Consider the following 72,089-nt stretch of genomic DNA (forward strand, 5'->3'; position numbering starts at 1 on the left):
CTCTAGTGATAGTGATTGTTTTAAGTTCCTCCCGCCCTATAGCCCCTTGATTATCAATTATTATTGGAATGCTTTTAGTGTCTTCTACCGTGAAGACTGATACAAAATATTTGTTCAAAGTCTCTGCCATTTCCCCGTTTCCCATTATTAATTCCCCAGTCTCATCCGCTGAGGGACCAACGTTTACTTTAGCTATTCTCTTCCTTTTTATCATAGCTGTAATAAAATAAATGTACCCCAAGCCAAAGAAGGAGTTATTAAGAAGGCAACCAAAAGAACATTAAGAGGAGGATTTTAAGAAGGATCTTGAAGGAGGAGGCAAAAACAACAACATTTATTTATATAGCGCCTTTAATGTAGTAAAACGTCCCAAGGTGCTTCACAGGAGTGTTACAAAACAAAATTTGACAACAAGCCACATAAGGAGAAATTAGGGCAGGTGACCAAAAGCTTGGCCAAAGAGGTAGGTTTTAAGGAGCGTTTTAATGGAGGAAAGAGAGGTAGAGAGGCGGAGAGGTTTATGGAGGGAATTCCAGAGCTTAGGGCCTAGGCAGCTGAAGGCACGGCCAGCAATGGTTGAGCGATTAAAATCAGGGATGCTCAAGAGGCCAGAATTAGAGGAGCACAGATATTTCAGAGAGTTGTGGGGCTGGAGGAGATTACAGAGATAGGAAGGGACGAGACCATGGAAGGATTTGAAAACAAGAATGAGAATTTTAAAATTGAGGCATTGCTTAACTGAGAACCAATGTAGGTCAGCAAGCACAGGGATAATGGGTGAACGGGACTTTGTGTGAGTTAGGACACAGGCAGCCGAGTTTTGGATGACCCCAGGTTTATGTAGGGTAGAACATGAGAGGCCAGCCAAGAGTGCATTGGAATAGTCAAGTCTAGAGGTAACAAAGGCATGGATGAGGGTTTTAGCAGCAGATGAGCTGAGGCAGGGGCGGAGATGGACGAAGTTACAGAGGTGGAATTAGGTGGTCTTAGTTATAGATTGGATATGTGGTCGGAAGCTCATTTCTGAGTCAAATATGACACCAAGGTTGTGAACAGTCTGGTTCAGCCTCAGACAGATGTTAGGGAGAGGGCTGGAGTCAGTGGCTATGGAATGGAGTTTGTGGTGGGGTCCAAACCGAATGACTTCGGTCTTCCCAATATTTAATTGGAGAAAATTTTGCTCATCCAGTCTTCTTCTTCTTCTTCTTCTTCTTAGGCAGTCCCTCGGAACTGAGGATGACTTGCTTCCACATTAAAAATGAGTTCTCAGGTGACTGATGAGACCAATGCGAGACCTGGTGGGGCAGACGGTGGTTGAAGAGGCGTGTGTGTGGGGTGCTTGGGTTGACGTGCGCTCCTTGCGCAGGGCTTCCGCTTGCTCCCGGCGAAGAGACTCGAGGTGTTCGGCGCCTTCTCGGATGCTTCTCCTCCACTTTGTGCGGTCTTGGGCCTGGGATTCCCAGGTGTCAGTGGGGATGTTGCACTTTTTCAAGGAGGCTTTGAGGGTGTCTTTGAAGCATTTCCTCTGCCCACCTGAGGCTCTCCTGCCATGCTGGAGCTCAGAGTAGAGCGCTTGTTTTGGGAGTCTCGTATCGGGCATGCAGACGATGTGACCAATACTGGATGTCGGACAAGCAGTCTGACAATTTAGAGACCCTGGAGGGGTCGAGAGAAGTGGTTGTGAGGTAGAGCTGGGTGCCGTCAGCGTAAATGTGGAAACTGACGCTATGTTTTCAGATGATGTCACCGAGGAGCAGCATGTAGATGTGAAATAGAAGGAAGCGAAGGATAGCTCCTTGGGGGACACCAGAAGTAATGATGCAGGAAGAGAAGCCATTGCAGGTGATTCTCTGACTACGATTAGATTAGAATGGAACCAGACAAATGCAGTCCCACCCAGCTGGACGACAGTGGCAAGGCATTAGAGGAGGATGGAATGGTCAACCGTGTCAAAGGCTGCAGACAGGTTGAGAAGGACGAGGAGGGATAGTTTACCTTTGTCACAGATATTGGACTGCTTTCTTGTTCTTTTTCATTTTATTGCTTTAAACGTCAGATTACACACACACACACTCAGTTGTAGTAATGCAGGATCAGGTCTTTATTGAAACCTCATACTACACAAAACCAGTATGAGAGCTGCTGAGACACACATTCCGATTCCAGTGTGTGCTACTAAACATTGTTCCCTTACATTTCTTATTCTAATTTTCCCCTTTGATCACTACATTCCATGCATACTATCAATAAATCATGGTACCTCAAAGGTACATACAAAATGCCAACAGAAAAATAATGTAAACTAAACAACCAGGCTCTCAACTCTTCTAATTGCTGCAATAACATGCTTGCCATCCATTTTATTACTATAATAATACACAGATGATCAAATTGGCACATTCAAATATGGCTGAATGACTCTCACACCTTCTAGTATCTTCTTTCCTGTGAGGACATCCTCTGCTTTCATCACTTACCCAATTTACAACCTTCCTTCTCTTCTTAGGCAGTCCCCCCGAACCGAGGATGACTTAATTTGAAATTTACAACCTATGTTCAGCAGAAAGCTGTTCGAACTTTTAACCCAGCATGTGCTGATCTCACAGACTGCGCAGGAAGAATAGCGAGGTATTTGGGTAATACGGACTTTCGCTCCCACAACAGTCACAAAGGATGTCATTTGTGACTTTGATGAGAGCCGTTTCGGTATTGTGGCGGGGCGGAAACCTGATTGGAAAGATTCAAACATGGAGTTCCAGGAAAGATGGGCATGGATATAGGAGGCAACAACATATTCAAGGACTTTGGAGAGGAAAGGGAAGTTGGAGAAGGGGTGGTAGTTTGCAAGGACAAAGGGGTCAAGGGTTGTTTTTTTGAGGAGAGTGGTGATGACGACAGGTTTGAAGGAGAGGGGGACAGTACCTGAGGAGAGAGAACCATTAACAATATCAGCTAACATAGGAGCCAGAAAAGGAAGTTGGGTGGTCAACAGTTTAGTGGGAATAGGGTCGAGGGAGCAGGAAGTGGGTCTCATGGACAAAATAAGTGCGGAGCAGTCATGAGGGATGATTGGAGAGATACTGGAGAAAGATGCGAGTTCAGGGCTAGGGCAAGGGAGAACCTTAGAGGAAGTTTGGCCTGGTGGGCTAGGGGAAAGAAGGGAAGTGGCAGAGGCAGCTGATTGGATGGCCTCACTCTTAGAGACAAAGAAGTCCATGAGCTCCTTGCACTTGTTGTTGGAGGTGAGGGTGGAGGAGACAGGGGTGAGGGGTTTAAAAAGACGGTTAGCAGTAGAAAAAAGGAGCTGGGGGTTATCTTTGCATTCCAGAATGATCCTGAACTAGTGAGCAGTTTTGGCAGACGAGAGCAGGACCCGATAATGCTTTATGTGGTCCAGCCAGATCTGGTGGTAAATGGCTACGCCAGTTGTCCGCCATATCCGTTCAAGTCTGCGTCCCTTGGGCTTAAGGGTGTAGAGATGAAGGCCATACTGGGGGAACTGCCAGGTTGAGAGAGAGAGTAATGATTTTAATAGCGACTAGGGCATCAAAGGTGGTGGTGAGTGTATGATTGAGCAGATTAGTAGCTGCAGAACTGTTGTGGCGAATGGAGGCCCAAAGGCTGAACAGTTGGGAATTCATAAGTGCAATCGTAAGTGAGTTGGGAGAGAATTTTTTCCAGGGGCGGGCACAGAAGGAAGTAGAGTTGTGGGTGGGACGTAGGGGGGGAGGGGTGGTGGAGGGGGATGTTGGTGGAGAGCGATACAAGGAATTGGTCAGAGGCAAAGGGATTTGAGAGGGGATACCAGAGGGTGGGGTGTATGCTGCTGAAGTCATGGCTGTCAATGATGGGATAAGGGGGGTGACTGGATGTTAGACAAGCAGTCAGCCCACATTGAGGCAGTGGAAGAGCTGGGAGAGGTGTTGGAGAGGTAGAGCTGAGTGTTGTCAGCATACATTTGGAAACTAACTCATTGTCTGTGGGCGATGTCACCAAAAGGGAGCATGCAGATGAGGAAGAGAAGAGGGCCAAGGATATATCATTGGGAAATAATGATTCTGGGGCAGGAAGAGAACCATTGTTGGAGATGCTCTGGCTACAATTAGATAGGTAAAAGTGGAACCAAGCAAGGGTAGTCCCACTGAGCTGAACAATGGAGGAGAAACATTGGAGGAGATTGGTGAGGTAGACTGTGCCAAAGGCTGTAGAAAGGATGAGGAGGGATAATGCACCACAGTCACATTGGATATAATTTGTGACTTTGGTTAGGGTAATTTTGGTGCTATGGCAGGGGAGGAAATTTGATTGGAAAGATTCAACAGTGAGTTGCGGGGAAAAGGGATACAGATTTGGGGGAGTGACACCATGTCCAAGGACTTTATAGAGAAAATGAGACTGGAGATGGGGCAATAGTCTACAAGGATAGAATGGTTGAGGGTGGGTTTTATGAGGAGTGGATAATGATGATGATGATGATGATGATTTTGACTGACGGTTCCTGAAATGTGGGAACCATTTACAATGTCAGCTAGTACAGGGGCCGGGGAGGGAACTTGGGTGGTTAGCAGGTCGACTACACTGCAAAGCAAAGATACTGAGATGAGTGGTCCTGATCTGATGCACAAGTGCATTAAACCCAAGCTGAGGGAGGCACCCTCCAGTTCAAGATTGCACCTGCTGTAGTAGAGCTCCAGGCCGGTGTGAAGTACCATTTCAAAAGTGCCCCAGCAATCAGTTGAACCTCTTCCTTGAATGGGATATTCTTAATGTTGGGAAAAACTGCTTTCTCCTTTAAAAATATCTGCTGGAGTTGTAGGAAGCTCTGTGGTTATATTCAAATATCCATGTGCAAAGCTCTGCCGCTGCACTTGAGCTGCTCAGACTCAGGTCTGTGTGCATTATAAGGCTCTGCTGACGCTGCATCACGGTTACCTGAAATATAATCATGGCTTTAAACTCTCAAATAACAATTTTTTAAGTGAAGTGTTTATAAAAGAACATTATCCATCATTTTCTACATTGGGGCTTGAAATAGCTTTTATTTTCGTTTTTCTCGTACTATTAACATATGAGTTGTACTGCAGTCAAAGTGAAACCCAAGCAGCGAGAGTAAAAAAAAAGAACTTGCATTTATATAGTGCCTTTCACATCCTCAGGAATCCTCAACTTTTGAAGTGTAGTCACGTTGCTAGGTAGGCAAATACAGCATCCAATTTGTACGCAGCAAGGTCCCACAAGCAACAATGAATAAATAACCAGTTAATCTGAGTTGGTGGTGCAAGTTGAAGGATACATCTTGTCCATGAGAACCACCTTTATTCTTTATTCTTTGAATATTGTCAGGGGATCTTTTATGTCCACCTGACCAGACAGATGAAGCCTTGATTTCACAGGATAGAATTTCAACGGGGGTTCTCCAATCTCCCGCCGTAACTTTGACAGAAACTGGAGAAACAGCATCAGTGGTTGTCTACGCTGATCTTCCGCTGAAGTTACGGTGGCAGATCAGGGAGCCCTTGCAGAAATATTACCCCAACATCTCATGGAAGAGACGGCATCTCTGACAATGCAGCTCTCTGTGTACCGCACAGAAGCGCCAGCTCAGATTATGTGCTCAAGTCCTGAAATGGGGCTAGAATCCACAACCTTTTGAAGCAGAAGTAAAAGTGCGACTACTGAGCCAAGCTGACACTACTCATGAATGCAGTTCAATGTTTCTTGCCTTTAAGTGCAGTCTGCGGTCAGATCGGCAACTCACTTATTGATTTTCTCCTGTGCATTTGACAGCATTTCATATCGATGCAAACATGTTAGTACAACTGTGCCAGTAGGGATTTTTATATGAAACAATATCAATAATATTTTTAAATAGAAATAAAAATTGGTACATAGGTAAATAAATATGTAATCAAGGCCACTGATTTAGTTTTCTGAGTAAAGTGGACATACTGTATTGCATAAATCGATTCCCAAAAACACTGATAAAAATCTGAGAATACGATGTAATTAAAACGCTACTTGACTTTGTCACTGCAAGCCAGTAGCTCCGGTTACACACTGTGCACCCTATGATTAAAAGAGTGTTTCCTGACATATCAATGTCATGGAGTACCGTTCATATTTGTTAAAACCAGAGAGCTATCAAGCCACCATGAATGATTTCTAGTGAACATTCAACGGACAATTTGTTCTAAGCAGAACAGCGTGAACTTTATTCAGTCTTTCTTTCTGCAAAGATGTATTAAACGTGTCTCTTTCCATTGATACTGCAGATGCCTCAATGTCTCTCAATTTTACATATAAACTATTATGGAATGGAATGTGAAATAGATTTAAAAGTTCAGTTATAACTTGCATACTAAAATTTACAGTAAGTTGTGATTCAACTGAATAACCAGTTACTAGCTGTACAATGCTCCCCAATATTTTCAGCAGTGGGCTGTAATAAATGTCTAGATATGCATCCAATATATTCAATTGTCTTAAAGTGTATATTATCATTATGCAAAAACAGGATTTTTTTTGCAATACCAAAGTCCATGTTGAAATCATACACACACACACACACACACACACCTGATTAGGCAAGCTGTAGGGGGTTTCTCTTGCTCGTTCTGGTCTCCTACTAGGCTTCGTGCAATAATTACCCTTGAGTGGTTCGACCCACTCTCCCCTACGGTTCTAGACCTTGGACTTAGGTGCAGAGAACTGTAGTGCAGAGAAAGACTCAATAGACCAGGTTGAATAGCACGAAATGGATGCTTTTATTATTAAACAGTTTGCAGCATTAAGAAATACATGTCATAAGCACAGATTAAAGTAACTACAAGCATGCACATATCTATAAACTTAACTCTATGGAAATGGGGAACACACGGCACATCGAAAAACGGGAAACACATTACGATTACTCTTACCCCCTCCCCTAGACCTAGACTAAGTTTCGACGTGAGGAACTCGGAATCATGCTCACCACTTTCAGATTCGCAAAAGAGGGGGTTCGCAGCCTTTTGGCACAGCTTTCCGTCGTCATGTGGATTTGGAAACTTCTGGCGCAGCTTGTTTTTCTCTCTCAGGCGATGAGGCAGTGGACACAGCCTCGATGAGCGCTCGTCATGACTGAATCCGTTGTCAACACGAAGTTGAAGAACTGGCACATAGGAGACTCTGCCACCGATGTGATGTAGAGATGGATACACATTTACCGAATGGGATGTTGAGGCACTGGAGTGCTAGGCCCGGAGTGTCCTCTTATTTCTCGCTCCCGCCTGGCTTGGCGGTTTTCCAGAGGGTGTCTTCTCCTTCGGCCTGGGTCGTCGATAATCTCCCGACAACAGTACCCGGGCCACCCTCGTCGTCTTCCCGTCGTCACCGAGCCTTGCCTGGCTGAACACCGACCATGTCCTGAAAATGTCCTGGTCGAATTCCGAAGCTGCCGAGGTAGAAGAAGCGAGTTCCCGAAGCGAAGCGTAGAATCGTAGAAGAAGCGAAGCGTCCTGATGAAATTCTGAAGCATTAAGCCTTCCGAAGTGAAGCGTAGCGTCCAGTGTGTGTACTTACGAAAATCGCCCCGATGGACTTTTCAAATCCATAGTTATACCCTTTTGGGACAGTCTTATCTCCTGCCAGATCATAGTCCTGTCTTTGTAATATTTTTGGTGGGCAGAAATCTCTGCAGGGGCGCTTTGTCTTGTAACGGGAGCCGGTGATAGCTTAACTGGCCTTCCTGGCCGATAATGTCTTTTACTTTGTCACCGTAACTCGGTTCGCATATTGATCGGTCTGGAGGTTGCCCTTGATGGCTGTTAAACGGTCTTTCCTTTGTACAGTGATGTAAGAAAAAGGAGTCTCACACATTAAGTAACTTTAAAGTAAGCTTTAAGCAACTTATAATCACACTATATACAAGAGAGGTCTTCACCATGCCTCTGGTAGAAGCCCCTTACAATACTGAGGAGTTCACTATTTATACCAGTCTAACAGGAAGTGACATATGACAGGAAGTGATGTATGTACAAAGTTCACAGTTCATAGTTCGCAGTTCACAGTTCACAGGAAGTGATGCACATAACTTCCCGGAAGTTATTATTATTATCACATTCTTCCCTCCTGCAGGGTTAGAAGGCTGTGGTCTTCCTTTTGTTCCACAGCCGCCGAACGAGGAAGAGTCGCACCCGTTTGGGTTCCCGTCGTAGAGGGTCGCTGGTCCGCTTACATGCGGTTGGCCATTGGTCAGAGTCTGTGTGGCCTGGATTACCCTGTGAAGGGTCGGGGAGATCATGGCTTCGTGTACGAGCCCCAATAGGTTCAAAGTCGGTCTGCCTCTGTTCAGAGGGAGGTGCAGAGCTGGTCCGTGGCGGATCAGTACTTTCGTGCGCGGTACTGGGAGGGTCGCAACTTTGAGTACGGGGTTCTACCGGCACCAAGCTAGTTGGTGTCCAATCAGGATCTTGGAGAGGGGTACCCGATAGATTCCAAGAGTTTCCTGGTGAAATACCATCACCCGATGTCCCACTAGGTCCTGGCGGGCAGGGAGCCAGATCCTGTAATGATACGGTAGATTCTCGGCCGTCGGAATATCGTATGTTTGCATAGGTGGGGTTGGCATCGGTTAGTTCGACCTCGTCTACGAGGGGTTCATTTTTAGACGTCCGAACGTATCTTCGGAGTAGTACCGGTCCAGGAGTAGTTAGCCATGACGGGAGTGATGTCCCATGAGATAAGCGACGCTGGAATCCAAAGAACCGCTCATGAGGTGTAGTATTTGTGGCTGTAGAAAGAAGGGACCGTATAGAGTGCAATGCATCCGGAAGCACTGCTTCCCATTGCTGGTCTGGTAGGCCCCGAGATCTTAAAGCAAGACGTACGGAATTCCAGATGATACCGTTATACCTCTCTACCTGCCCATTTCCGATGGGATGGTATGGTGTTGTTTTGCTTGTAGCAACTCCCCGTTCTGAGGTAGTCCTTGAGTTCCTTTGACATAAAGGATGGACCCCGATCTGAGTGAATATAAGCCGGCATGCCACAGAGAGAAAATACCTGCTCAAGGCAGCAGATTACTGTGGACGCCAGCATATTGGAGCAGGGGAAGGCAAACGGAAAACGTGAATATTCATCAATCATGGTGAGCAAATATGTGTTCCGAGTTGAAGAGGGCACTGGGCCCTTAAAATCAATGCTAAGTCGTTGCATCGGTTGGGTTGCATGTATGAGTATACCATCTGAGGGGCGGAAGAACTGAGGTTTTAATTCCGCACAAAGCCGGCATTCTGAGCATATTTTCTTTACATCTCCAGTAGAAAAAGGGAGATTCCGTGATCATACGAAATGTAGCATGCGCGTAACGCCAGGATGACACAATCCATTATGGACATCTATGAGAGTAGAGGATGACATAGTGGAGCAGAATGCCCGTGTGAGGGTGTCCGGGGCCACATTCTCCTTGCCAGGTCGATAGTGAATGGTATAACCAAAAGAGGCCAGTTCCATCCTCCAAAGTTGTATTTTATTATTCTTAATTTTGGTTCGTTTCCGATTATCGAGCATGAAGGCGACTGATCGCTGGTCCGTAATTAATGTAAAGTGCTGGCGAGCTAGAAAATGGTTCCACTTCTGTACTGCCTCTATGATGGCTGTGGCTTCCTTCTCAACCGGAGGATAATGTAGCTCGGCACCTTGCAAGGTCCTGGACATAAATGCTACAGGACGACCTTCCTGATTTAGAGTAGTCGAGATCGCCACCTCCGAGGCATCACATTCGACTATGAAAGGGAGATTCTCATCAATGGAGTGAAGAGCCGCTTTCTCCAACTGTTTTTTGAGAAGGTTAAAGGCTGCAACAGCCGCCGTTTCCAATGGAAATGATCTCGCATGCAGCAAGGGTTGGATTTTGTCTGAAAAATGAGGAATCCATTTAGCGTAGTATGCAAACAGACCGAGAGCCCGACGTAAAGAAGCCGGATTCTTGGGTGACGGGAGCTCTTGGAGCGGGCGAAGTCTTTCTGGGTCTGGCTTAATGATACCATTGCCTACGCAGTAGCCAAGGATGTTGATGGTCGGTTGCGACTCAACAGATTTGGATTCATTCAGGGTTAAATTACGGCGATGGAGGGCATCCCGAAATTTTTGGAGGTTGGCGTCGTGTTCCTGTTGATCGTGACCTGCAATGGTAATGTTATCAAGATAGGGAAAAGTGTCCCTTAGGTTTTCCTGCTTAACCAGGCCATCCATTGCCCGTTGGAAGACAGCCACTCCATTAGTAACCCCGAATGGGAGGCGACGAAATTGGTACAGCCGTCCATTCGCCTCAAAGGCCGTGTACTGCTTATCTGAGACCTTCAAGGGTACCTGATGATAGGCACTTTTTAAATCGTAAGTTGAGAACACTTTGTATTCGGCCAGTTTATTAACCATATCATCAATGCATGGCAATGGGTAGGCGTCCAAGTCGGTATATTGATTGATGGTTTGTGAATAATCAATGCATAGTCGCTGTTTGTGAGGTTTTAGAGGGTTCTTGACAATGACGACTTGAGCCCGCCAGGGCGACGAACATGGTTCGATGATATCCTCTGCTAGAAGTCGAGAGATTTCAGCCTCAATAAAAGATTGGTCTTCCTGATTAAAGCACCGCGATTTCATTATTATTGGTTTGCATCGAGGCGGAATACTGGCAAATAATGAGGGTTCATCACGTGAAGCTGCTGACAATGCACAAAACGGTAATTTAGACGGTATATTAGAAATAGTAAGTCCGGGTTTGGATCCACCGAACTCAATGGTGAGTTTCTTATGCTGTTTTTGGAAGTCCAGCCCTAAGAGGAGATCACTACATAAGTCCTTGAGCACCGAAAGTCGGGTGGAGGGATACATACGACCATGAAGTGTCATATCAACAACACAAAAGCCGGAGATTCTGGTATTAAGTGATGACTGAGCCATCGCAATTGCCTGGTCCGATGGGAAGACATGTAGTTTCAATTTCGCAACAATCTGTTCTTTAATGAAACTATCAGTACTTCCTGAGTCAACGAAGGCATCTAAGGTATGCCCTTTAATTGAAACTTTTGTAGCTGCATGAAACAGGTTCTGTCGGCACAGAGAGTGGCTAAAACTCTCGGTGTGCTTCTTCGGGAGAGAGCTCGAGAGGAAGCTTGATAGGTCCTAGCTGGAGCATCTTGATAGGCTCTAATTGGGGCAGTTCAGTAGGCCTTAGCTGGATAGGCCCTCGTAGAGGCTCTTGATTGGCAAACTTTAGCAAAGTGTCCTTTTTTTTTTGCAATGACTGCAGAACGCATTGCGGGCAGGGCAGAGTTTCCTAGGGTGAAAAGCATCTCCACAAAAGAAGCATTTCTTCCTAGATTGCCAAGAGGCTGCTAAAGTGGGGTCACCCTCCTCTTCATCAGAATTATCAGGATTAGATTCCCACGATAGGGTTCACCTGAGACCACTTGGATTGTCTGGTTGCAGTTACAGCAGCAGATTGAGATCCGGGCAGCTGATAGAGGTCTGCATTTCTCTTTGCCAAATCCAGAGAACAAGCTAGGTCAAAAGCTTTTTGTAGCTCAAGTGTTTTACTTTCTAGTAGACGCTGGCGTATAAATGGAGAAGCAATCCCGCAGATGAAAGCATCGCGAATCATTTCTTTGCGGTACAGCTCAGCTGAGGCTGCCTGAAAGTTACAATCTATGCTGAGCCTGCGAAGTCCTTGAAGGAATTCGTTAATTGATTCCCCTGGCCCTTGTCGGGCTGTGGCCAGTAGATGTCTAGCATAGACCTCATTTGGAGTCTTGGCATACAGTTTTTTAAGCGCCCGAATCACCTCATCGTAATTATCCCATTCATCAACATATTCAAACACTGTTGGAGTCACATAGTTGATAAGTATCCTCAGTTTAGTAGGAGCATCCGCGTTACATTCATCAAGGAAATTCTCAAAAGTACGGTACCAATGCTTCCATACCCTGCCAGCTGCTGGTGTGTTTGGGTCCAAGTCCATGATGGGTGGTTCCCTGGATCCTTAACTCCGAGTTTGTCCGAAGGTCTAGTATTTGTGAGTGTAAATACTAAGTTGCTTAAATTGATGTAAGAAAAAGGAGTCTCACACATTAAGTAACTTTAAAGTAAGCTTTAAGCAACTTATAATCACACTATATACAAGAGAGGTCTTCACCATGCCTCTGGTAGAAGCCCCCTACAATACTGAGGAGTTCACTATTTATACCAGTCCAACAGGAAGTGACATATGACAGGAAGTGATGTATGTACAAAGTTCACAGTTCATAGTTCACAGTTCACAGTTCACAGGAAGTGATGCACATAACTTCCCGGAAGTTATTATTATTATCACATACAGTAAATGGGTTTAAGTGTTCATTCAATTGTCCGCCCATTTCTTGATGGGCCCCGTCCTGTTACCTGAAACTGTCTTGTACTTAGAATCCAATTAATATGTATGCTCAGTTCCCTGAGTTTCGGTTTCCCGATACTGGCTTTCGCAGGCTTACTGTCCTCAATCCACAAGCCTGTCTGGCTTGCAGTAACAGAAATCAAATGGTCCCAGAAACTGATCACGAGGTCCGGTGGCCATTTTGCATGCCCGTTTTTGTCAAAGGTTTTTCTGTACAAGCTTTCTCTTGGTCAATAAACTGTCTTATCAACCCTGTTTTGTTGCGTGATTGAATTCCTGAAAATTTCGAATCTTACAGTCCCCCCTGTGATACTGATAGCTTGCTTAAAGTATCAATAATCCTTGGTGAGCAAATTTTCCCTGATTCCTCACGTCCAAACATTCCCGGTAATTAACTATCTATGACCCTCACGACACATGCAGTTCCCATTTTGGAAAAATTACCTTGTGTACAGTTGGACAATCATAGGCAGTATTACCTTATACTATAACACATTCAGTTATTCAGATGTGAAGGGGGCCAATGCCCCTTGCACCACCTGCATACACCTTTTATTAATCAAACAAAACAAAACTTCACCAACGGCTATAACATTACCGTATTACACACTTAAATCATGCAGTGGCTGAAATCCAAAAATGGAGGGCCGCTTTAACTTTTAATACTAGCCGCTTACACTGGGGTGTCCTCTTCCCCCACTCGTACATAGCGTTCTCTCCATTCTCCTGTGTTCTCGTGCCTCTGGAGGCGTTTGCCTCTCTTGCAATGCACGAACAATACAAATATTACAATTAAAACCTGACACACTACTAGGATGTGGGATGCTATTCTAATCCAGGCCGGGATCTCTATATTGGTGAACAGGTCCCACCATGGTGGGGTGACTATGTCCAATATGTCCTTCCCTATCTCTAATGTCTTCTGCTCCAGTGTGTAGAAATGCTTCTGTGAAACTATAACGGCTTTTAAAATCTTGGTGAGGTGTTCGGGGAGAGGGGGAATGACATAACCAAAATGCGCGATGAATCGCTGCAAGTCCGTGAAATTTTCTTTTACAGTGAGGTGAACGGTGGAGGGTGCAGGAATGGGGACAATCCGTTGTTGTGCCACTTGAACTTCAGCCCTGGGTTTAAAACAGAAACTGCTGTCACTAACCGGACACCACTCGTGCTGTCCGTGGCGGTAGTGAGGCGCTGCGGTGGTGACACAGTATGTCCCACCTCCGATATATGCCACCTGCGGGGGCACATGGTCCTTTGCCATTGCCTCCATGGTGCAATTTATCGGCTTCGCGCTAGCGGCTCTGAACCCGCACTGTGGTTTCAAAAAGGCATTCAAATGCTGGGGACACAGGATGATGTGTGCTCCCCGGCTACGACACCCCGAGAGGTCGGTGCCTGTCATCGTACGCTCCCATCTGATGACATAAGGCGGGACCACTGCGTAACGAATGTGCGCACCCCCCTGAATGACTCCAATGTTCTCCACCCTGTATACCGGGGCGGGCTTTGCTGCGGGACCCAACACCGGCATCCTTATTACTATTCCCATGATAGTGTGGTTTGAGCGTCCGCAGTCCACTGGGACTGGGTACGCCTCTGCAGCTAGTCTGAGCTGGCACGGACTTAATGCGTTCTCAAAAGGGTGGAGCACTTGCAAGTGTTTGTTGCTGATCCAGGACGGGACCAAACCTTGTTTTAAATCCTCCAGATTACTGCGGCCCTCGCCCAGTAACCACGCCCCGTATAGCACACAGGCCTCATTCTGCGCAGCCTGATCGGACGCATTCCGATCCTCCTTAATGAGCGCATTTACCGTTCTAGCGTGTTTCTCCAGCTCAGCAATTATTTCCTTTAAGTGTAGTGTCATGGCTTGGTCTTCATGTAGCTCAGAACCCACTACCTTATTTTCGTCTGTCAGTATGTTCCTCAACTGTGTTTTTAAACCATTGATCTGTGTCTGCAGCTCCACGTTGTCTAGAGCGTTGACAACAGACGTTCCAGTGTTAAAAGCAGTGAAAATGTCATTTACAGTACCCCTTCTTTGCCTTCCTACCCGATCCAAAACTTCCTGTGGTGTGGTGTATAATTTGGCCTTGTCGATGTCGGCAAAGTCAAACTCGTAAAATTGTCTGAACATTCGGGTTAACAGTACCTGGTACAACTGTTCCGTTTCCCTGGGACACCACTCAGGCAATCGTACCTCAGTGAGGTTTAAAATCACTGAGGCCACCGCGTAGTGTACCCCTTGGTACAGCACCTGACCGGTGGGTACCAATACTAGACTGTTCCCGGGTCCCTTTGTGGTGGTGGGGCACCCTTCCTTCTGGGCCAGCACTACCGGAATCGTGGGCAGGGGCTTTCGTGGGCGGGTGATGAGTTCAGTGGCGTTTACTGGAATCGGGGAGTATGGGGCTCCGCACGCCCGAGTGCTGACATCCCATCTCATCCCCTTTCCTTCATCTTGCCACTGCCTCTGGAATAAGATGGATACGCCCTTGGGGCAGACGCATTTCGAACCCCACATACAGACATATATCCCTTCATCTGGTTCCCACCATTTGTCCCAACACACACGTAATTGTCCGTGAGTCCCCGTAATTGTCCGATGGGTATTGTTACCCAGTCGTTCCCACTCGATGGTAGAGTTCTTCATGTCCTTCCCCAGCTTTCGTAACCACCACCATCTACTCAACGGCATGTTCCCATTACACACCAAACAGATCCTCTTTCCCACGGTAACGCTGACTCTGGGTGCAAGGATCCTCACCCGAGGGCACATTAACGAAGTCTCTTGGTAGGCGAAACCGAAATTGCTGGAGTATTCCGTAGAATTTGTTCCCAGCCAACCTGGCCATCTCCCTTGGTGGAAGTAGGTGGTGGTTTCCTCAACCTCTCGCTTCCCCGTCCCATCCGTCGCAATGGGGGCTGTGTCCCCGGAACATCCGAACACGATGACGTCCTTGGTGCGGCCCCGGTAGGCCAGCCCGCACCCGATCGCCGCGAGCATCACGAGAATCCTCTCCATCGTATCCCTGGTTTCTGTAATCGATAAGATGATGTAGCCAGGCTCCCAACAGGTGCTGGCTTAATTAAATGGACGCACGGATCCCTTGACCCCGCTTCCAAACAAAACACACATACTGGGCAGACTTCGAAAACTATCTTTTAAACATCCCATCATCTTAAACTTTACACACCTTAAACTATCATTACAATTACCTAACTTAACTTATCATTACCTAACACCTATGTACAGCGCCGCCCTCCTTCGGGCGGCCTACCTAATTCCTGTGAGGGCTGCAGCATGCCGCTTCTTGTGGCGGGGCTGCACTGACCTTCGGCTTTGATCCCCCGCAGCCTGTCGCTGCTGAACGGGAATCGTGCCTTTCTCGGGCTGCTCTGTACCGAGGTTGGGGAAGATAGGGAGAATTGGGCCATTGCTTTTTGGGCTGGGGCGTTCGAGTCGACCTACGAGGGGCTGCCTTGGGTGAGGCTCCCAGGGCTGATGGACCGGGGGTTGGGACTTTCACCGTCACAGCCTGTGGTTCCACCACAGCTGCCGGCTCTGGCTCCCTTCCCTCAGGCTCCGCCCCCCTGGGGCCGGAATCTGTGGCGTCCGACTCCACCTCACCTGTCCCTACAGGTAGTGAGTCTCCGCCCCCAATCCCTACCTCCCCTAAGCTTGAGTCGAGGGCGGGATCTTCGTCCTCTGACTCATCCTCCTCCGTGATCGGGTCAAGGGCAGGGCCGAGCCGCTCAGGCTCCTCCCCGTCCGAATCCCAAATCAGAGGGGAGACCTCCCACTCCAATGGGATGACTCCTCCCTTCACGCAGGCCACTGTTCCAGCCTGTGTGGTCTGTGACTCTGTCGCAGGCTGAGGATTTTTGTCCTCAGACCTGGCCACTGTTGTTGGCCCTTGTGCACCCGACTTAAACAGTTTACACTGGTCATGAACCATTTTAAAAACCCTTAGCTGACCCTCTAAACTGCCAGCCCTCGCTGTTAACCTGGCGTTCTCCTCCCTTAAAACCTGCTCAACTAACTTAGCCTCCGCAACCTGGCACCGCAGGTATTCCTCCATTTTACAGGAGGTCTCTTCCTGTGCATGTCTTTCTAGAGGACACAGGTCAACAGGCTGCGCTGGCTCTAGTCAATTGGGTACAACGGTCGGGGTTGGGGGAGCAACAGGGCTGTTGGCGACTGCCACCTTCCCTTGTGAGGTCATTAGAGACCGCATTGCCTCTAAAACCGACTCGATCGTATCGGGATGGATCGACACATCGGCTCCCCTCTCCCGGACGGGCGCTTGGGCTGGGGCTGGGGAAGTTTTTCCCTTTAAATCCTTCCAGGGATTTTTACAGTCTCGGCGCCAATGACCCTCCTTTCCACACCCATAACAACTGCTCTTGGCTTGGGGGGCGCGATTCCCCTCCTGATGCCATTCCTTTTTAGCAGGAGCTGCAGGCCTCACCTCATGCACCTTTCCTTTTGAGGAAGGCACATCCCTACTCTTGTTGTTCCTGTAACTTATCGTGAGTTGATCAAGTACTACGTCCTCCATGGAGCGGGGGTTAGTGGGGTCAAACCATGCTTTGGCCTGCTCCCTCACCGGTGGCAAGCAATTGGCGACCAGACACCGGAGCCAATGAGCCCTTTGGTCATCATTTAGCGCGTTCCGGTCCGGTCCTCCCAGGCAGCTGCGCCGGCACACTGGCCACAACCTTCCGGCGAAAACCCATGGGGGGTTCTCCCTCTAGCTGTACCGTCCTTTCCAATCGGAGGAACAGAGTTCCGTAACCCTCCCCTATAATCTCCAGGATCTCATCTCGTATTTCCTCGTACGTTTTGCGCCCTCTCTTGCTCTCATCAGGGAGACACTGGAGGAGCGAGCTGTCCAGGGAGAACAGCAGCATTTTGGACAGTTCAGCCCCGTCGCAGTCGTTAACTGCTGCGGTTTGCTCCACGTCCTGAAAATGTACGGAGGGATCTCCTGACTCGGAGAGTTTTGGGATGCTACTGATCATTTCCCTTAGCTGTCGTGCGCTATGGGGCATTATGATCTGATTCACAAGGGGTCCGTCATCACCATTCTCTTCGTTCGGACCGAGCCTCTGGTGTCGCGTGGGACACATCGGCGCCGGCCCCGACCCTACTACCTGGTATTTCTCTACCTCAAGAACCCCTGTGTCTGACTTCTCCGGTTCCTCCCCTGGAGTCCAAGACTCGGTATAGGTGGGAGGTGCTGAGGGCTTGGGGGTTGGTACCCTACCTGCCTCCTGTGGAATTGGTCTTTTTGATTCCTTGGCTAACAGTAACTGGCTCGCTGGTGGGTTTATGAGACACACCAAGCCGATTGCCTTTGCTAGGGCCGTTCTCAGGTCCTCTAGCTCCCTGTGGCAAGTGCTATGATCGGTGTTCTCAGACCTATCCTCCATGGCCATCTTATAAGCTGCCCTGGCCCCCAAGATACTTTCCTCCTGTGCTGCTATCTGCTTAGCTAGGCGGAAACACCTCTCTTTTATTCTACCTTCACTGGCCTTGGCCTCAATGACCTGACATTCCAAATACTCTATCCGGGTCTCATGGCGGTGAGTTATGGATTGGCGTTCCTGATTCAGCACGTTAAGCGATTGAATCAGTTTCTGACCTCCCGCAACCTTTTCCTCTACTTCTGTTAGTAGCCCTTTTATCTGGGCTGTCTGTACTACAACAACCTGGTCCAAAAGCTGGACTTGCTTCTTGTAGCACATTAGCCAAACCGCCTTTTCTACTGATTTCTTATGCTCTTTACTTTCTGTCCACTTGATGGCTGCGTCTAGCGGGCGCCTATCTCTCAATAGGTCAGATATCCACTGTTTTGTAAGGTTTACCTTCCCAAAAACATAATCCGCTATCCTCTCATCCATCACATTTCGTTTATTCAAACCTTGATCTAACACGCTACATTCCTGCTGCCAAGGTCCTGCCACGGTCGCCATCTCTGTAGGGGGTTTCTCTTGCTCGTTCTGGTCTCCTACCAGGCTTCGTGCAATAATTACCCTTGAGTGGTTCGACCCACTCTCCCCTACGGTTCTAGACCTTGGACTTAGGTGCAGGGAACTGTAGTGCAGAGAAAGACTCAATAGACCAGGTTGAATAGCATGAAATGGATGCTTTTATTATTAAACAGTTTGCAGCATTAAGAAATACATGTCATAAGCACAAGTTAAAGTAACTACAAGCATGCACATATCTATAAACTTAACTCTATGGAAATGGGGAACACACGGCACATCGAAAAAGGGGAAACACATTACGATTACCCTTACCCCCTCCCCTAGACCTAGACTAAGTTTCGACTTGAGGAACTCGGAATCATGCTCACCACTTTCAGATTCGCAAAAGAGGGGGCTCGCAGCCTTTTGGCACAGCTTTCCGTCGTCACGTGGATTTGGAAACTTCTGGCGCAGCTTGTTTTTCTCTCTCAGGCGATGAGGCAGTGGACACAGCCTCGATGAGCGCTCGTCATGACTGAATCCGTTGTCGACACGAAGTTGAAGAACTGGCACATAGGAGACTCTGCCACCGATGTGATGTAGAGATGGATACACATTTACCGAATGGGATGTTGAGGCACTGGAGTGCTAGGCCCGGAGTGTCCTTTTATTTCTCGCTCCCGCCTGGCTCGGCGGTTTTCCAGAGGGTGTCTTCTCCTTCGGCCTGGGTCGTCGATGATCTCCCGACAACAGTACCCGGGCCACCCTCGTCGTCTTCCCGTCGTCACCGAGCCTTGCCTGGCTGAACACCGACCATGTCCTGAAAACGTCCTGGTCGAATTCCGAAGCTGCTGAGGTAGAAGAAGCGAGTTCCCGAAGCGAAGCGTAGAATCGTAGAAGAAGCGAAGCGTCCTGATGAAATTCTGAAGCGTTAAGCCTTCCGAAGTGAAGCGTAGCGTCCAGTGTGTGTACTTATGAAAATCGCCCCGATGGACTTTTCAAATCCATAGTTATACCCTTTTGGGACAGCCTTATCTCCCGCCAGATCATAGTCCTGTCTTTGTAATATTTTTGGCGGGCAGAAATCTCTGCAGGGGCGCTTTGTCTTGTAACGGGAGCCGGTGATAGCTTAACTGGCCTTCCTGGCCGATAATGTCTTTTACTTTGTCACCGTAACTCGGTTCGTATATTGATCGGTCTGGAGATTGCCCTTGATGGCTGTTAAACGGTCTTTCCTTTGTACAGTAAATGGGCTTAAGTGTTCATTCAATTGTCCGCCCATTTCTTGATGGGCCCCATCCTGTTACCTGAAACTGTCTTGTACTTAGAATCCAATTAATATGTATGCTCAGTTCCCTGAGTTTCGGTTTCCCGATACTGGCTTTCGCGGGCTTACTGTCCTCAATCCACAAGCCTGTCTGGCTTGCAGTAACAGAAATCAAATGGTCCCAGAAACTGATCACGAGTTCCGGCGGCCATTTTGTATGCCCCTTTTTGTCAAAGGTTTTTCTGTACAAGCTTTCTCTTGGTCAATAAACTGTCTTATCAACCCTGTTTTGTTGCGTGATTGAATTCCTGAAAATTTTGAATCTTACAAAGCCACATTGCCATTATACAGGAAATAATTTTATGTTTTATGCAGCAGCAGCGGCGGTGGCAATGCAGACCTGCGGGGAACGAGGCGGCGGTGGCGGCGATAAAAGGCGACAGAGACCAGGTAGTCCCCACAGCAGCAGAAGCGGCGCCGGCAGTGCGGACCTGCGGGAATGAGGCAGCGGCGGTGGCAATAAAAGGTGGCAGAGACCAGGTAGGCCCCACAGCAGCGGCAGCGGCGGCGGCAGTGCGGATCTGCGGGGAACGAGGCAGCGGCGGAGGCGACAAAACGCGGCAGAGACCAGGTAGGCCCCACAGCAGCAGAAGCGGCGCCGGCAGTGCGGACCTGCGGGAATGAGGCAGCGGCGGTGGCAATAAAAGGTGGCAGAGACCAGGTAGGCCCCACAGCAGCAGCAGCGGCGGCGGCAGTGCGGATCTGCGGGGAACGAGGCAGCGGCGGAGGCGACAAAACGCGGCAGAGACCAGGTAGGCCCCACAGCAGCGGCGGCGGCAGTGTAGACCTGCGGGGAATGAGCGAGGGCGGCGGTGATAAAAGGCGGCAGAGACCAGGTAGGCCCCACAGCAGCAGCAGCGGCAGTGCGGACCTGTGGGGAACGAGGCGGCGGCGCAGGTGATAAAAGGCGGCAGAGACCAGGTAGGCCCCACAGCAGCAGCAGCGGCGGCGGCAGTGCGGACCTGCGTGGAACGAGTGGGGGTGGCAGCGATAAAAGGCGGCAGAGACCAGGTAGGTTTACCAATCTCAGAGCTTCGAGAGCGGGAGAGAGAAGTAAAAAGTAATTGAAGTGTGACGTCACCAGAAAGCAGGTAAGTGATTGGTTGGTGAGTATTTCTCTCTTTTTTAGACTTAAACGCTGTGGTTTATAGTTTCTAGGGTCTCTGTGGTGTAGCGGGGACTGTTGGTAATCCAGGGCCCTTAATTATATCATTTAACTGTAGTGAAATTGGTGGGATTGATTTGTTTAATTTAATTTGAATTAATTAAAGGGTAAGTCATGGCAGGAGAGCCCGGCCCCGTGGAATGCACCTCTTGCGCTATGTGGGAACTCAGGGACACTTCCTCTGTCCCTGACAACCATGTGTGCAGGAAGTGTGTCCAGCTGCAGCTGCTGACAGACCGCATTGCGGCGCTGGAGCTGCGATTGGATACATACTGGACCATTCGCGATGCTGAGGACATCGTGAATAGCACGTTTAATCAATTGGTCACATCGCAGGTAAAGGTTGCACAGGCAGAAAGGGAACGGGTGACCAACAGGCAGAGTAGTAGGCGCAGGCAGGTAGTGCAGGAGTCCCCTGTGGCCATCCCCCTCTCAATCAGATATACTGCTCTGTGGGAGGGTTTAAACTAAAATGGCAGGGGGTTGGGAACCTAAGCGGGGAGACAGAGGAAAGGGAAACAAGGATAAAAGCAAAAGACAGGAAGGAGAAAAACAAAAGTGGCAGGCAGAGAAATCAAGGGTTTAAATCAAACACGGCCACAGTAAATAATAATTCTAAAAGATTAAGAGCGTTAAAAAAACAAGCCTGAAGGCTTTGTGTCTTGATGCGAGGAGCATTCGTAATAAGGTGGATGAATTAGCTGCGCAAATAGAGGTAAACGAATATGATATGATTGGGATTACGGAAACATGGCTCCAGGGTGGCCAAGGCTGGGAACTCAACATCCAGGGGTATTCAATATTCAGGAAAGATAGGCAAAAAGGAAAAGGAGGTGGGGTAGCATTGCTGGTTAAAGAGGGGATTAACACAATTGAAAGGAAGGATATTAGCTCTGATGATGTGGAATCTGTATGGATAGAACTGAGAAATACCAAGGGGCAGAAAACGTTAGTGGGAGTGGTATATAGACCTCCAAACAGTAATGCGGAGGTCGGGGAGGGCATTAAACGGGAAAATAGAGAAGCATGCAATAAGGGCACAGCAGTTATCATGGGTGACTTTAATCTACATATAGATTGGGCTAACCAAATTAGTAACAATACTGTGGAGGAGGAATTCCTGGAGAGTATACGGGATGGTTTCCTGGACCAATATGTCGAGGAACCATCTACAGATCAGGCCCTCTTACACTGGGTATTATGTAATGAGAAAGGATTAATTAGCAATCTTTTTGTGCAAGGCCCCTTGGGGAGGAGCGATCATAATATGATAGAATTCTTCATTAAGATGGAGAGTGAAATAGTCGACTCAGAGACTAGGGTCCTGAATTTAAATAAAGGAAACTACGATGGTATGAGGCGCGAGTTGGGTAGGATTGATTGGTGAATGTCACTCAAAGGTTTGATGGTGGATAGGCAATGGCAAACATTCAAAGATCGCATGGATGAACTATGGAATTTGTTCATCCCAGTTTGGCATAAAAATAAAACAAAAAAGGTGACCCAACCAGGAATTATGGATAGCATAAGATCCAAGGAGAGGACATATAAATTGGCCAGAAAAAGCAGTAAACCTGAGGATTGGGAGCAGTTTAGGATTCAACAAAGGAGGACAAAGGGATTCATTAAGAGGGGAAAAATAGAGTATGAGAGTAAGCTTTCAGGGAACATAAAAACTGACTGTAAAAGCTTTTATAGATATGTGAAGAGAAAAAGATTGGTGAAGTCAAGCGTAGGTCCCTTGCAGTCAGAATCAGGGGAATTTATAATGGGGAACAAAGAAATGGCAGGCCAATTAAATACAAATTTTGTTCTGTCTTCACAAAGGAGGACACAAATAACCTCCGAAAGATGTCGGGGAACATAGGGTCTAATGAAAGGGAGGAACTAATAGAAATCAGTATTTGAGGGAAATTGTGTTAGGGAAATTGATGGGATTGAAGGTCGATAAATCCCCAGGGCCTGATAATCTACATCCAAGGGTACTTAAGGAAGTGGCCCTAGAAATAGTAGATGCATTGCTGGTCATCTTTCAAAATTCGATACACTCTGGAACAGTACCCATGGATTGGCAGGTAGCTAATGTTACCCCACTGTTCAAAAAGGGTGGTAGAGAGAAAATGGGGAATTACAGACCGGTAAGCCTGACATCGGTAGTGGGGAAAATGCTAGAGTCCATTATAAAGGATGGACTTGGAAAAAAGTGCCCGGATTGGACAAAGTCAACATGGATTTACAAAAGGTAAATCATGCATGACTAAACTACTGGAATTTTTTGAGGATGTAACTGGTAAAATAGATAAGGGAGAACCAGTGGATGTGGTGTATTTGGACTTGCAAAAGGCTTTCGATAAGGTCTCGCATAAGAGATTAGCGTGTAAAATTAAGGCACATGGGATTGGGGGCAAGGTATTGACTTGGATAGAGAACTGATTGGCAGACAGAAAGCAAAGAGTTGGAATAAACGGCTCTTTTTCCGAGTGGCAGGCAGTGGCTAGTGGGGTACCGCATGGATCGGTCCTTGGACCCCAGCTATTCACAATATATATTAATGATCTGGACGAGGGAACTAGATGTAATATCTCCAAGTTTGCAGATGACACAAAGCTGGTTGGGCGTGTGTGCTGTGAGGAGGATGCCGAGAAACTCCAGTATGATTTGGACAGGTTGGGTGATTGGGCAGAAGCATGGCAAATGCAATATATTGTGGATAAATGCGAGTTTATTCACTTTGGTGTCATAAACAGGAAGGCAGATTATTATCTGAATGGCAATAGATTGGGAGAAGGGGAAGTGCAATGAGACCTGGGTGTCCTTGTGCACCAGTCGCTGAAAGTAAGCATGCAGGTTGAAGTAAGATTAAAAAATGAGCGTAACAGGGCACGTTTAGTAGAACGCAGTTGCGGCAGCAAAATGTGTAAAGATGAAATGTACTAATTATTCTATGTTTAATTGCAGAAATGACCATACCAGTTTAGAAAGATGAAACTTACAAAAAGAGACACTGACATAACCCTTTTCTGGAAAAACAAAACTTAGTACTGGTCAAGAGAGAGCATGACTCGTTTCTCAGAAATCACATGTCCTGGATGACTCATTTCCAAGAAATCAGAGGGTCCACAGGCCCCTGCAGTGAAAAGTGAAACTTATGTTACAGGCTACCTTGTATAAGTTAGACACACCTAGTTAGTGATTAATGTATAGACTTTTAAATCGATTGGACCTCTGGAGTAGGAGGTCTCGGAAAATGTGTATAACTGTGTGAACCTCAAGAGGTTTGGTGGAGTCAGAGCCTTGTGTTGGGACGCAAGAGCCATAGCTCCCCAGGCCTGAATAAACTGTTTTGACTTCAATTATTGGGTCTGTCTTTCTTACAACAAGCCAGTGACGTCGACCATGTATATCACTTGGTCCGCACTTTGGGGGCTTACATCACAGGTGCAGCAGGCGGTTAAGAAGGCAGATGGTATATTGGCCTTCGTAGCGAGAGGGTTTGAGTACAGGAACAAGGATGTCTTCCTGCAGTTGTACAGGGCCTTGGTGAGACCACATCTTGAGTATTGTGTGCAGTTTTGGTTGCCTTATCTGAGGAAGGATGTTCTTGCCACGGAAGGAGTGCAGCGAAGATTCACCAGGCTGATACCTGGGATGGCAGGAATGATGTATGAGGAGAGATTGGGTCGTCTGGGCTTATACTCGCTGGAGTTTAGAAGAATGAGAGGGGATCTCATCGAAACTTATAAAATTCTAACAGGACTAGACAGACTAGATGCTGGAAGGATGTTCCCGATGGTCGGGGAGTCCAGAACCAGGGGTCACAGTCTAAGGATAAGGGGTAAGCCATTTAGGACAGAGATGAGGAGGAATTTCTTCACCCAGAGAGTGGTGAACCTGTGAAATTCTCTACCAAAGAAGGCAGTAGAGGCCAATTCATTAAATATATTCAAGAAGGAGTTGGATATATTTCTTAAGGCTAAAGGGATCAAGGGATATGGAGAGAAGGCAGGGACTGGGTACTGAATTTGGATGATCAGCCATGATCTCATTAAATGGCGGAGCAGGCTCGAGGGGCCGAATGGCCTACTCCTGCTCCTATCTTCTATGTTTCTATGTTTTGAACAAGCCAGTCCTTTGTGAGAAAACATTTTAAAGCCCATTTTTACCTCGTGCAAAATTAACCTTATTCAAGGCCAACAGCAATAGGAAACCTCTTTGGACAAAAGTAGTTTTACTAACTCTTTCCAAATGTAAAGACTAGGACCACGTCATTCCAAATTCAGCTAGCACACCAGAATTAACACAGGCGGGCGGACGCGCGCACTGAATCAAGCCAGCTCAGGTTTAATTTTACAAATAATAATTTTAAAAAAGCTGCAAATTGTGTTGGTCTGAAACAAAACCAGAAATTGTTGGAAATACACAGGTCAGTCAGTCAGCATATGTAAAGAGAAAAGCCAAGTTAATGTTTGAGGCTTATACCCTTTGTCAGAACTGAAAATTGAAAGATAAGCCAGCATTTTAATAGGGTTGAATGAAAACAAAAAGTGTTTCATACAATCCATCTTTTTTACCATGCGCAGTTGCAACCTGCCCTCCTCTATTTAGCAGTATTGCTTCAAACTATACTGCAGCTGTCCTGGTCCTCTGCTTTACGTCATCCTTTTTTTTGTTCAGCACTTTAATGAAAACACATTTTTCCTTTCAGGTAGCTGAAACCTGAAGCAATTCTTGGATTCCAATTCCAGATCCTTCGTTCCCTTCCTTCTGACCCTCTCTACTTCTAACCTCAGTTCTTGCTGGGATTTAACCTTCCCCTCTATCATCCCCTTTCTAACCCTAAATTATTTGTTTTCAGCAAGAGCCTCGGCTTTATCCCTCATGTCAGCACCTCAACGACTTCTGAGATTGATATGATTCTGCACTCTTCTACCACCTCTGTCTTTGTTGAGGCGGCTTCCCTTCCTGTTTTCAGCCTTCTTCACCCTGAATCCCTCCCTCTAAGCCATTTGCCTTTATTGATCCTTTTATTGAGAACTGCTACCATGATATTGGCTGCCTTAGTTTCTCTACTCCCGCTACTTAATCTATGCCCTTCTAAATTCATCTCTCTCTAGTCTTAATTCCAACCCGATCATCATTAAATCTGCTGACAAAAGGGGCAGTGTTCTCATGTGGTGGAAGGACCTCCACCTGGCTGAGGCTGAATGCCAACTATTGGATGACTTCTCTATCTCCTTCTAGAATTTGACTCCAATACCAAACGCCAAAACATAATTGCCCAGATTGTTATCGATCTCATCGCAACTGGAAATCGCCACTTGACCCACCTCCACTTCATTTTTCTCCAACCCTGCTTCCTCCACTAGATACACAAAGATGATTGTATGAATAGACTGATTGGTGGGACAGCGGTGAGCTGAAACAAACTAATTTCCTTTAACATTCCACCATTACATTGATGACTGTGTTGGTGCTACTGCTTGCTCTCACTATGATCTTGATAATTTCATAACTGTCCTCCTAATTTCCACCCTTCCCTTGTCTCAGTCCATCTCTGACTTTCCTCTTCCCAGACTGCTCTTTCTATTCCTGGCACAGGGCTTTCCATGGACATCTTGTAGGGGTTTGCAAAATCCCTCAGCCCCGAAGATACTGGAGATATTAATCCACATCGTGGACGGAGACTGTGCGTGATTTTAAATTGTCTCTGGGTTGGACAATGTTTTAAAATGTGCCCAGAACCGCAAAAGGCTGCGTTGAGATGGGCAGCATGTGGACAACACCAGAATCAAGGAACTTCGTGGAAAAATTCGCACACTTTAAGACAGCACATTTTATTTTAAAATAATGTACTCTTGAGTTTTGAACTGTTTAAATTGCAAAGGGGTTTAAAATGGCCATCAGAAAAGCATGGCCAAGGACAAAAGAAAGCAGCTCGAGGATGTCTGTGAAAAGTGGGAGGATCAAGCAGTGGCAGTCAGATTCTGCCAATCAAAAAAAGGGAGTTTCCCTCCCTACAGAGGCCATGTTTGTTCAGGATGTTGACATAAGGGATTATCCACTTGAGACTGCAGTTTCGGTGACCGCAGGACAAAGGGGCTTCTGTTTACATAGTAATCCAACTCCATTCAAAGCCCAGCACACAATTGAGACACACCTAAACTACGGAAGAGATTTTTTAGACTAAGAAAAAGAATGAATGGGTTTGAATCACCAATTACTCAGACAATAGGGCAGTTGGGTCCCTTTTGTTTTAGCCAGATGAACTCCGGATGTGGGTGGGAACATTTCGGCCCCAGAATGAAGACACATTCAAACCACCCCAAGCTTTATTCGAAACCCATTCAGACAATGGGAGCAGTTTGGCCACTGGGAAATAGCCCGTTTGAATCAGACAATCATGGCCTTTCTCTTGTGTATTCAAACTTTTTGGCGCGAATTTGCACACAGACCTTTTCAGCGCCAAAACAGCAGGAGCTCACAGGATATAAAGATAGCTTCTCAGAAGCATCTCTCTCTTATTTTCCTTGGACTGCAGGTGAGCTCTTCTCTCTCTTTGGACCATAGGTGAGCAGGTTTCTGACTCCTCAGCAAGACAATCTAGTAAGGAGTTAGAGGGGTGGTAATTTAAGGGAAATTGCTAAGATTATAAGACTTACATTGTAGCCATTTATCCCTTGTTTTTGCCGTCTGCCTTCCCCGTTAAGTAATTTTACAATGACCATGTGTAGTTTCTTTATTGCTTTGATCGTGTGGTGTAGTTTTCTTTAGTTAATAAAGTTTGATTTTCTCGCATCCAGACCATTTTGTCTGTTTTAATATATCATTAATTATAAGTTCCTCCAGCCAGAACTGGAAGGGTGGGTTTAGCGATTCGACACCGCTGTTTGGTATTGGTCTCAGTGCAGTGGAAAGAAAAGGCTGCTTGACCAGGTAAATTACCGTAAACCAGGTAAAGGCAGGTAAATTACCGTAAACCAGGTAAAAGATGCCCCCTACAATCTATTACAAGTCCACTGATACCACAACTAACTCTCAATGTTCTTATCGCATTTGCTTCTCCAGCTCATTTGTTCAGAGGACTCCACTTTTCACCAGAACTTCTGAAATGTTCTTTTTCGTCAGCTGAGATTTGCATGCTACAGTTCATGAGAATTCAAGATATCCAGTAAGCTAAATTCACTAACAAGCTTTTCTGTTTAACTTACACAGTGGTCAACAAGACCTGTGACCATGTATGTCCCCATTTCCTATGCCTCTGCTCTTATTCAATCATCTCATGAAGACGAGAAGCTTCCCCTTGTCCTCACCTTCCATTACACCAGCCTCCACATGCACCAAATCATCTTCTGCAATCTACATGATCCCATCTCCAAGCACAATTTTCCCCTCCTCTCCAACAGCCTAGTTGTGTGTGTGTTTGTGTATGTGTGTATACCCTGCAACTGCAGTAATTTTTGGTTTTGTGTCTTAACTGTACACAGGACAGTATTATTTTGTCAATACAGATTGGAGTCCTTTTGTAACTTAAGTAGCCTTTATCTCAGTTGATTGAAAATGCTGTGATGTAATAAAAAAGACTCACACATCAAGGAACTTTAAAGTAAGCTTTAAGCAACTTATAATTATACTATATACAAGAGCGGTCTTCACCATGCCTCTAGGAGAAGCCCTTTTACATACTGAGCAGTTCAGTATTTACACTAGTCCAAACACAGGAAGTGACGTATGCACAGGAAGTGAGGTATGCACAGAGCTCACAGTTCACAGTTCACAGGAAATGATGTGCACATAACTTCAACCGGAAGTTATTTATTATTATTACATTCTTCCTTCCTGCGAGATTAGAAGGCTGTGATCTTCCTTTTATTCCGCAGCCGCCGAACGAGGAAGAGTCGCACCCGTTTGGGTTCCCGTCGTAGAGGGTCACTGGTCCGCTTACATGCTGTTGGCCATTGGTCAGAGTCTGTGTGGCCTGGATTACCCTGTGAAGGGTCGGGGAGATCATGGCTTCGTGTACGAGCCCCAATAGGTGCAGAGTTGGTCTGTCTCTGTTCAGAGGGAGGTGCAGAGCTGGTCTGTGGCGGATCAGTACTTTGGTGCGCGGTACTGGGAGGGTCGCAACTTTGAGTACGGGGTACTACCGGCACCAAGCTAGTTGGTATCAGATCAGGATCCTGGAGAGGGGTACCTGGTAGGTTCCAAGAGGCTCCTGGTAAAATACCATCACTCGCTGTCCCACTAGGTCCTGGTGGGCAGGGAGCCAGATCCCGTAATGATACGGTAGATTCTCGGCCGTCGGGATATCGTATGTATGCATAGGTGGGGTTGGCATCGGTTAGTTCGACCTCGTCTACGAGAGGGTCATTTTTAGACGTCCGAACGTATCTTCGGAGTGGTACAGGTCCAGGAGTAGTTAGCCATGACGGGAGGGATGTCCCATAAGATGAGCGACGCTGGAATCCAAAGAACCGCTCATGAGGTGTAGTATTTGTGGCTGTAGAAAGAAGGGACTGTATAGAGTGCAATGCATCCGGAAGCACTGCTTCCCATTGCTGTTTTGGTAGGCCCCGAGATCTTAAAGCAAGATGTACGGAATTCCAGATGATACCGTTATACCTCTCTACCTGCCCATTTCCGATGGGATGATATGGCGTCGTTTTGCTTGTAGCAATTCCCCGTTCTGAGAGGTAGTCCTTGAGTTCCCTTGACATAAAAGATGGACCCCGATCCGAGTGAATGTAAGCCGCCATGCCACAGAGAGAAAATACTTGCTCAAGGCAGCAGATTACTGTGGATGCCAGCATATTGGAGCAGGGGAAGGCAAACGGAAAACGTGAATATTCATCAATCATGGTGAGCAAATATGTGTTCCGAGTTGAAGAGGGCACTGGGCCCTTAAAATCGATGCTAAGTCGTTACATTGGTTGGGTTGCGTGTATGAGCATACCATCTGAGGGGCGGAAGAACTGAGGTTTTAATTCTGCACAAAGCCGGCATTCTGAGCACATTTTCTTTACATCTCCAGTAGAAAAAGGGAGATTCCGTGATCGTACGAAATGTAGCATGCGCGTAACGCCAGGATGACACAATCCATTATGGACATCTATGAGAGTAGAGGACGACATAGTGGAGCAGAATGCTCGTGTGAGGGTATCCGGGGCCACATTCTCCTTGCCAGGTCGATAGTGAATGGTGTAACCAAAAGAGGCCAGTTCCATCCTCCAAAGCTGTATTTTATTATTCTTAATTTTGGTTCATTTTCGATTATCGAGCATGAAGGTGACTGATCGCTGGTCCGTGATTAATGTAAAGTGCTGGCGAGCTAGGAAATGGTTCCACTTCCGTGCCGCCTCTATGATGGCTGTGGCTTCCTTCTCAACCAGAGGATAATGTAGCTCGGCACCTTGTAAGGTCCTGGACATAAATGCTACAGGACGACCTTCCTGATTTAGAGTAGCCGAGATCGCCACCTCCGAGGCATCACATTCGACTATGAAAGGGAGATTCTCATCGATGAAGTGAAGAGTCGCTTTCTCCAACTGTTTTTTGAGAAGGTTAAAGGCTGCAACAGCCGCTGTTTCCAATGGAAATGATCTAGCATGCAGCAAGGGTTGGATTTTGTCTGAAAAATGAGGAATCCATTTAGCGTAGTATGCAAACAGACCGAGAGCCTGACGTAAAGAAGCCGGATTCTTAGGTGACGGGAGCTCTTGGAGCGGGCGAAGTCTTTCTGGGTCTGGCTTAATGATACCATTGCCTACGCAGTAGCCAAGGATGTTGATGGTCGGTTGCGACTCAACAGATTTAGATTCATTCAAAGTTAAGTTACGGTGATGGAGAGCATCCCGAAATTTTTGGAGGTTGGCGTCGTGTTCCTGTTGATCGTGACCTGCAATAGTAATGTTATCAAGATAGGGAAAAGTGTCCCTTAAGTTTTCCTGCTTAACCAGGCCACCCATTGCCCGTTGGAAGACAGCCACTCCATTAGTAACCCCGGATGGGAGGCGACGAAATTGGTACAGCCGTCCATTAGCCTCAAAGGCCGTGTACTGCTTATCTGAGACCTTCAAGGGTACCTGATGATAGGCACTTTTTAAATCGTAAGTTGAGAACACTTTGTATTCGGGTAGTTTATTAACCATATCATGAATGCGTGGCAATGGGTAGGCGTCCAAGTCAGTATATTGATTGATGGTTTGCAAATAATCAATGCATAGTCGTTGTTTGTGAGGTTTTAGAGGGTTCTTGACGATGACGATTTGAGCCCGCCAGGGCGACGAACATGGTTCGATGATATCCTCCGCTAAAAGTCGAGAGATTTCAGCCTCAATAAAAGATTGGTCTTCCTGACTAAAGCGCCGCGATTTTGTTATTATTGATTTGCATCGAGGAGGAATACTGGCAAATAATGAGGGTTCATCAAGTGAAGCTGCTGATAATGCACAAAACGGTAATTTAGACAGTGTATTAGAAATAGTAAGTCCAGGTTTGGATCCGCCGAACTCAATGGTGAGTTTCTTATGCTGTTTTTGAAAATCCAGCCCAAGATGAGATCACTACATAAGTCCTTGAGCACCGAAAGTCGGGTGGAGGGATACATGCGACCATTAAGTGTCATATCAATAACACAAAAGCCGGAGATTCTGGTATTAAGTGATGACTGAGCCATCGCAATTGCCTGGTCCGATGGGAAGATATGTAGTTTCAATTTCGCAACAATCTGCTCTCGAATGAAACTATCAGTACTTCCTGAGTCAATTAAGGCATCTAAGGTATGCCCATTAATTGAAACTTTTGTAGCTGCATGGAACAGGTTCTGCCGGCAAGTAGCTGTAATTGGTGTGGTTGCACAGAGAGTGGCTGAAACTCTAGGTGTGCTTCTTCGGGAGAGAGCTCGAGAGGAAGCTTGATAGGTCCTAGCCAGAGCATCTTGATAGGCCCTAATTGGGGCAGTTCGGTAGGCCTTAGCTGGATAGGCCCTCGTAGAGGCTCTTGATTGGCAAACTTTTGCAAAGTGTCCCTTTTTATCGCAATGACTGCAGATCGCATTGCGAGCAGGGCAGAATTTCCTAGGGTGAAAAGAATCTCCACAAAAGAAGCATTCCTTCCTAGATTGCCAAGAGGCTGCTAAAGTGGGGTCATCCTCCTCTTCTTCATCAGAATTATCATCAGGATTAGATTCCTCCATGATAGGGTTCACCTGAGGCCACTTGAATCATCTGGTTGCAGTTACAGCAGCAGATCGAGATCTGGGCAGCTGATAGAGGTCTGCATTTTTCTTTGCCAAATCCAGAGAACAAGCCAGGTCAAAAGCCTTTTGTAGCTCAAGTGTTTTACTTTCTAGTAGACGCTGGCGTATAAATGGAGAGGCAATCCCGCAGATGAAAGCATCACGAATCATTTCTTCGCGGTACAGCTCAGCCGAGGCTGCCTGAAAGTTACAATCTACGCTGAGCCTGCGAAGTTCTTGAAGGAATTCGTTAATCGATTCCTCTGGCCCTTGTCGGGCTGTGGCCAGTAGATGTCTAGCATAGACCTCATTTGCGGTCTTGGCATATAGTTTTTTAAGTGCCCGGATCACCTCATCATAATTATCCCATTCATCAACATATTCAAACACTGTTGGGGTCACATAGTTGATAAGTATCCTCAGTTTAGTAGAAGCATTCGCTTTACATTCATCAAGAAAATTCTCAAAAGTACAGTACCAATGCTTCCATACCCTGCCAGCTGCTGGTGCGTTTGGGTCCAAGTCCAGACGAGTAGGTTAAAGGATGTTTTCCATGATGGGTGGTTCCCTGGATCCTTAACTCCGAGTTTGTCCAAAGGTATAGTATTTGTGAGTGTAAATACTAAGTTGCTTAAATTGATGTAATAAAAAAGACTCACATATCAAGGAACTTTAAAGTAAGCTTTAAGCAACTTATAATTATACTATATACAAAAGCGGTCTTCACCATGCCTCTAGGAGAAGCCCTTTTACATACTGAGCAGTTCAGTATTTATACTAGTCCAAACACAGGAAGTGACGTATGCACAGGAAGTGAGGTATGCACAGAGTTCACAGTTCACAGGAAATGATGTGCACATAACTTCAACCGGAAGTTATTTATTATTATTACATGCTGTCTAGGCAGATATATACTTTGAGCCATCTCTCCTGGTTCTTCTGAGATCGAAAGGAAAAACTGGAGTTGATATACGGTGAGTAAGCAAAGAACCACGAAAGCTAAGGGAGATTATCTTAGGTTCAGTATTAGCAAAATATCGTATGTTCTGTAACTTACTATAATGTTTATTGCTACTAATCATTTGCTATTTTCAAAAACTTTTCATAGCTTATGCTTAAGACATTGTCTGATAGAATACCACTTTCTAAAGCCTAGTAGTTCATGAGAATATGAGATATATCAAGTAAACAAAATGCATTAACAAGTTTTTCTGTTTAACCTCCAGACTAGCTTTGGGAATGGTCTTGGACATAGAAATGTACACTCCAGGTCATTGGGAATGAGAGCTCACTCTCAGATTTACCATGCTTGAAGCAAGACCATCCCTAAGTAATAACAAACTAAGATTAGAGAATCAGTCAAACTGTAAAGTTAAATTCTTCAGTAGCAAACAGCAGTTTTTATAATAAATGAGATGCAGATCATGAGCTAGTTTGACCAGCAGTGGAAAAAGAACCAATTTGAACTACTTAAATAAGAGACTGAAAGAACAATGGCATAGGTTTGAGGTCAGTGGCAATGGCACAGAAGGAGGCCATTTGGCCCATCTGGTCTATGCTGGCTCTCTGTACATTCCAACAAGAGGGAAGGGTAAGGGAACCAAAGTAAGGGCTCCTTGGATGCCGAAGGAGATAGCAAAGATGATGACAGAAAAAGTGTATGATGCATGTCAGGTGAATTCTTCAAGGGAGAACCAGACCAAATACAATAAGTTGAGGGGAAAGTGAAGATGAAAATAAGATTGGCAAAGAGAGAATATGAGAGTAGAATGGCAGTTAACATAAGGGAACCCAAAAATCTTCTACTGGCATGTAAACAGTAAGTGGGTAGTAAGAGGCAGGGTAGGGCTGATTAGGGACAAAGGTGATATATGCTTAGAGGCACAGGGCAAGGCTAAAATACAAAACTTTTTTGTATCTGTTTACTAAGGAGCTGGATGCTGACAAAATAGCGGTAGAAGTGGAAAAGGTAGAACCAATGGAAGGGGTGAAAATTGATACAGGATGTACTAGAAAGGCTGGGAATGCTTAGGATGAATAAGTCACGTGGTCCAGATGGCTTACATCCCAGGTTGCGAAGGGAATGGGGGAAGGAGATAGTGGAAGCGCTTGCCATCATTTTCCCATCTTCCCTAGATGAGGGGGAGGTGCTGGAGGATTTGAAAGTGGCACTAGCAAAGCTCCCCGCAAGAATATTGGTCCTGCGGTGGAGGAAGAATTGAGCCAGTGCAAACTGAAGGCTAATGAAAAGGATCAATGTATACTTGAGCTAGAGTATACTTGAGCCTGAGGACTGTTTAAAAATTAAGACAGTTTAAAATTAATATTGAACGTACCAAATGAAGTACAAAGACTGTTTAAAATTAATATTGTTTAAAAGTAATATTGTATGTAACCAACAAATGTCAAATCGATTGACACCTACAGAATGTTGGAAAACTGTACCTTTTTGCTATGTAAGCTTTGGCAATATGGTTCTCTGTAAACTTTCATGCCAATAAAGCATTTGAATTGGAATTGGAATTGAATTGGAAAAGAAGAAACAGCAAGTAGAGGCTATGCACTAGCAAAAGGTGAAAGAAAGGTAATAGCATGAACAGAATGGCTGGACATTTACAATAAACAATCCAATTGAATGAAGATTCAGCCTATTGTACCAAAATCTGTTCTGAGGTAAACACATCATAGTTTGATATTGGGAAATGGTCAGTAAACCTGAGTATTTGAACTGCTAGCAGAAGTAAAAGTAACAGAAAATGCTGAACTCAGCAATATAGGCAGCATCTGTGGAGAGAGAAAGGGAGTTAACGTTTCAGGTCAATGACTTTTAATCAGAACAGCTTTTTACTTCAGATTTCCAGCAATGCTGCATTTTGCTTCAGCAGAATTAGAAGAAATGAAACCAACTACATGGACAGGGATACTGATGCTACTCATTGGGAAAGCTTTAACTATTCTCACATTTAGAACCCAACTCTATTATTCAAGTCTTGTAATTTCATCAGAAGCGAGTGCATTTCAGATGAAACAAAATGAGCCAAATGATACCTGAAAGAAATGGTTCTGGAGATGTGTGGCCTGGGAGGAAAGAAAGCAAGAAATTATTACAATATTGTCAGATGTGAACTAAGGTGGAGTGTAATTTCTGTGAACTGTTTTAGGAAGATTTACCAGTTACTGAACAATGCCAATCATTGTGGTATCAAGCACTAGGAAACCTATGTAGGTGGGAAGTCACTTGCTCCATGCTGACTTTAGCCTGTGCACTGGAGCTTGTGTTGATAAAGCCAAAACAAACTCAGATGCTAGTGTTTATAAGGCATTTAAGTGAGTTAGGATGGATCACAAAGTAGCTGCCTATATCTGTAGCATAAAAACAGAACCTGCATTTAGAGCAGCTTTCATGTCAGCAGGATCTCCCAAAGCACTTCACAGCCAATTAAGTAATTTTGAAGTGTAGTCTTTATTGCAATGTAGACAAACATAATTGGGAAGATTGATTATGGATTGACTACAAATCTGGAAGAAAACAAAATTACCCAGAGTTAATGAATGAGAATCAAACAAAGAGTTTATATAGCTTAGGGTGTACTTGTATGCAACTATGTGAAGGGCAGAATTTATTACATTAAGGATTACATGTAGAATTAGAGGTTTACAGCACGAGGCCATTTGACCCAGTGTGGCTGCAGCAACTCTTGGGTACAGCAATCCAAAGATTGTCTCACCACCTTGTTCTTTTCCCCATAACCTGGCATATTGTCCTCAGCTTCAAATGTTTATCTAATTTTCCCTTAACAGATGCAATGGTCACTGCATCATACATTTCTTGTGGCAAAGCATTCTCCCAACAGTACTGTAAATAAATTATCTTGAGGCTTGTTAATTATTAAATGAGTTGAACATAAGAACATAAGAACATAAGAAGTAGGAGCAGGAGTAGGCCATACGGCCCCTTGGGCCTGCTCCGCCATTCAATAGGATCATGGCTGATCCGAATCTAGACTCACGTCCACTTCCCTGCCCTCTCCCTGTAACCCCTAATTCCCTTATCTGCCAGGAAACTGTCTATCTCCATTTTAAATTTATTTAATGTTGCAGCTTCCACAGCTCTCTGGGGTAGCAAATTCCATAGATTTACTACCCTCTGAGTGAAGAAGTTTCTCCTCATCTCAGTTTTGAAAGGGCAGCCCCTTATTCTAAGATTATGCCCCCTAGTTCTAGTCTCACCCATCAGTGGAAACATCCTCACCGCATCCACCCGATCAAGCCCCCTCACAATCTTATATGTTTTGATAAGATCGCCTCTCATTCTTCTGAACTCCAATGAGTAGAGCCCCAACCTACTCAACCTTTCCTCATACATCAACCCTCTCATCTCCGGAATCAACCGAGTGAACCTTCTCTGAACTGCCTCGAGAGCAAGTATATCTTTTCTTAAATATGGAAACCAAAACTGCACGCAGTATTCCAGGTGTGGCCTCACCAATACCCTGTATAACTGAAGCAAGACTTCCCTGTTTTTATACTCCATCCCCCTTGCAATAAAAGCCAAGATTCCATTGGCCTTCCTGATCACCTGCTGCACCTGCATACTAACATTCTGTGTTTCATGCACCAGGACCCCCAGATCCCTTTGAACTGTAGCACTTTGCAGTTTCTCTCCATTTAGATAATAACTTGCTCTTTGATTTTTTCTGCCAAAGTGCATAACCTCACACTTTCCAACATTATATTGCATCTGCCAAATCTCTGCCCACTCACTTAGCCTGTCTATGTCCTTTTGCAGGTTTTTTATGCCCTCCTCACTCAATGCTTTCCCTCCCATCTTTGTATCGTCGGCAAACTTGGATTGTTGCACTCGGTCCCTTCCTCCAAATCGTTAATATAGGTTGTAAAGAGTTGGGGTCCCAGCACTGACCCCTGCGGAACACCACTGGTTACTAATTGCCAGCCCGAGAACGAACCATTTATCCCAACTCTTTGTTTTCTGTTAGATAGCCAATCTTCCACCCATGCCAGTATATTACCCCCAATCCCGTGATTTTTTATCTTGATCAGTAATCTTTTGTGTAGAATAGAAAGAAACTATTTCCTCTGGTAGGAGAGTCCAGGTCAAGGTCATGGATTGAGTGTGTTCAGGATAGTTTTCTGCAATATGTCCTCGGACCAGCAAGGAGGCAGGCCATATTAGATTTAGTGTTGAGTAATGAGCCAGATTTAGTTAACAGCCTAACAGGGCATGAACATTTATCCAATAGCAATCATAGAGTTCAAAGGGGTGAAATTCGGTTGGTCGCGCCACTGATTAACGCCTAAAGAGGCCGAGAAGTGGGGCGCTAGCCAATTTCCGGGTGGGCGCAGGGAGCCTAGCGCCTCACCCCGTATTGAGCATGCATCTAGCGCCGGCGCAAACTCTTACGTCCGCTCGCGGGCGCAGGCTGATCATGACGTCATTTCAGTGTGCAATGCCTTTTTTGCGCCCCGGACTGGAAATTGAGTAGCGCCCGCCTCCGTTCCGCCTGGCGCTAATAGTGACAGCTCACTGGAACGTTCCCCAGGCACTCTCGGGCTAGGGTGGCGCTCTTTAAAGGGGACTGCACTGTTATCAAAGCGTCAGCCATTTCGAGAGTGCAACTTGTTGGTTGGTTTCAGAGAGTTGCAGAGCTGCAGTGGGAGAGCCTTATTGCCATTCAGCCAGCGGTGCCAGAGGACCGTCAGCCCTGTGAACATTACCTTGCTGCTGGTGAGACATTACAACCTTTACCTTGTTCGCTCTTATTATGGGGGCTGCTGTGGAGGGGAACGTCCTGCTGGTCAACCATGCTGAGAAGGCACAGAGACGGAGGGAGAGAGGGCCAGGAGTGGCCAGACGGGGGAGGGCAAACAGATGTCGCCACTGCAGAGCTTACGCGGCGAGGGTTTTCAGGCAGCAGTTCTCCTACCACAACATGTCGGAGGAGCAGTGTGTCAGAAGGCTGCGATTCCACAAGGAGGTGGTGACTGAGCTGTGCCACCTGCTTCAGGACGATTTGCAGCCGAAGATACGGTGCAGGACCTCTCTGTCGGTGGCCGTAAAGGTTACTGTAGCCCTGAATTTCTTTGCCAGCGGCTCGTTTCAGGCAGCAACTGGGGACATTGCTAACATTTCCCAGTTTGCGGTGCATTGCTGCATCCGCCAAGTTACAGATGCCCTATATAAGAGGAGGCGGCAATTCATCTCGTCCCCTTTGACACCGGAGAAGCAGTGGGAGCGCGCACAGGGCTTCGCGGCAATAGCTGACTTCCCCATGGTGCAGGGCGCCATTGACTGTACGCACGTGGCTTTGCGCGCGCCTGTACATAATCCCGAGGAGTTCCACAACCCCAAGGGGTTCCACTCCCTCAATGTACAGCTGGTCTGTGACCACCGGCAGCTGATCCTCGCGGTCAACGCACAATACCCTGGCAGCAGCCACGACGCTTTCATCCTGTGACAGACCTCAGTGGCAGACCTTTTCGAGGCCCCGGCTCACCCACGAGGCTGGCTTCTCGGAGACGAGGGCTATCCTCTGTGCCCCTGGCTTATGACCCCGCTCCGCTCGCCCAGCACCCCAGCAGAGGAGCAGTACAACGCCAGCCATCACGCAACACGGAACATTGTGGAGCACACAATCAGTGTGCTCAAGCAGCGGTTCCACTGTCTCGACCATTCGGGGGCGCCCTGCAGTACTCGCCGGAGCGAGTCGCCCACATCGTCGTTGTCTGCTGCATGCTCCACAACCTCGCCATCCAATGCACCCAGCCAATAGGAGGAGGGGGAGGGGGAGGAGGAGGGGGAGGGGGAGGAGGAGGGGGAGGAGGGGGAGGGGGAGGAGGAGGATGAGGAGGAGGAGGGGGAGGGGGAGGAAGGGGAGGGGGAGGAGGGGGAGGGGGAGGAGGAGGAGGAGGAGGGGGAGGAGGAGGAGGAGGAGGAGGAGGAAGAAACTGGAAGGGCCCTCCGTCAGAGGCGCATAACGGGTCGGTTCTAGGCCCCTCTGACGGAATGCTTGGTGTCATTGGGAGAGAACCGTCTGGGTCACCCAGAGCCTATGAAGGCCAGAATGATTGCAAATAGTATAGATGGCCATTGTAAATAAAACCTTTTCTTTATTTTCAAAAATGTGCTTCCTTCCAACATGACAAAGCAATGGCAACCGAAAGCATAACTAACGAAATAACACATAACTGTCTCGCAAACCCGCCAGACTACCCAAAACATAACTAACATTCACAGCAGGTGTATACGGCCTTGAATTCAACAAATAAGATGTCTCAGCAGCTCCCTCTACTCTTTACCCCTTGATGGTGATCTACTTCTCTTACGAGATCGGCCCCTTCCTGCAGCTCCTCCGTAATTGGACCCCAGTGGCTGCATCAAGGCTGGGGGACGCCTGCTGAGTGTCCGAAAGCGCAGAAGCCCCTGAGGGATGGCGTGGACGACCTCTGGGCTTGGAGGGCCCGGGTGCTGACTGCTCCAACTGTGCATGGGTGGAAGCAGTCTGTCCTGCAGGTGGTGCCAGCTGCAGTGGAGACGTCCCAGTGGTGGCATCAGGAATGCTGACATCCTGAGAGCGGACACCTGCTCCGTGCTCAGCCGACACACTGGCACTCTGACGGGGCAGCACCGCAGCATGCACCCCAATCGGCTGGTCCACAGATTGACGGCCTGCTGTGGTGCTGCAAGGGCCCCGGGTAATCCTGCCTGAGCCATCGAGGGTGGCAGCAGTCAGTGCTCGCGTGGCCTCAATCTGCGTCTGCATGAGGCCAGCGAGTGAGTGCGTGGCAGCACTCAGCACTTGCATGGCAGGTGCATGTGCTTCAGTGAAGCCCTGGACAGTCCTTTCCAGTGCTTCGCTGAAGGCCGGGACAGTCCTTTCCACTGCTTCGGTGAAGCCCTGGACAGTCCTTTCCAGTGCTGCCCCGAAGCCGTGGACAGTCCTTTCCAGTGATGCCCTGAAGTCCTGGACAGTCCTTTCCCGTGCTGCCCCAAAGTCGTGCGCACTCCTTGCCTGTGCTGCCCCGAAGTCCTGCGCACTCCTTGCCTGTGCTGCCCCGAAGTCTTGGACACTCCTTGCCTGTGCTGCCCTGAAGTCTTGGACACTCCTTGCCTGTGCTGCCCCGAAGTCTTGGACACTCCTTGCCAGTATCTTGATGGATTCAGGCATCCTTGCCACTGCAGCCATCAGCTCAGTGTGCCTGAGCCGAGCCTGGGCGCTCATTTCAGCGAGGGACCGCACCTCTTCCGCGCTCTGTGCAGCAGTCATCGTGGCCTGACTCGCCCTCCGGGGAGACGGCCCCCGAGTTTCCCTACCCCCCTTGCGTTGCTGCAGCCTGCTGGTTCCTGGAATTGGTTCCTCATCAGAGCCAACCGCCCCCCCGCACCGCTCCCCTCCAGGGAAGTACTATCCCCAGTCTCCAGATGGGCTGGCTCGCCTGAGGCTGGCACGGATGTTCCAGCTTCCTCCTGCTGGTCGCCTCCAGAGTCAGTGGCACTGGCAGCTTGAGGGCCCATCTCCCGAGCTGGTAATGCAGCACCTGAAAGCAGGGAGGTTAAAGAGTGGCTTTAGCGAAAGGACAGGGTGGCAGCAAGGGATGCAAGATTGCTGCAATGCTATGACATGGGTCCAGAGTGAAAAGCATGCTGGTGGGGGGAACAAGTGGAAAGAGACAGATCAAAAAGGTGATGACCTAACCATCGCTGTGCACAATGGGGTCGGCAGCTCCAGTGGTGACAGGTCCAGTCATCCGGCCTCCAACAATCTGGTGAACTCTCTCCTCGATGTCCGTGAGGATCTGGAGGCGAGGAGGTCCTCCTCCGGTCCGAAGCTGCTCTTTGCGGTTCCTGGCCAGCTCGGCCTGCAGGAGAAAGGACGGGAAGTGATGAAACATGATGCCCTGAGCTGTCATCTCATGCTCCCCATGGTGGAATAGCCCTTACATGATGCCCTGAGTTTAATGTGCATGTGTGTTCCCAGTTGTCATCTCATGCCCCCCATGGCGGACTAGCCCTTACATGATGCCCTGAGTTGTCATCTCATGCCGCCCATGGTGGACTAGCCCTTACATGATGCCCTGAGTTTAATGTGCATGTGTGTTCCCAGAAAGGGCCATGGGTGCTTGCTGACAGATGGCCAATGGGGCATCGCGCACCCTCTAGCCATAAAGTCAGGTGCAGATGGAGGGACGAAGAAGATTGCCGAAACACCACTCACCCTGACGACCCGAGTGAGGTCGTTGAATTTCTTCCTGCATTGCACAGGGCTCCTGGTCACCATGCTGTTGGAGTTGACCTTTTGAGAAACTTCCCTCCAAGCTCTGTGGTATTCCTTCTGATTAGGCCTCCTGCCATTGTTGGGGTACAGCACAGCTCGCCGGCGCTCCACTGCACCCACCAAAGCATCCAATGCCCCATTGGTAAAGCGCTCCGCTCTCTGCCTCACCCTCTCCATCTTCTCAAAGTTTTTAACGCCACAGAATGCACAGCGCCGATTTTGAGGCCTACAAGTCGCAGAGTGTGACTGCTGATCCTTACTGACCCACCCCTTTAAGAGCTGGCCGGCGCCTGAAAGTCTCGTGGTCATCGATTATTGACAGCACCTGCGCTGCACCCGCCCGTGCCGATATTGAGTAGCGCCGCCGAGTTAGCGCCTTAGGAGCCCCGTGTAATGCCTGATTTTGCGTCGCAATCACCTTTAGGGGCGCTGCAACCCAATATCGCGCGAGGTGGCGATAAGTTGCGTCTGGCTATAAAATTTGCGCAGCGCCAATTCTACCGCCCCAAGCGGGGCTATACCCAATTTCTAGGCCCAAGTGTTTGAAAGGGAGAAACACAAAACAGCCAAGATTCTAGGATTTACATAATGCTGACTTCAACCTGATGAGACTGTCCACAGTAACTGGACAAATCTGTTAATGGGTAAAATGACAGATCATCAGAGAGAGATGATCAGAAAAGAATTTAATATGATACAGAACCAGGTTAATACTCCCAAGGTGCAACAGCTCTACTTGACACAAAAGCACCATGGATGACAGAGGTGAGGGACAATATGAACCAGTTTATACCCCCCAGGTGCAACAGCTCTTCTTGACAAAAAAGTGCCATGGATGAAAGGTGAGGGACAATATGAAAAAGTATACAAAAATGCAAAAACTAGTACAGATCCTGGCAACTGCAAGAGATAAAGAACAAAAGGTGACAAAAAACAGATAGCAAGAGTGGGAGTGTGAAAAGAAACTTGCAAGGGACATCAAAAACCACCCCAAAACATTTACAATTATATTAGAGAAAAGGGTGGTCAGGAGCAATATGGGCCCCTTGAAAACTGGTAATACTGTAAATGAAAGAGGAAATGTTGAATAATTACTTTGCATCAGTATTTACAGTAGAGGAAATGGTTAGAATGCTGGACATCAAGTTAACTAATATTGAATAAGGGATGAGGACTTACCAAAATTAACAAGCAAAGTAACAGTAATGAAGAAAATGGCACTAATGAGGACAAATCCACCAGGACCAAATGGTTTCTGTCCCAAGGTTCTAAAGGAAGTAGGCGAGAACATTGCAGATGCCCCAACTATAAGCTTCCAAATTTCTCTCGATTCAGGAACCATTCTTTTAGAATCAGAAAATTCTGCATGTCACTCTGCTATTTAAGAAAGGCAAGAGGGAAACCAGAGAATTATAGACCAGTTAGCCTAACATCAGTTGTTGGGAAATTACTAGAATCTATAATTAAGGATAGAGTGCCTGAACACCTTGAAAATTCAACTGGTCAGAGAACCAGCATGGATTTGTAAAGGGCAAGTCATATCTGAAACTTGATTGAATTTTTTTGAAGGTGACTAAAGTAGTGGACAGGGAATGTCCATAAATGTTGGGCTGGATTTTGCGAGCACCCACATGCACTGAAAACCGGCACTTGTGATCTGCTACGAATGCTCTTACCAGATCATCCACATGCCCAAGTAAAGGGACTCTGCAGGTGGAGAGCTGCATTTTGCACAACGTCTGCCTGTTAAATGACGTCAAATTCTTACAGCTTGAGTTTAAAAAATAAGAACTGAAATTTGATAATTTACAAGTTATAAGTTACAAACTTAGTTTTTTAGCCCTGTAAACATTAAATATTTTAAACAAATTCAATTTTGAGATTAAGTGGCATTTAAATAAATTAAACAACTTAAAATTGTGTATTTTTTAGCTGATCCCATTCATACTTTTGACAGTAACCTTTAAAATTAGAGCTAAGCCATTCAGGGTGATGTCAGGAGGCACCAAACGTTCGTGGAAATCTGACTTCACCCCCAAAAGCTGTTGAGGCCATGTGGGTCATTGAAAATTTCAAAATTCAGATTAATGGATTGTTAGGCAAGAGCATAAAGGGTTAGGGAACCAAGGTGGTTAGATGGAGTTAAGAAACAGATCAGCCTTGATACAACTGAATTACAAAATAGGCTTGAATGGCTGAATGACCCACTTCTGTTCCTATCTTTTACTATTCATGAGTGAGTAACCTGATGTTCAGGATGTTATTGGTCAGCTGCCTCAAAAGGCTAGTGGTCCAAGTGGGCCAGATTGTGCCAGAACAGCTAGTTGGAATAAATGTTGGAATTGTTCAGCACACTTGATCCCTGCCCCTTAAGAGCCATAGGGTCACCATGTCTACAGAGAGGGGCTGTGCTGTGGAGTTCCTAGAAGAGAAATTATGCCAGCAGCAAGTCCCACACTAAGAATGGAGAGGCACAGAGCCTGGCTAAAATAAGCAAAATGGACTGAAAAAGTTCAGTTTTCTGACCATGCCATATAGCTAATAGTCACGGTTGAGGGGAGCCATTTTACCCCTACCAAAATGTTTATGGAGGAAGCCAGACAAAACAGAAGGTATCCCATGTCTTGTCTGCTAAGGAAAGGTTGCAAGGTGGGTACCTTAATCCAAGAAGGTGGTGAACTTCAGGCTATGATGCTTCAGGCAAGTGGCTGGCTAAATTGAGTGGAGAAAGCAGAGATATGGGGGTAGATTTTCCCGAACCTGTCGGGAAGAAGGCGGGACTCCCCCTTTTGGGTTTTTGACCCGCCTACTTCGATGTCTGGTCAATCTGCTTTTCCCTTGATTGACCTTGTTGAGTCTGCCCAGCAGGCTCAGGCCAATTAAGGGCCACCTGGCAACAGGTGACATCACAGACTGTAATTTCATGTCAAGAGTTCTTGACAGATGAAATATCAATGTTTCACAGCTGTTTGAAGCTGTCAAACACTGACAGTCTGAGTTCTACCATGAGTCATTCTGCACAGACTCAGTTAGAACTCTTACCGGCACTCAAAGCTGAAGGCTGTCACTTTTCACAGATTGCAGCCGATCAGCTTTCAGTTCCGGCTGAGTGATGCGCTCCCGACGGCTACAGGAAGAAAGGCTGTGAAGTTAAGTACAGGTAAGTAAAAGTTCTTTACACACTTTAGACACACCAAACACACTTACCTTTACACTCATGCACCCATCACTCACCTGAGTGCCAACATCGCGACCCCTCCAGCTCCTTCAACCCGACGGCGCGCCTGCTCCAACCTGGCGTGGTTTGGAGCCGTCGGGAATCCCACACAAAACCCCTCAAAATAGGGATTAGGCTAAAAACTGCAGTTAACTGGCACTAATCCCTTCCCGCCTGGTTTCAGCAGGTCCCAGTGCGGGGCGGGTACCCTGCGCCTCTGAAACTTACGTGGGGTGGGGTTTTGGGCGGGATGATGTCAGGACCCTCAAATTTGGGATTTCCCCCCCCCACACACACCTGAAACCCCGCCTGACGGCTCCACGAAACCTAGCCCATACAATTTGTTCAGGGGGTAGAAGCACTTTGGCAGTTTGTATTTTGCATTGGTTAGTACAATGTGACACTTTATGGGCAAACACAAGATGGATACTTTGGTCTATTAATTAGACCAATGGGGTGGCAGAGTTGCCCCAGAGTCAGCACCACAAGTGTCCCTTCTGAAGGGAACCACCAATACAATCCAACATGTGGTCCAATTAAACTGAAAGATGCTTAATAAAACAAAGCCCCACTTCAACAAAAAAATGAATCTTATACGCCTAAAGTGTTTATTAGACACTATTCCCCATGGTGCTTACCAGTCAAGAAAGACTTGGTGCCTAAGCTTGCACTAGGGTTAGGCAATTGTTAATACCACATGGTTCCATGGATTAATTTGAAAAGTTCCTGAATTGGTAAGGAATTAGAGAAAAACCTCACCAGCCAAACATGCAATCATAAGCACTCACCGACTACCCAACAATTGGCACAAGTCAGAATCATGGCAACACAGCTTGGGACATACAAACATGAGCTGTTTACAGCATCAGATACTTCTAGGTAGTGCCATAAAAACTGTTCAATTTAGTTTTTTGAGTTAACAAAAAAAAAAGACAGACACCATTTGAATTAGAGTACTTTAATTTAAGATTGTGATCTGTTCATTTGGCATTGGTGACCAACAAGTCCAAGTACATTAAAAGCAACAATTATTGCTGAGCCTCCAATCAGTAGCCATGACCAGGAGTAGGACTGCATGTGATTATCTGGAAAAAGCAAGACAAAAATAAGATTTCAGAATCACTGCTTAGGACTAACTCAAGAATGGTTAATCACCTTTCATGATCTGGTTTTCCACTGTAGGGAATTCTGCTAAGATCACCACTGCTCCTGATGATACAGATCCCTGCAGATGGTGCTTGGCATCAGCACTTCGACCTGCAATGACACAGCTTGTGAGTAGTATGCAACAGGCAACACCCACATGTTTTATTCTAATCTTAATACCTTACCCATTCGCTGTTTTCCTGGTACACATTGACCAGGACAGAGCAGCCCATTTACTGGTTCTTGCCTGCACAAGACTACACTGCAATGAAAGTACACCTAAAAAATAGAAGTACAGCATTATAGTGGGACATTATGTAGAAAGCTTTGACCAACATGTTGCTCTGAAGCAATCTTCACCTGTTCCAAGGTATTCTGGTTTCCAGAGGTAAAAGCAAACATCTTGACTTCAAACCTTTTGAAGTGAGTAGGATATCTGACCCTCTCATTACTTGTCACTGGATGGAAGATGGTCATATGCAGATCAGCCTTGTTCGCACAGCTATTAACAAAACAAGTTGTTACTCAAGTCAATCATTAGCTTCCCATCTTAAAATCAGAAGAGAGGCAGAGACTTGCCTTTTGACAATGATAGGCCACTGTGGAAGGCTGCTAGTGCTGTCTGGTGATGCAGTTGCCCAGCAATCTTGCAAAAACAATTCAATTTGTGGATCTTCACTCTGCAACAGTTGCACTTCAAAGTAGAGGGGATCAGTCAGATACTTCACTACTGGATAGTCACCTTCTTTATAAAGGTTAGAATACAACACATCTGCAAGAATCCAAGCAAAATAGTGAGTTCCAGAATACTGTGGTTGGAAGTTCTCTTTCCATTGCATGTCAATAATTCAAAGTTAACTGATCTTGGCTATTCTGGTTCAATAAGCAAAAATGCAGATGTGGGGTACAACTATTTTAAAATGGAAGCTAGTATAAAGCCACTGCAGTTTAGGAGTTTTACCTTTGGCAAGTTGCATAACCAAGACTACAGGTCCATATCCAGGTACAACAGTTGGCTGAGGATTTACTTGGTGTTCAAATTGAAGATGCAGAGAGTCATTGACATGGTAATGACAAGATATTGCAAGCCTAGGAGCAAACAGACATTTACTATTTATATGCATGTATGGGAGGGGCGGGACCCTTCACTCAGATTCTTACCGATATATTGGGTCACTAGCTGGTTCTGATTCTTTGAAGTACACCACTTCATTCTCATAGATCATGTAATCCTTTTCAAACTATCACAAAAGAAACCAAATAGTCAATTACTAAATGCTTGCTGAGCCCTTACTGCAGACTCACTCAGAAGTCATCCATTGTCAGCTTACCCTTCTACTTGTTCCACACGAGTTGGCAGAAAATTCAAAGATGGCTTTGAATTCATCACTCGCTTTTGGTCCACAGGTTTTATCCCTCAGCATCATTTTGCCAGTATCTATTCCCAACAATGCTTCAAGTTTTAGAGCAGTAATGACCATTCTTCCATTTGGGAAACAAGCTGAGAAATAAAAAAAAGTCAGTATGCCAATGCAGTGCAAGACAGGCAGGAGTTAGAAGTGACAGCAAGAGCTTACTTATGAAGTTGGCTGTAGAAAGGCTACAGGAAACAGAAAAATTGGTCAGCACATCCAGGGTTTTATTATCCTTCAGTCGGAAGTCAAATCTGCTTCTAAGGCCTTGGTTGTTTATTGCCTGTAAAGAAGCCAATTAATCAGATCAAATTTTAAAAAACAAGCCAAAAGGGACTTGGACTTGGAAGAAGAAGCTTACCTCATGGACAACTTCAGCTGCATCATGTGGAACGGCAAGTATTAAGTGGGTACCATTATCTCTTGAGATGTAACCACTCTGCTCAGCAGAGTGAGGGGTTAGTAGTACATTTCCAATGAAAGGAATCCAGTACTGATCCAAGGTTCCATGTGTTACTACCAGTGTCATGTTTTCTTCATCACAAAAGCCATTTGCCACAGGAAGTACTAGAGTGAACATTATAATATTACTTGAAGCCTTTAAAGCAAGCATTCCTTCCTTGGTCTGCACAAGGACAAAAACGTACCTATTTTATGTTTATGTATTAAATGAGCAACATGTGTGAATATCACATTTTCTGGTACCACAGTCAGGGTGTAGATGATTTCAAGGGTATATTGTTCAACACCATCTCCTATATACTAAAAAGAAAGTGAAGAGTCAGCAACAGGTCAGTGTGGAAACATGCATCCTACCCCAATATTCCATTACCTTTCTGTCTACAACTGGTGACTGCATTGGAACTTCAAGAATGAAGATTCTATTTAGGGCGGTCTCATTTGTGGTAGTCCAATTGTACACATTAAACATCTGGTTTTGTTCATCCACAGGGAAGGATTGAGAGCCCAGAGTGAGCTTTTCTAGTTCAGCATCAGGAAGAAAGTTGCCTAGTGTGACATTGAATAGCCATTGCTCAGGAATGGTCTCTGGGAGAGAAAAAGTTGAACTTTGAATACATGTATGCATCAACATAAACAAACCATTTAATCTTTCACTGCATAGAAAGTTCAATTAGCCATGTAGAGAAAGTGCAAGTTAACTGAATTGGTCAGCTTGGAGTTCTACACCCTTGATCCAATGCTATAAAAGTGAGCACTGAACAGTTTGTTGGAGCCCAGTTAAAGGCTTTTTCACCTTGGAGCCTGGATTTAACTCACTCAGAATGATGGACATGCTGTTGGAGAAAAAGCTCCCAACTGGAGCAGTTTTGGCAGCATGAACCCAGTTCTTTTGGGAATTCTTCCTTTCCCCAATAGGGCAGGACAATAGAGGGGAAAGATGGACTTAATGTCTACTTGCCTGTTCCTGTAAGACCACTGCTCAAGTACTCCCAGTGGGAATCAAGGTAATTGTTGATACTTGTAAATTGCTGAGGTCAATTAGAGGTCAGTAACTTGCTTGTAAATGTTAGCCTCTAGATCAGAAGAGTGGGTGAGGAGTACACATCTCCACTGAAAAGATTTATAAATAATTTTACAAGAGATCTGCTTAGAAACAGTGAAGTGTTTTGTTTCCTCTTATCTTCTAGATAACAAATGTAACCAACAGCTAAGGGTGGAGCCATTAAAGGTACCACCTCTCACTTTGAATCACTCCACCCTTCTTGCTTCCTCATCTGTTGAAATTCTTGGTTTTTCTTTCTCTAACTGGAACTTCCATGTCTCCTTGCAGAACCTGCCTCCAAAAAAGTTAGTATTGTGGCGACACGCCACCATTGGACATAATCCGCTCACGGCGGCACGGACAGTTTACGCAGGTGCACTGCCGGCAGCAGCCGCCCCCAGCCGTGGGCCCTTTCCTCCGGCAACTTGTTTCCCGCAGGGACAGGCTGCCGGGAGCACTTCCTGTCTGGGGAGTATTTAAGTGGTTGCGCGGGCTTTTTAAGCACTTGTTTTGCCATGATGTAAATTAAAGCAGTTGTGTTCCATCAACTCTGGTCTCGACTCCCACGTTTGCCGCGGTATCTCAACACTGGTGACCCCGACGCTCAGGACGAATCCTAAGCTAGCATGGCGGCTACAAACGCAGTCACGGTTAAACTACCGGACTTTTGGGAGAACCTGGCCGAGGCCTGGTTCATTCAAGCTGAGTCCAGATTCTGGCTGAGAAGCATTGCAGTCGACGCCACGAAGTACGACTACCTCGTCGCCTCTCTCACCTGCGCCACAGTCCCTAAGGTTTGGGCAGCGCTGCAGGATCCACCAGAGGAAGGCAAGTACGAACATCTGAAGGCCGCGCTCCTTAAAAAATTTCAGGCGTCCTCCTACCAGCGCAACTGTCAACTCCTCGACCTCCCAGGCCTTGGTGACACTTCACCATCAGACCTGCTTTCCCACATGCTGTCCCTCTCGGACAACAAAAAACTCGGCGCCCTCTTTCGTACGCTTTTCATTCGGCAGCTCCCCGCCAGCATCCGCCCGCTCATTGTGGAGTCTGGCTCCATGGACCTGAATGAGATAGCCAAAAAGGCCGACCGGCTGCTCTCCGCGCAGACCGCCCGCGACGTCGCGCCCGACCTCACGGCAACGACCACGCGGTCCCCCCGGCTCACTAGGCCCGACCGCCCTTCCACTCCGGGTCACTGCTACTACCACACCCGTTTTGGCACTAGGGCCCAACGTTGCACGCCACCGTGCACTTTCAAACCCTCCCCCGCACCGGCCCCCACGGTGGCCGCGGGGCAAAAGGGGCCCCTACTGTACGTCACCGACGACAGCACCAACCGCCGATTCCTGTGCGACACAGGAGCCCAGCACAGCATCGCCCCCGCCTCCGCCCTTGAAATCCAACGCGGCGCACAGGGTGTCACGCTGGCTGCAGCCAATGGCTCTGACATCCACACATACGGCACCCGCATGGTCACGCTCGACCTCGCAGGCCGCTGCTACCGCTGGGAGTTCCTCACAGCCAAGGTCCTCTGCCCACTCATCGGCGCCGACTTCCTACGCGCCCACGGCCTCCTTGTCGACATTCCGAGGCACCGCCTCATCGACATCAACACTATGGCCCCCATCCCTGGCGCAGTCACCCCGGCCCGTTCGGCCGGCCTGACGACCTGCTGCCTCGCCAGAGCCACGGACGACTACTCGGCACTACTAGCCGAGTTTCCCGCCCTCACTAACCCGACCTTTTCGGCCAAAGCCGCCAAACACGGTGTGGAGCACTATATCCCCACCACCGGCCACCCGGTCTCTGCCCATGCCCGCAGACTCGACCCGGCCAAGCTGGAAACCGCGCGGGCCGGGTTCACCACTATGGAGCAACTCGGCATCATCCGCTGCTCCAGCAGCCCTTGGGCCTCGCCCCTCCACATCGTCCCCAAGCCCAGCGGAGGCTGGCGCCCCTGCGGGGACTACCGCCGCCTCAACGACGCCACCACCCCCGACCGATACCCGGTGCCGCACATCCAGGACTTCTCGGCCCGACTGGCCGGACGAACCGTCTTTTCCAAGGTCGACCTGGTGCGCGGTTATCACCAAGTCCCCGTACACCCCGCGGACATCCCCAAAACGGCCGTCATCACCCCATTCGGCCTGTTCGAGTTCCTGAGGATGCCCTTTGGCCTCAAGAATGCAGCCCAGGCTTTCCAGCGCCTTATGGACTCAGTCCTCCGGGACCTGAACTTTCTATTCGTCTATCTAGACGACATTCTTGTGGCCAGCTCCTCCAAACAGGAACATCTCGAACACCTTCGCATCTTGTTCGGGTGCCTAGCCCAACATGGGCTTATCCTCAGCCCGGCGAAGTGCCAATTCGGCCTAGCCGAGATCGATTTTCTCGGCCACCACATCACCCCTGCTGGGGCCGTCCCCCTGCCCAACAAGGTGCAGGCCGTCCAGCAATTCCCCCGCCCTAAAACCATCAAGGGCCTCCAGGAGTTCCTCGGGATGGTGAACTTTTACAGCAGGTACATCCCCAGAGCTGCAGCCCTCATGAAGCCCCTATACAATTCCCTTCGAGGTAAATCTGGCAAGATGGCCGTAGTCTGGACCGCTGACATGTCAGCGGCATTCGACGCCACCAAAAACGCGCTCGCCGACACCACCCTGCTCGCGCACCCGAGGGCCGATGCCCGGGTCGCGCTCACCACCGACGCCTCCGACCATGCGGTCGGAGCCGTGTTCGAGCAGTGGGTCAATGGCGCGTGGCAGCCACTTGCCTTCTAGAGCCGCCAACTGTGCCCCCCGGAGGTCAAATACTCTACTTTCGACCGCGAGCTCCTCGCGCTCCACCTGTCGGTCCGCCATTTCAGGTTCCTCCTGGAGGGCCGCTCCTTTACCGCGTATGTGGATCACAAGCCGCTCACATACGCGATGGCCAAGAACACCGACCCTTGGTCCGCTAGGCAGCAACGTCAGCTTGTGGCTGTGTCCGAGTTTACCACGGACATCCAGCATGTCTCCGGTAGAGACAACGTTGTCGCCGACTGCCTTTCCCGTCCTGCCATCTGCACGAATCACCTAGCGGTCGACTCCGCGCAACTAGCAGCGGCCCAGCTCACAGACCCAGACCTCCTCTCGGCGGCTACCAGCCTGCCAGGGCTACGCCTAGCCAAGGTCGCGCACGGGCCCGAAGCCACGGCAGTCACTTGCGACGTCTCACTCGGCCAACCCAGGCCAGTCGTCCCTGCAACCTGGCGCCGCCGCATCTTCGACGCGCTCCACAGGCTCTCCCATCCGGGTTCCCGCGCACCTGTTAAACTCCTCTCCCAGCGCTTCGTCTGGCGCGGCCTCAGCAAAGATTTTCGGACTTGGGCCAACTCCTGCCTCGCCTGCCAACGGGCTAAGGTGCAGCTGCACACAAAAGCACCCCTGGGAGACTTCAAGGTACCCAGCCGCCGCTTCGACCACGTACACGTCGACATCGTCGGTCCTCTTCCGCCATCGCAAGGCCAAACCTATCTTCTCACGATGGTCGACCGCTACACACGCTGGCCTGAGGCAGTGCCGTTGACTTCCACCACCACAGCCGACATCGCCAGGGCGTTCGTTAACACCTGGGTCGCGAGGTTCGGCGTACCGGCCGATATAACCTCCGACAGAGGCGCCCAGTTCACCTCCGAACTCTGGACGGCCACAGCGCGCAACCTCGGGGTGACGCTCAACCGAACTACGGCGTACCACCCGCAGGCCAACGGGCTGTGTGAACGCTTCCATAGGTCACTCAAGGCCTCACTCCACGCCAGCCTGCAGGACAGTACCTGGACTGACCGCCTACCGTGGGTGCTACTAGGCCTACACACCGCAGTCAAGGAAGACCTCCAGTCCTCAGCAGCGGAGTTAGTCTACAGACAACCGCTGCGCGAACCAGGCGAATTCCTCCCAGAGGCTACCACGCCTTGGTCGGCCGAACAGCAGCGGCTCAACTCTTTCTCTTCCGCTCAACAGTTCGCCCCACTTCCGGTCAACCGACATGGCGAACTTGCACCTCATGTTCCGCCAAACTTACAGCAGGCACGCTTCGTCTTCGTGCGACACGACGCACACCGCGGACCCCTGCGACCCCCGTACGACGGACCGTACGAGGTACTACAAACCGGGGACAAGGTCTTCAAGCTGCGACTCGGCGACAGGGTCGAAACGGTCTCCATCGACCGACTCAAACCAGCACACATAGAACCAGGGGAACAGGTCCCCGTGGCCCAACCTCCAACTAGAGGCCGTCCCGCCAGCAAGCTAGCACAGCCGGCGGCGAAACGCCCGGCCTCACCAACTAGACCAGCGGCCACTCAGAGCTGCTCCGGCAGAACCATTAGACCACCATCACGACTCGCCCACTCCTCCTAAGCAGATTCTGGGGGGAGCTCTGTGGCGACACGCCACCATTGGACATAATCCGCTCACGGCGGCACGGACAGTTTACGCAGGCGCACTGCCGGCAGCAGCCGCCCTCAGCCGTGGGCCCTTTCCTCCGGCAACTTGTTTCCCGCAGGGACAGGCTGCCAGGAGCACTTCCTGTCTGGGGAGTATTTAAGTGGTTGCGCGGGCTTTTTAAGCACTTGTTTTGCCATGATGTAAATTAAAGCAGTTGTGTTCCATCAACTCTGGTCTCGACTCCCACGTTTGCCGCGGTATCTCAACAGTATCTTGTATTGTTCCAAATGCATGTTTTCCTTCAGTAACTCTTAATTCTTCACAAAGCCTAAATCGATCCAAGACATAAAACACTGCTCCCATATTCAGGAATGTATCTCCAACAACTTTTAGGTATTTCTGGACAAGATAAAAACTAAAACTTGTTGTCTGATAGTTGATCCTTTGCTCACCTCTAGCCTCCAACCTTTGTCACAACCTTTCTTTCTCTATTCATCGATATTTCTAAGATCAGAGCTCCTCCGAACTTTTGTCTCATTCCTTATAAGCCCGAAATATATTGGCCCTGAAATTAGATCAGGGGCTTGCCGTGCGTGCAAGCCCCCGATCTGCACTCACCCTGCGCGCCGACATCTGAAGCCCGGGCCTGCTTGCATTTCCTGTCACAGGCCCGGTTCAGATGTCGGCGCGATGTGCTAACCTGATCCAGCGGCGTAGTTAGTGCGATGTGCCGGCTGGGATCAGGTGAGCACTGTGGGGATCAGGTGAGCACTGTGCAGCCAATCAGGGGAGGGGAAACTCATTCATGAGTTTGACAGTAAGAGCTGTCAAACTCATGAAAAGTATGGGCTGCCAAAACACTACCTTAACTTTAAGTAAAATTTAAAAAAACATCCCACTGATTATAATAACTATAAATAAGTTTTTAAAAATGTTTTAAACAATTAATCAATTTTTTGAAAAAAATAAATTTTTTAAAAATAGGGTCTAAAACTAAACTTACCATCCTGTAAATTCTTTAAAAATAACAAACCTGTGGAAAAAAAATTTCTACATTGCGCTAAAAGCCCACTTACCTGAAAAACGAAATACTTACGTCTTGTTTTTCCACGCGTAAAGACCGGAGGCCTTTACACGCGTGCAACACTGAAAAAAAAAAGGAATTTTACTGCGCATGCGCTGCCTGTGCAGTCGCGCGCGTTCTGCCTCTGAACCGCTTCATTCAGAGGGCAGGAAATGCCGGATTTCCCCGCATGCGCTGTGCATGCTGAAAACCGGCATTTCCTCCAGCCAGACGCATGAGTACCCCGACCGTACTCACGCGTTGGGACAGGAATTACTGGCCCAATGTTCTACATGCTCGTCTTCCTCCCTACATTGCCAATGTGCTGAGAACATTGCACAGGCTTCTGCTCTAACTCATTCCTTCCTAGAACTTCATGATTGTGAAAATATGAGTCTTTCCTTTCACTTTCCTTTCCTGTGGCCATTTAAATCTTAAATTTGGAGTTCCCAAATCACCATTTCCTGATTTACTTTGTTTTCTTTTTTACTCTTTCTAACCTTGGTAATGTCCTACATTATGGTCCTTGATCCTTTGTATGTTGACTTCTCAACAAGGAACAAAAAGGTTCCTAAAGGCTTCTTCCTACTATGTGTAATGATCAGTAACCTGTCATTCTGGAATGGTACACTAGGTGGTGCTGTATGTATATAAGAGTGGGCTACCCACGATGCACCAGGCTACCCACAAGGCAGCAGTCAAGATGGATGCCTCTACAGATACTGTACCTAGTTCACATGTGCTCAATAAAGTGTCTAGCAAAAGCTAGCTGTTCTTAATAAAAATGACTAGTTATTAATGAACATAACATGGTACCAGGATTGGTAAGATCTGCTGAATATTGTGCAACGTGACATGGAGAATTTGAAGCCACCAGAGCGTTTGAAACTCACAGAGAATATCGACTACAATTGGCAGACTTTTAAACAACAATTCGAACTCTACATTGCTGCCATCGGGTACGGTACGAAGCCAGACGCAAGGAAAATAGGGTTTCTGCTCACGGTTGCAGGCCCACAGGCGATAGAGGTATTTAATACATTTGTATTTAATCCAGAGGAGAACAGAGGAAAATTAGACGATGTGCTAAAGAAGTTTGATACACATTGTTCTCCCAAAAAGAATGAAACCTATGAGAGGTACATCTTCTGTTCTCGGACACAGCAGCAAAATGAGACTTTTGATAGCTTTATAACTGATCTGAAACTGAAAGCACAGACATGTAATTTATCTGAGCTGAAAGCACCCATGATTCGTGACCAGATTGTGTTTGGTATTCATGATAAAAAAGTCAGGGAACGTCTGTTGAGAGAAACCGATCTAACATTGGAAATTGCTGTGAAAATATGCCAAGCCAGCGAGCTAGCTCGAAAGCACGCGAAGACTTTCAGTGAAATCAATAATGATGCGATTGTAATGAGTGATAATGCTGCTGTTGGTGCTGTGTCCTACAAGGGGAAGAAACGTGGGCAGAACAGAAATGAAAAGCAATCGGAGGGTGAAATTTTTAATTGTAAATGCTGTGGTTACAAACACCAGTTAAGACAATGCCCAGCGTTTGGAAAAATGTGCACAAATTGTAATGGAAAGAATCACTTTGCCAAACAATGCTTTTCAAAAGTAAAAACAAAGAAAGGGCAACGAGTTAATGTGATTGAGGACACTTTTGTACGAATGGTGTCATGTGACAATGTCAAAAATGAAACAGAAAATGTGCAGCCCTCAGATATGGACAATGCTGAACATAAAATTAATGCCGTCAAAGAGGACAAATGGATGATCCCACTGCAGATAAATGGAGCATTAGTTACATTGAAACTGGACACTGGGGCAAAAGCAAACTTAATCAGTATGAGTGACATTAAAAACATGAAAGAAAAGCCCAAAATACAGAAAAAGTCAGTACTACTGCAGGACTATAATGGACAGAAAATAGATAGCTTAGGTGTATGCAGACTTAAAGTGACAGTCAAAGACAAAGTGCATCATCTCATGTTTTCTGTTGTGGCTGAAGGACTTGATTCACTACTGGGTGACAAAGCTTGTGAGGACTTAGAACTGGTCAAGAGAGTATACCGTATAAACTGTGCCATAAGCAGACCAGATGACTCAATGGATTCTGTAGTAAATAATTTCCAGGATGTGTTCAAAGGATTTGGAGTTCTGCCATTCACTTACAAGATCCAGCTAAAGGAGGATGCTCAGCCAGTGGTACATGCTCCACGAAGAGTTCCAGCACCCCTGCGTGACCAGCTCAAGAATGAACTGGACAGAATGACCACACTAGGAGTCATCAGGAAAGTCAAAGAGCCAACAGACTGGGTTAACTCCATGGTATGTGTAAAGAAAAAGAACAATGATCTAAGAATATGCATGGATCCAAAGGACTTAAATGCAAACATAAAACGTGAACACTACCAGATTCCCAAGCGAGAAGAAATCACCAGTGAAATGTCAGGTGCCAGATACTTTACAAAGCTCGATGCCTCACAAGGATTTTGGCAACTAAAACTGGATGAAGAGAGCACCAAATACTGTACCTTCAACACACCATTTGGCAGGTATTGTTTCCTCAGAATGCCTTTCGGGATAATATCTGCATCTGAAATCTTTCATAGAGCGATGGAACACATAATTGAAGGTCTGGAAGGAGTTCGGGTCTATGTTGGTGACATCATCATCTGGGGCTCCACACTGAAAGAACACAATGAGAAACTGACTAAAGTGCTACAGAGCATATGCCGGAACGGACTGAATCTCAACAAAGCCAAGTGTCAGTTTGGCGTCCAGGAAGTCACTTTCCTAGGAGATAGTCTATCTGGTAAAGGAATAGAGCCAGATATGGAAACAGTAAACGCCATACTCAAAATGCCCCGACCCACTGACAAAAAAGGAGTGTTACGCATCATGGGGATGATAAACTTCATTGGAAAGTTCATTCCTAACTTGTCAGCCAAGACAGCCTGTCTGCGAGACCTGCTACGTAAAACAAATGAGTTCGCATGGACAGAAAGACATGAACAAGAGTGGATAAACCTCAAAACAGTGCTGACAACCACACCTGTACTCACCTTCTTTGACCCAACAAAAAGTATCAAAGTGTCAACGGATGCATCAAAAGATGGCCTAGGTACGGTCTTGCTACAAGCAGAGGGTGAAGATTGGAAGCCTGTTGCCTATGCCTCCAGGTCTATGACTGATACTGAGTGTCGATACGCCCAGTTTGAAAAGGAATGTCTAGGCTTGGTAGTTGGACTAGAAAAGTTTCATGGCTACATATATGGACTTCCCACCTTCACAGTTGAGACAGACCACAGCCCACTGGTTGCCATCATAAAAAAGAACCTGAATGAGATGTCTCCAAGGATTCAACGACTCATGATGAAGCTGCAAAGATATGACTTTGAACTGATCTACACACCAGGCAAATACATAATGTTAGCAGATGCACTCTCCCGAGCACCCACAATGAGTCATGTGAGCTCTACTGAAGAAGACGTGGATGTTCATGTGAGTATGGTCACTGCTGCGCTGCCCGTGTCAGACACAAAATCAAAGCAAATAGCAGAAGAAACAGTAAAAGATACAGTATTACAAACAGTAATAGAGAACATTCATCATGGTTGGCCAAAAGGTTCCTGTCCAAAATATTTTCACATAAGGTCAGAATTGAGTGTCGCAAGTGGACTATTACTAAAACAGAACAGAATAGTCATTCCACAGGCTCTATGTCAAGACATGCTCAAAAGGATTCATGAGGGACGCCTCGGAATTGAAAAACGCAAAAGGAGAACAAGAGACGCTGTTTATTGGCCTGGCATAAATAAGGACATTGAGAACATGATAGGCAAATGTGAGACATGTCAGAAACACCAAAACAAAGAAGCAAAGGAACCAATGATAGTAGCTGACATACCAACAGCACCATGGCAAAAGGTTGGTATGGAACTTTTTCATTTAAATGGTAAAGACTATCTAATAGTGATTGACTACTATTCTAACTATCCTGAGATGGCGCTGCTCTCAAGCACCACAGCAAGCAGTGTCATAATGCATGTGAAATCCATCTTCGCCAGACATGGAATTCCCAGGATTGCCGTTAGTGACAATGGTCCGTGCTTCAACTGTAAGGAGTGGCAACAGTTTGCAGCACATTATGACTTTCAACACATCACATCCAGTCCTTTGTATGCTCAGTCGAATGGTAAGGCAGAGAAAGGTGTTCAAGTTCTCAAGCAGCTACTGAAGAAAGCGACAGAAAGCAAGTCTGATCCTTATCTCGCCCTGCTGAGCTACCGAGCCTCACCTTTAGACTCTGGTTCTTCACCTGCTGAACTCCTAATGGGTCGCAAGTTGCGTACCACTCTACCCTGCTGTGCAAAAGAAAAGCAGAGTAAGGAACTGAGACAGAGACTTCAACTGTTAAAGCTGAAACAGAAATCATACTATGACAAGTCATCCAAAACTCTGAAACCATTGACAAGGGATGATGTTGTCAGGATTGAGGATCCAGATGCATGGAACAGGAAAGCTACAGTTCTTGAGGAAGTAGGACCAAGGTCATACACTGTTAGAACTGAGGAAGGACAGATTCTCAGGAGGAACCGCCGTTCCCTCCTAAAAACACAAGAGACTATCGAAGAGCAAATCGATGACAATGCCGCAACTGAATCTTGTCACTCACCACCAGAACAATCTAACACAAATACACATACAGGCTCTCATGAAAACACATCACACTTACCTGTGCTGAGAAGATCCACACGTGAAGTAAAAAAGCCTGATAGACTTAATCTTTCAGTACAAAGAAAACTACATTGAAAATGTATTGACTGTTGAAGATGTTTATGTTGTTATTGATTGATTGATATTGATTGATACTGATTTTGTTTAACCTCAAAGAAAGGGGGATGTAATGATCAGTAACCTGTCATTCTGGAATGGTACACTAGGTGGTGCTGTATGTATATAAGAGTGGGCTACCCACGATGCACCAGGCTACCCACAAGGCAGCAGTCAAAATGGATGCCTCTACAGATACTGTACCTAGTCCACATGTGCTCAATAAAGTGTCTAGCAAAAGCTAGCTGTTCTTAATAAAAACGACTAGTTATTAATGAACATAACACTATGTTGCTGCTTCTTTTGGCTGAGACTGTTAGTATCTCTGTAAAGATCAGTGTTAGCTTCTGTAACGTAGGACTGATCCTGCCAGTCCTTTGAGGAGAATGCACAGTCTACCACCTAGTGGCTAGACAGAAGTCTGTTATCATTCATTCAGTTAGGGCAGGTACAGTTTGAATGTCAATGAGTCCTGAGATGTGTACTGTAGTTGGGAGTTCACTATCATTAAAGCCATCATGCTATATCCTCAGTAACTTTTTTCAGATATTTATTTGGTTGAAAAATATTTTGATTGAGATGAAAAAGTCGTTTGTTTGATAGGAATTATTTTGCATTTTCACTGCAATAAAAAAACAAAATTTGAGTCACTGTCACTGCTTTATAATATTATTGGTATAATTTGTATTTGCAACAACTTTCTGCTGTATCTGACTAACTTCATTTATAGATAACACCTCCAAGTTCCCCTCCAGGTCACACACATAGAAACATAGAATATAGGAGCAGGAGTAGGCCATTCGGCCCATCGAGCCCGCTCCGCCATTTAATGAGATCATGGCTGATCATCCAAATTCAGTACTCTGTCCCCGCTTTCTCCCCATATACATTGATCCCTTTAGCCTCAAGAAATATATCCAATTCCTTCTTGAATATATTTAATGAATTGTCCTCAACTGCCCTATGTGGCAGAGAATTCCACAGGTTCACCACTCTCTGGGTGAAGAAATTCCTCCTCATCTCAGTCCTAAATGACTTGGCCTGATCCTTAGACTGTGACCCCTGGTTCTGGGCTCCCCCACCATCGGGAACATCCTTCCTGCATCTAGTCTGTCTAGTCCTGTTAGAATTTTATAAGTTTCAATGAGATCCCCTCTTATTCTTCTAAACTCTAGCGAATATAAGCCTAATCGACCTAATCTCTCCTCATACATCATTCCTGCCATCTCAGGTATCAGTCTGGTGAATCTTCGCTGCACTCTCTCCATGGCAAGAACATCCTTCCTCAGATAAGGTGGCCAAAACTGCACACAATACTCAAGGTGTGGTCTCACCAAGGCCCTGTACAACTAACTGCAGCAAGACTTCCTTGCTCCTGTACTCAAATCCTCTCGCTATTTGCCTTCTTAACCGCCTGCTGCACCTGCATGCTTACCTTCAGCGACTGGTGCACAAGGACACCCAGGTCTCGTTGCACTTCCCCTTTTCCCAACCTATTGCCGTTCAGATAATAACCTGTCTTCCTGTTTTTGCCACCGAAGTGGATAACCTCGCATTTATCCACATTATACTGCATCTGCCATGCATCTGCCCAATCACCCAACCTGTCCAAATCGTACTGGAGTTTCTCTGCATCCTCCTCACAGCACACACGCCCACCCAGCTTTGTGTCATCTGCAAACTTGGAGATATTACATTTAGTTCCCTCGTCTAGATCATTAATATATATTGTGAATAGCTGGGGTCCTAGCACCAATCCCTGCAGTACCCCACTAGTCACTGCCTGCCACTCGGAAAAAGACCCGTTTATTCCAACTCTTTGCTTCCTGTCTGCCAACCAGTTCTCTATCCAAGTCAGTACCTTGCCCCCAATCCCACGTGCTTTAACTTTACACGCTAATCTCTTATGCGAGACCTTATCGAAAGCCTTCTGAAAGTCCTTGCTTGGTCATATATTGTTCTTTCATTGCTACTGGAACAATATCCTGGAATTCCCTACCTCACACGATTGTGGGAATACCACCACCATAAGGTCTGCAGCAGTTCAAGGAGAAGGCCCAATGCCAGCTTCTCAGGACAACTAGGCATAGGCTATAAATGTTGCCTTGCTGTGTCACTCACATCCCGAGAACAAATTCAAAAGAAAATTAGAGATAATTTCTCACATCACATTATTATTTTGTTATTTGTGACTGAACGCTGTAAGGGATTTTTAATCAATTGTCCTTTTTAAACACAAGGGCCTAGAAATTCGGTTGTTTGCGCCAGCGGTTAGCGCCTAAAGAGACCGAGAATTGGGGCGTTACCTAATGTTGGGGCGGGCGCAATGAAGATAGTGACAACTCCCATATTGACTATACATTTAACGCCTGCGCTAAGTGTTTGCGCGCGCCCGCGAGCGCAAGCAGATCATGACATCATTTCATTGTGCAACGCCTTTTAGGGGCGCCTGAGCGGATATTGGGTGGCGCCCAGAGCCTTTACGCCTAGCGCTATTAGTGACAGTTCGAAGTAGCGTTAGCAGGCCCTTCTCGGAGTCGGGGGGCGCTATTTAAAGGGGACAGCTCTAGTATAGAAGCTTCAGCCACTTGGCCTGTTCATTGCGATCGTTGGTGGAGAGAGTTGGTGAGCTACTGTGGAGCAGAGTTTTTGGAATTTAGCATTAGAGCACTTGGGACCCTCAAACCTGTCCGGAGCAGTTGGAGCACTAGACCTAACAGCCTTTTGACCAACTGGCATCGGAATGGGAGATGCTTTGTAGGGCGACGGCCTCATGGCCGAACACTATGAAGGGGCAGAGAGACGGCGGGAGAGAGGGCCGGGATTGGCCAGAAGGAGGAGGGGCAATGGAGGTCGGCCAATCCGAGGGTATGCTGCGAGGGTCTTTAGGCAGCAGGTGTCATACCTTGACATGTCGGAGGAGCAGTGTGTGCGAAGGCTCCGAATCGGGAGGGACGTTGTTACTGAGCTGTGCCACCTGCTTGCTGAGGATCTGCAGCCGCATCTACGGTGCATGACCTCTCTGTCGGTGGCCGCTAAACTGACTGTTGCCCTCAATTTTTATGGCAACGGATCCTTTCAGTGAGCTATTGGGGACATTGCGAATATCTCTTAGGTTGCAGTCCACTGCTGCATCCGGCAAGTTACAGCTGCCCTATATAGGCGAAGGCGTCAATTCATCACCTTCCCTCTGACCCTGGAGAAGCAGGCGGAGGAGGAGGAGCATGCGGACGAGGAGGAGGAGGAAGATGGAAGGGCTCCTGAAAGTGGAAGGGGCATCCGTCACAGGCTCATGAGGACTCTTATCGAGGCCCCTCTGGCGGAATGATGAGTGTCTTAACTGCTGCGCACTTTGGATGTTTGAAAGCTTCTGAAGGCCAGCATCACTGTAATTAGTCACGTACACCATAGCACATTTAAACTTCTCTTTATTGTCACAAAAGTCTTTCATTACAGGAAAACAACGTCATGTCAACAGAAACCATAACTAACAAAATAACAGTTAACTCTTCGGCAAAGCCGCAAAACTAAACAAACTATTTCCAACAATTCCAACAGGTGAGGGTCTGCTTGATTTTGGCCAAAGAAACGTCTCAGCACCACCCTCTACTGCTGGCCCCTTGATGGAGAACGACTTCTCTTTCGCGGTCGGCCCCTTCCCTCCCTGCTGCTCCGACGTAATTGAACCCCAGTGGCGGGGTGAAGGCTGGGGGACGCCTGCTGACTGTGTGGAAGCGCAGAAGCCCCTGAGGGACGGCCTGGCCGACCTCTGGGCTTGGAGGGTACGGACGCAGGATGCTTGAGCTGAGCATGGCTGGAAGCAGTGTGCCCTGCAGGTGGTGGCAGCTGCACTGCAGACGTGCCAGCGCTGGCATGTGGAATGATCAGCTGCCGAGAGAGGACACCTGCACCATTGTCGGACGACACACTGGCTCTCTGAGGGGACCGGCTCGGCTCATCTGCCACAATCGCATGCTCCACTGATTCCTGGCCTTGTATGGGACTGGAAGGGCCCGGGGTGATCCTAGCTGATTCAGAGAGGGTGGCTGCAGTGAGAGTTCGCGTTGCCTCAATCTGGGTGTGGACGAGGCCGGCAAGTGACTGCGTGGAAGCAGTGAGGACCTGTGAGCCAGGTGCCAGTGCTTCGGAGAAGCCCTGGACAGTTCTTTCCATTGCTTCGTACAAGGCCGGTGCCGACCGCTCCACTGCCTCGGACAAGCCCTGGACAGCCCTTTCCAGGGATTGTCCGAAGCCCTGAACAGTCTTTTCCATAGTGGCCTCGAAGCCCTGGACAATCCTCTCCATTGTTGGCCCAAAGCCCTCGACAGACCTCTCCATTGTTGCCCCGAAGCCCTGGAGAGTCCTGTCCATTGTTGCCCCGAAGCCCTGGAGAGTCCTGTCCATTGTTGCCCCGAAGCCCTGGAGAGTCCTCTCCATTGTTGCCCCGAAGTCCAACACACTCTTTGCCAGTGTATCTATTGACTGAGGCATCCTCCCCACTGCAGCCATCAGCTCAGTGTGCCTGAGCTGGGCCTGGGTGCTCATTTCAGCCAGGCGACGCACCTCCTCTGCACTCTGTGCAGCAGTCATCACTACCTGCCTTGCCCTCCGGGGAGATGGTGGCCGAACTTGCCTACCCCCCTTGCGTTGCTGCATGCCGCTTGTTCCGGCAACTGCCTGATCCTCAGAGCACCCCCCCCTCCCCTCCAGGGAACTACTATCCCCAGTCTGTAGATGTGTATGCTCCCCTGAGATTGGAACGGATGGTCCGGCTTCCTCCTGATCCTCGCCTCCGGAGGCACTGGCACTGGCAGCTTCAGGGCGGTGAGCCCCAGTTGGTGATGCATCATCTGAAAGCAGGGAGGTGGAAGAGTGGCTTTAGCAAAAGGACAGGTTGGCGGAAAGGCATGCCAGATTGCGGCACACTGAGGAAGCATGCTGGCGGGGGGACCAAGTGGAAGGAGACAGCTGCAAAAGGTGAGAGCCTTACCCTCGCTGTCGAGAATGGGGCCGGCAGCTGCAGTGGTAACAGGACCAGACAGACGTCCTCCAAGAATCTGGTGCACTATCTCCTCGAGATCCGTGAGAGTGACCACTTGTGGAGGTCCGCCACCGGTTCGACGCTGCTCCTTTCGCATCGTCGCCTGCTTGGACTGCAGGGGAAAGAAGGGGAAGTTCTGTAACATGATACTTTGAGAGATCATCTCATGCCCCCCATGGTGCAAGAGCCGTTACATGAGGCCTTGAGAGATCATCTCATGCCCCCCATGGTGCAAGAGCCCTTACATGAGGCCTTGAGAGATCATCTCATGCCCCTCATGGTGCAAGAGCCCTTACATGAGGCCTTGAGAGATCATCTCATGCCCCCCATGGTGCAAGGGCCCTTACATGTGGCCTTGAGTGAAATGTCCATGTGTGTGCCCAGAAAGGGCCATGGGTGTTTGCTGACAGATGGCCATTGGGGCATCATGGCAACAGGGTCCTCGAAGTTAGGTGCAGATGGAGGGAATCAGAAGTTTGCATAACCAACACTCACCCTAACGACCCGAGTGAGGTCGTTGAATTTCTTCCTGCACTTAACAGGGGTCCTGGTCGCCATGCTGTTGGAGTTGACCCTCTGAGAAACCTCCCTCCAAGATCGCCGGTAAGCCTTTTGATTCGGCCTCTTGCCATTGTCAGGATACAGAACATCTCGACGGCGCTCAACTGCAGACACCAACTGGTCCAGAGCCTCAGTGCTGAAGCACTCTGCTCTCTGTCTCACCTTCTCCATCCTCACCAAGTTTCTTGCGCCAGAGAAAGGCAAGCGCCGATTCTGAGGCCTACAGGGCGTTGAGTGTTGCAGCTCAGGCTGACTGACCCACCCCTTTAAGAGCCGGCCGGCGCCTGGAAGTCTCGTGGTTTCCGGTAATTGAGATCACCTGCGCTGCGCCCGTCCGCACCGATATTGGGTAGCGCCTGAACTTTTGCGCCTTGGGAGTCCCGTGCAACGTCTGAGTTTGCGCCTCAATCCCCTTTGGGGGCGATGCAACCCAATATCTCGCCAGGCAGCGATAAGTTTCGTCTGGCTATAAACTTTGCGCAGCGCCAGTTCTAACGCCTCAAGCGGGGCTATACCCAATTTCTAGGCCTTGGTGTTTTCACATTTTCTTGTGAAAAATGGCCGCTTTGAGGTCCACAGTAGTTTATCAGTTCTGAAAAAACAGCACATTACTACATAATAGAAAAAACAAAATTACTTGCAATTTTTTCCTTTACAGGATTTTTTGACCAGGCTTTGGAAGACTTCAAGAAAGCATTGGCCTTGAATCCAGATTTTAAAGATGCCAGATTGAGTCTTGAACGGACACTAATAGATAAAAAGGAGAAAGAGAGGATACTAGAGATGCGGCAGCTGGACTACAAACATTGGTTTAGTGTGTGTGTGTACGATTTTTGAAGTAAGCAATGTCAAAAATGTACATTAGTGTAAGTTTAATGTTAGTGAAGGCATGGCTCAGAGATTGCACAGATTTATATCTGTGTTATGAAATCTTATATTGTAAACTTTTACTAAATGTGGCCTACAACTGGTCATTTTTATTTTTTATTTTATGCTGCTGCTTGTGGATTGATGCAAAACAGTTTCTACTTCAAATCAGGGAAAAAGGTGAAGTATAACTTTGGAGTCAGATCAGCATCCCACCTCTGCATCCAGGCTGGAATATGAATTCAACCTACTTAACAAGGGTGAAGACCAGGACACCAGATAGTCATGCTGCAAAATGACATTATGCTGTCAGGTGCACCCTGACTGTTGTCACGTTGGGCGTGCTCAAAGCAGTGGTCGGCACATGACAGTTGTTTTCTCACACATAAGCCAGGGCAGATTTTTTCGCTTTTCTCTTTCACTGCATAACATATTGGTAAATGTATTTCTTTATATACTTATAACTTTATTTTCCACCTTGATCAATTTATTTTTAATAAAAGTAATGTTTGTAAAGTTTGCTAGAAATTTCAATGTGCATTGTGTACTTACTTCCTTAAGTTTATACTTTAACTTTGTAAACCAGGTGCTAGTGTGCTATGCGCTGGCACGCATGACCGTTCGGGTGTTTGTGTCATCACACCAACATCCCTGGCCTGCACCCTGCACATGTCTGTTAAGTGAACCACTGCTTTCAGAGCTCAAAGGTCATCACCATGGAGGGACAGTATGCTTGCTATCCAGCTGCTGCACTCTAACACTTAATTGGACCTAACATTCTGGCAAAAAAGTATGTTTGAGTAAAAAATGGTGCAATGTCAGCAGGAAGTGCTAGAAAACTAATCACCCATGTTTAACATTGGTTTGAGGATTGCTACATCCAAAAAAGGAATAAAGTAGGCCAGCAAGAAGGGAGAAGAAAGCCGATCTTTGCTAGTTTGATCATTAATTATGAGCCCATACAGCATTTTGCAGTTTTTTTTTACTTAATTTTAAATAAGACTCAAACCCATTTCTCTTTAGCTTGCCATCCTCTTGTTTTCCATTAAGCCTCAAATCCCTGTAACTTTAATACATTATGGTCTAAAACCAACCCCAAAGATTGTTTTTTTTAGTTCAGTCTGTTAGTTTAGACAGAACTGTAGTTTGTCCTGGCTATGTCATTGGAGTAAACTATAACAATCAGGTTGACGTTCAGCTGCCAGAATTGGTCCGGGGATCTGACAGGATAACTCATCATTGGGGCAGGCAGATGAGACTTGCATTGTTGTCAGCATTCAAGGAGTTTTCCCTTTCACTTTGTTATTTTTGTACCCAAAGAGAGAGTCTGAGTTAAAAATTCAGTAAAAACGTTACTGGCTGCTGTATTATCTGCTTACCTGCTATTTTTAATAAACCCGTTAATAGTTTGCAAGCTAAACCATGGCCTGATGCTGTTCATTCTTTGAGTGTCTGATGTCTAAGATCACGAGGGCTTGCATCATATCCAGTAAACTAAATACAATAACAAGTGTTTCTGCTTTACCCCTAAGCAATGCTAATTAGCAGGTATTGGGCCTGTTCGTTACACTTCCCCATAGACTTTCTATGGAATTTTGCACTGGAAGTTCTCGTCAGACAACTATTGAAACAGCGCAGCTACAGAGCATTTGGGACTTGTGTGAACAGGGCAAACAACTGTGTATCTCCTTAACCCCTCAGATTGAAGAATCGTTAATGAGCAGCACAGAGTCTGAACCAGGAAATGTCAGTCAGGTACAGAAAGCGAAAGAAAGAGGAAAGAATGACTGGATTAAGAGAGAGATAAAAGGGACAAAGGGGGAAAAATTGGGTTGCTTTGCGCCTCCTGTTAGCGCCTGCCAGCACCTGTCCCCTTTCGCTTCTTCATGCGGGGTGCCCGGCACTCCACTTGAGTGCCGGGTTGTTATCCCGGCACCCCGCTCCCCGGTGGTCCAGCAGGGCCCCGGTGCACGCAGCGCTAAGCCCCTCCCCTTTAATCAGCGGATGTAGGCCTGTAATACCGCGGCACTACGTGCCAACGCACGTTGTGCTGTTGCCCGTAGCACCACGATATTGAATGGTAGCACCCCAGGAAGGAGGGGGAGCACTTCCAGTAGTGCCCTGCCTCCTGCTTGGGGCACTACCATGCAATTAGTGCCCCAGTGAAGTTAGCGCCCCAAAGGGGATGCCACCGAATTTTTCCCCCCAAAGAAAAGGTTTTTTAAAAATTTAATTAAATCTCCAACAATAATTAAAATCTGAAGGAATGAGACTCAACACTTGTAAAAGTTCATTTTCAGTGCCAGAGATATTGTTTGGCAGTAATTAAGACTTAACACGCCGTTAAAAAGGGTACTTACACTGGAATGGACAAGCCCTAACATTTTTTGGCAAGTTTAGTTCTTATCTATGAGATAAGTACAGCAATTTCACGCCATTCAAAAGAAAGACTTGCATTTATATAGCGCTTTTCACGACCACCGAATGTTCCAAAGCGCTTTACAGGCAATGAAGTACTTTTGAAGTGTAGTCACTGTTGTAATGTGGGAAATATTATTTAAAAGTGCGAATCGTGGTGTTACTGTAAATTGAATTGATCGATCTGAATTGTTTTTGTATTGGTATTTGAGCTCCTAATTAGTAATGATACTAGTCAACCTTTAAAGGCTGACGGGCAGTTATTGGTGTAATGATCAATAACATGTCATTCTATAGTGGACACTAGGTGGAGCTGTAGAGCTGTGTAGAGCTGTATATAGCTGTATGTATAAGACTACACTACCCAGCTGTATGTATATTAAGACTACAATACCCATGAGACACTAGGCTACCCACGAGGCAGCAGTCAAGATGGAAGCCTCTACAGATACTGTACCTAGTCCACATGTGCTCAATAAAAGTGTCTAGCAAAAGCTAGCTGTGTTCATAATAAGAATGTCTATTTATTAATGAACATAAGATGGTACCAGGATGGTGAAGATCTGCTGAAAATTGTGAAAAGCAACATGGAGAATTTGAAGCCACCAGAGCGTTTGAAACTCACAGGAAAAATCGACTACAATTGGCAGACTTTTAAACAACAATTCGAACTCTACATTGCAGCCATCAGATTTGGTATGAAGCCAGACGCAAGGAAGATAGCGTTGCTGCTTACGGTTGCAGGCTCACAGGCGATAGAGGTATTTAATACATTTGTATTTAATCCAGAGGAGAACAGAGAAAAATTAGAAGATGTGCTTAAAAAATTTGATGCACATTGTTCTCCCAAAAAGAATGAGACCTATGAAAGATACATGTTCTGTTCTCAGACACAGCAGCAAAATGAGACTTTTGATAGCTTTTTGACTGATCTGAAACTGAAAGCACAGACATGTAATTTCTCTGAGCTCAAAGTATCCATGATTCGTGACCAGATTGTGTTTGGTATTCATGATAAAAAAGTCAGGGAACGTCTGTTGAGAGAAACCGAACTAAATTTGGAAAATGCGGTGAAAATATGCCAAGCCAGCGAGCTAGCTCGAAAGCACGCGAAGACTTTCAGTGAAATCAATAATGATGCGATTGTAATGAGTGATAATGCTGCTGTCGGTAGTGTGTCCTACAAGGTGAAGAAACGTGGGCAGAACAGAAATGAAAAGCAATCGGAGGATGACATTTTTAATTGTAAACACTGTGGTTACAAACACCAGTTAAGACAATGCCCAGCGTTTGGAAAAATGTGCACAAAGTGTAATGGAAAGAATCACTTTGCCAAACAATGCTTTTCAAAAGTACAAACTAAGAAAGGGCAACGAGTTAATGTCATTGAGGACACAGATTTAAGTGAGACATTTTTTGTAGGAATGGTGTCATGTGACGATATCAAAAAAGATACAGAAAATGTGCAGCCCTCAGAAATGGACAATGCTGAACATAAAGTCAATGCAGTAAAAGTGGACAAATGGATGATCCCACTGCAGATAAATGGAGCATTAGTTACATTGAAACTGGACACTGGGGCAAAAGCAAACTTAATCAGTATGAGTGACATAAAAAATATGAAAGAAAAGCCCAAAATACAGAAAAAGTCAGTACTACTGAAGAGCTATAATGGACAGAAAATAGATAGCTTAGGTGTATGCAGACTTAAAGTGACAGTCAAAGACAAAGTGCATCATCTCATGTTTTCTGTTGTGGCTGAAAGACTTGATTCGATACTAGGTGACAAAGCTTTTGAAGACTTAGAACTGGTCAAGAGAGTCTACCGTATAAACTGTGCCATAAGCAGACCAGATGACTCAGGTGATGAAGCAGAGAGCCCATCAAGGATGAAAAGGCCAAAGGGTATCCATGTCTTCAAAAAGCCTAGTTTCTCCAAGAAGAAAGAAAAAGACTTTAAGGTCAAAGAGAAGCCAAAGGAAGAAAAGCACAAAGAGGAAAAACACAAGGAGAAAAGTCCAAAGATATAACCGCAGCAGATGTTGTTAAGCAGTGGAAAGAGAAAAAGAAAAAGAAGAAGCCTGCACCAGAGCAGGAAGCAGTTCCGGTGGATACTCCTTCCTCCCTCAGGCCAATCTTTGGTGTTCCATTAGCCGAGGCTGCTGAGAGGACTATGCTGTATGATGGGATCCAGCTGCCAGCAGTTTTTCGAGAGTGCATTGACTACATTGAGAGTTATGGCATGAAGAGTGAAGGAAACACTGAAACCCTCTCCAAGCAAAGATCGCAAGGAGACCTCGACCTATACAAGAGCAGATTGATGACAATGCCGCAACTGCATCTTGTCATTCACCGCCAGAACAATCTCATGAAGACACATCAGACTTACCCGTGTTGAAAAGATCCACACGTGAAGTAAAAAAGCCTGATAGACTTAATCTTTGAGTACAATGCAAAGCTTTGAAAATGTGTTGACTGTTTTGAAAATGATTATGTTTATAGAGCACTAACAAAATTGTTACTGATATTATCTTTATTGTTTTCTTCAAAGTTGATTGATATTGATTTTGTTAAACCTCAAAGAAAGGAGGATGTAATGATCAATCACATGTCATTCTATAGTGGACACTAGGTGGAGCCGTAGAGCTGTGTAGAGCTGTATGTATTAGACTACACTACCCAGCTGTATGTATATTAAGACTACATTACCCATGAGGCACTAGGCTACCCACGAGGCAGCAGTCAAGATGGACACCTCTACAGATACTGTACCTAGTCCACATGTGCTCAATAAAAGTGTCTAGCAAAAGCTAGCTGTGTTCATAATAAGAATGTCTATTTATTAATGAACATAAGAATTGGGACAGAGCATTAAGAAGGCTGTGGAAAACGAGCAGTGAAAATGTGTGGATCTACTCATCCGTATATGAAAAATGATATAAATCGGTGCTTTTTTAAAACCAACACATCCACAGTCTGCATCCTACTAAAGTTTTGCTAATGAAATAATTTGCACGGATCCCCTTACCGGGGCTGCTAACGAGTAAATCTCATCATATACAGTACTGCATTGTCAGAGTGGACTGAACTGATTAACCACACAATCAGGTCAAACTTGAAAGATATTTTCCGAATTGGCTGAAAAAGCGGTCCATGCAGTTTTATTGCAACCAGAAGTTACTGCGAGACACACCACTGAATTGCCTCAATACTTGAAGTTCTGGTTTGAGGAAACATGCATTGGTTTTTAAATAGTTTAGCACGAAGTTAGACACCTATGGCTTTCTTAACCATCTCCGTGCGTTACTACTGTAAACTTAGGTGATTTTTAAGCTTCATGGTGTGTTAGCGGAAATCTTAAAAAGAAAAGAATGCTTGGGGCAGGGCGGTGATCGGCAATAAAATAACTACAGTTCAAAGGTCATGAACGTTATAACTTTCATCTGTAGTTCTTACTGCTATCGAAAAGTCAGCATTCTCAATATACAGGTAAGAGGACAAACCTGTTGCTTAGTGAAAGTTGCTGTTGGATTTATTTTTATTTCAATGGAAAATATAAAGTGGGAGTATTCTGTGTGTTGATTGGTGTGATGGACGGATCAGAGAGCATGGTGATGGTGTGTTGTTGGAAACGAGTTCAGGTGGAGAGTTGGTGCCGACAGCAGCCTGGGAGAGGGAGCAGGAATAGACCGTGAGATCATCAGTTTCACTTGGAGCTGCGATCTGTACTTTGTTATCCTGGCTGGGAACTGTTTTCAGTTCTTGTTTTCGAGATCCTGGTTTATTGTTGGAATTATACTACCTTCCGCTTGTTCTTGATTTGAAGACACTACCTTAGATATTATTTGAGAGCCAACAGGTCATCCTTCTTGCTGTAACGTATTTTAAAGGGAATAACCAATCTGTATATTTCATTTACATACAGTTTCAGTTCATTTTGGATAGATAATTTTATATATAATCGGCGTATCTCTAAATAAGTGTTGAGAAGGTGCAGTATGTCGCTACGTTTAATGTATTAAGTTGTTCAGAAAGAGTAATCAGTGTTTTAGGAATTATTAAAGGGGGGGAGAGAGTATGATATGCATGGTAATGTATAAGTACCTCGAAATAATAGCCGAAAATTTTATACAAATCGATCCAATCAAATATATTAGAAAGAAAGGCTTGCATTTATAT

At 46.8% G+C, this 72,089-nt stretch overlaps 1 protein-coding gene across 1 annotated transcript; it reads right to left on the minus strand.

Annotated features, from left to right (window-relative positions):
• Nucleotides 1-45,758: 45,758 nt before the first annotated feature.
• Nucleotides 45,759-47,278, minus strand: LOC147112531 (zona pellucida sperm-binding protein 2-like). The gene is made up of 7 exons (XM_085996863.1): nucleotides 47,104-47,278; nucleotides 46,934-47,013; nucleotides 46,734-46,861; nucleotides 46,352-46,544; nucleotides 46,133-46,274; nucleotides 45,958-46,051; nucleotides 45,759-45,883 (listed from the first exon to the last, which is right to left on the minus strand). The coding sequence occupies exons 1-7, from the start codon at nucleotides 47,251-47,253 to the stop codon at nucleotides 45,774-45,776; spliced, it is 897 nt and encodes a 298-aa protein (XP_085852989.1). The 5' UTR covers nucleotides 47,254-47,278; the 3' UTR covers nucleotides 45,759-45,773.
• Between the last annotated feature and the right edge of the window lie 24,811 nt (nucleotides 47,279-72,089).

This window comes from Somniosus microcephalus, chromosome 9, assembly GCF_052327205.1.
Source record: "Somniosus microcephalus isolate GS21.2 chromosome 9, FLI_Smic_1.0, whole genome shotgun sequence".
In the NCBI taxonomy this organism is placed as follows: Eukaryota; Metazoa; Chordata; class Chondrichthyes; order Squaliformes; family Somniosidae; genus Somniosus; species Somniosus microcephalus.

Coding starts and splice junctions, on each gene's coding strand:
- LOC147112531 (XM_085996863.1), bottom strand. CDS start 47,253: ATGGTCATTACTGCTCTAAAACTTGAAGCATTGTTGGGAATAGATACT. Junction 46,545..46,733: donor GGTTATGCAACTTGCCAAAG/GTAAAACTCCTA, acceptor GGATTCTTGCAG/ATGTGTTGTATTCTAACCTT. Junction 45,884..45,957: donor ACCAGGAAAACAGCGAATGG/GTAAGGTATTAA, acceptor GTGTCATTGCAG/GTCGAAGTGCTGATGCCAAG.